Raw genomic sequence first — 51,006 nt, forward strand, 5'->3', positions numbered from 1 at the left:
TGATACAAAATACTCAATTGAAAATGTTCTGCCAAATAATGTATTATCTTATTTTACTCTTGTTTCCTAGATCGAAGATCTTTCCCAGCAAGCCCAGCTGGCTGCCGCAGAAAAATTCAAGGTACAGGGAGAAGCTGTATCAAACATCCAGGAAAACACACAGACGCCAACAGTACAGGAGGAGAGCGAAGAAGAGGAGGTAAGATGCAGTTTTAATCAAGTGAAGATGGACACTGACAAATGTGCAGTTTGTTTCAACGTGTGAGATATAAAAATTCACTGCCTTTTTTTTATTTTTAATAGGTGGATGAGACCGGAGTTGAGGTCAAGGATATCGAACTCGTCATGTCACAAGCCAACGTGTCGCGAGCGAAGGCTGTACGCGCCCTGAAAAACAACAACAACGACATTGTCAATGCTATTATGGTAAGATTTCAAAAACTGAAAACTATTAATGGTAGTAAAATGGTTTGGAGTCTGTTCAATGGGCCATTTTAAATGGTTTCCTCAGATGTCTGTAGATACATGTGTATGTAGAACTCTTCAGTGATGAATAATACAGTGACTTTCGTTCTTCTGAATTTACTGAAGCCAACATTTCTGTCCTGAGAAGAGAGAAATTCTTTAAATTGTAGGAAAAACCTCTTACAACATATCTTAAACTTTTTTTTTTTGTTCCTTTTGCAGGAGTTGACAATGTAATGGGACCCTGGCAATAAAGGGTTGAAGAAAGGTTGCTGATTTAAGCTCGTTTATACAATTTATACCCAAGATGGAAATAAAGTTGTGGCTTGATAAAATTAATTTTCTGTTTTTGCACTTCATTGGGAAATGGGGTAGGGCAGGTGTCCCTTCAGGAGACTGAAATTACTATAAATATTCAGAACCTTGCAGATTTACTTTGTTATAGGGGTTCACAGGGAGCTGGACCCATCCCAGCATTGCGTTGGACAGAACACCAGCTCATACAAAGTCCCAAGATTCAGACTAATCCTGAGATTTAAGCCTGCGATGGTGCTAAACATGGATTCACCATGGTACCCTGTTAACGCCTTAATCAATATGATTGTCATTGCCTTGAGCTAAACTTGACCATGAACACACTTTTATCCAAAGTTGATCCGTTTTTGGGAAAAACGGAGGTGTATCTGTAACATCTCAATTTTCCCTGTTAAATGGAGAAATCTGAAAGGCCTTGATGGTTAAAGCAAGGCAGCTTTATTTGGATAGCACATTTCAGCAACCGGGCAATTCAAACTGCTTTACATAAAAACGTAAAAGAAAACTGATAAAATACGAGAATAAAAGTTACAGTGCAGTATAAGAAATTAAACGTTAAAGAGCAGTTCAAACGGTTAAACATAAAAGCAGATAAAATAGGAGATTTTAGGCTGCTAATATGGGACAATGTATAAGCCGTTGCTCTATTCCACCTGCAATCCTTACTGTTCCCAGAACGGGCCGGTCGCACTGGTCTTACTTTTTAATTTCTCTTTATAAGCTTAGATTGTCATACAGTTTCAACAATGCAACTTCAGTATAAGAAATTAACAGTTGTTTAAAGAGAGGCAACATCAAAAAGATAGGTCTTCAGCCTTGATTTAAAAGAACAGAGTTGCAGCAGACCTGCAGTTTTCTGGGAGTTTGTTCCAGATATGTGAAGCATAAAAACTAAACGCTGCTCCCCCTGTTTAGTTCTGACTCTGGGGATAACAAGCAGACCTGTCCCAGACGACCTGAGAGATCTGGGTGGTTCATAGTGTAGCAGCAGATCAGAAATGTCTTTTGGCCCTAAACCGTTTAGTGATTTATAAACCAGCAAAAGTATTTTGAAATCAGTTATTTGAGGCACTGGAAGCCAGTGTAAAGACTTCAGTACTGGAGTGATGTGACCCACTTTCTTGGTCTTAGTGAGATTAGATAGTTTTTAGGGAGACCTGTAAAGACACAGTTACAGTAGTAAAGTCTTCTCAAGATAAAAGCATGGACAAGTTTGTCCAAATCCTGCTGAGACATAAGTCCTTTAATCCTTCATATATTTTAAGGTGGTATGTAAGTATGAAAGAAAAAGGACTGCTACACAACTTTTAAATTTTGTTTGGACTTGTCTATAATCCTTTTGTGTGAAATTTTGGAAAGATTGACCTGGATTCAGTCTAAGTATTTATATGAAACCATATGAGAAAGTTTCAGGGGAGGTCTTTGTTTGAGCTGCTGTAGTCTAGACTATTTTTTTGTAGAGGTCCCAAGTCAGGTTTTGAATGGGAGCCACAGGTTTGTCAAATGTTTGTTTTCTCTTCAACCTAATCTGAAAAGTAATAGAAACTACAGTTGTTGGATAAATGTAGTGGAGTAGCAAGTACAATATTTCCCTCTAAAATGTAGTGCAGTCATGTATAAAGTAGCTTCAAATGGAAATACTCAAGTAAAGTATGAATACCTCAAAATTATACTTCAAGGTTCCCTGAGGAGTTTTTGACCTCTAGTAGCCTATGGAGCTTTTTTTATGAGCGAGTTCCCATTTTGTTTATTTCATGCACACAAGGACACAAATGCACGCGGGTGACTCTGTGTTTGGTGTTTTAAGCCCCCAACATTGTCTTCCAGGCAGCGCTGCCTGGAAGCCACACCGACCAGACGGCCGATCCTCAGCAGAAAAGGCAGTTGGACTGATCAGTCTCCCCGAGTTGGTCAAAAAAGTGCCTCAACCTATCAACAAAACAAGAAATTTGTTGTGAAATGTGTCCTTGTACCTAATAAGAAATATTTCTTATCACCGGTCTGCTCAGTCTGGCACCTTCTAAGCCAGTGTTGCCCCTCTGGATAATTTCATTTAGATCCTTAGGCAAGTAATCCATTAGAGGCCGCCATATGTCCATAAAAGTATCGTCATTTCCTTTTAATTTGGCACTTAGTCTTTCCATAGGAAAAACTCTAAAAATGTCTTTGTACCACTGAGTTACAGTGGGAGGGTTCTCACTAATCCAATTAAATAATATACATTTTCTGGCCAAAAATAAGAGTTTATTGAGTAATTTTGGTCTTTTTTCATCCATAGCTCTATTCAAAGATGGTTGCCCCAATAGAAACTGGCCCAGATCTTTACATATGCTGTGTTTAAATATTGCTGTCACTTGCTTGGATACACATGAACAGAAATTTTATATTCTTGGACAGCTCCAGAAGCAGTGTATATATGTCCCACTTGTTAACTTACATTTAAGGCACAATTGTGATCTATTAGGGTCAATTTTGTTCATAACATGAGGTGTCCTGTGCTGTCTATGAAGTATTCTATATTGTATTTCTTTAAATTTATTGCTGAGAAACAGAGTGAGTGGTCCGACCATCTTCATCATATACACTTTGAAGGTCCTCCTCCCATCGCTTCACAAGCCCATCAACATTGTGTTGGTTACAACTGAAGGATATTATAAAAGTATGTGATAAGACCTTTATTCAATGTAAAATTAATTTAATGAACTTATCAATTGGTCCCTTCAGTGTTTCTGTTTGAGTTGGCTTGCAATTTGTATTGATCAAGTGACGGACTTGAAGATAGTCAAAAAAGTATTTTTGTGGAAGTCCAAATCTGTTTTTTGCTTGTGGAAAGGACATGAGGATATTATTATCATCAAACAAATCTCCAACCACTCTCACTCCCCTTTTCCGCCAAGAGCAGAATACAACATTATCAACACCAGGTAGGAAGTCCCTGTTAGCCATAAGTGGAGTCAAATAGAAAAAGGCACCCTTTCTGCCTAAAAACCTATGCATGTCATGCCAGATCTTAATAGAGATTTGAAGTATTGGATTGTCCCTTACTTTTGGAAGGGCAGTTTTTTTACGAGTGTGTTCCCCTAGTAATCTAAATGGGAGACAAGCCCATGATTCGAGTGGGTCATCTATTCCCTTTAAATAGCAGTGAACCCATTCATATATGAATCTTCTATGACAGGCCCGATTGTATAATATAATATTAGGGAATGCTAGACCTCCACTGTCTTTTGGGAGCTGTAAAGTTTTCATAATTAAGCTGGGTTTTTTCTTTTGCCAAATGAACTTTGAGAAGTCCCTTTCAACCTCTCTTATAATAATAATAAATTGAATTTATATAGCACTTTTCATGGACGCAAAGTCTCTCCTGCTACCTTTTTAGAAATAAACAGAGGCAACATCTGCATGGGATAAAGCAGCTGAGGTAGAACATTCATTTTTAACAAGTTAATTCTGCCCATCCACCTGTTAAGATCGCTCTTGATATGTTCATGTACAGTACATTGTTGACATTTTTTCTCAATAAATTCTTAATATTCTGGGATACAGAAATACCTAAGTATGAGAATCCTGAGGTAGAAAGAATGGAAAGTTTGGTATATTTGGCACATTATGACCATATCCAATTGGCATGGCCATTGACTTACTAAAATTAATCTTGTATCCAGAGAAGGATCCAAAGGTCTGAATAGCAGACATTAGAGCTGGTATGGACTCATCTGGACTGGTGAGAAAAAGAAGAACATCATCTGCATATTATGCTATCTTAAATGATGTGGATTTAATTTGGAAACCCACTATGCTGTTACGGCTTCTAATAGCCTATGCCAGTGGTTCAATGGCCATAGGGCACTATGCGCACGGGGTGGCATATAGATTCACCTTAATAGAGCACACCTACGTTAAACATAATGTTAGAAGAGATTACTTGTGCACCAAACCACCCCGATCAGCGTACGCTGCTGTAACTCTTCACAGTACTCACGGAACCCTATCCATTGCCCCAATAACGTGAGCAACCTCCTCAGCTGTGTCGAAGGACAAATCCTTGTTGTTGTAGGTGAAGCGGAGGGTCTTCGGGTATTGCATCCTGAACCTGACGTTCTTGGAAATCAGCTTTTGGCACACATCGTTGAAGCTCCTCTGTTGCTGCAGGACATTTTATGGGATGTCCTGACGAATGGAGATCCTGGCCCCTTCGTATTCAAGCTTCTGTTTCGCACCAAGCGCTAATATCTTCATTTTATTCGCCGGGTAATGGAGCTTCATGATGACTACGCGGGTCATCCCGGGTTTAGGTCGACTGAGACCTCTGTGGCACCTGTCCAGTCGGATCCTGCCTTTCTTGGTTTCCATGTGAAGAAGTTTGGGCAGCCAGGTTTCAAAGAAATGCAGCGCGTTGCTCCCTTCAATCCCTTCTTTGACCCCAAAAAACCATGATATTATCCCTCCGGGATCTTGCCTCCTGGTCATCCATGCGGTTAGAGAGGGCAGCGAGTTTATTTTCCGTGTCTGATAGCCTGCCTTCCAAATCAGCAATGATGTCTTCAGCACTAGAAATGCGTTTTTCTACCTCCTCAATACGCTGTGATTCACTTTCCAGCTTGGCCGTAATGATATCCAGCTTGTTGGAAATCATGGATATTGGTCCATTATATATATGTCAATGCTCTAGTCACGCTCATCCCGCTCCTCATTTCCGCGTTAGCACTCTACCAATCAGATTGGTCATTTGAGTCCGACTGCCAGCAGAGCCCGCCTTCCATGTCAAATTGGCCAAAATGAAGGCCAACGGCCCCTCGGATGGACGCATCCGAACTAAAATGCTAGTTAACATTAGTAATTAATCCTAAACAGCTCATGTAAGTCGAAACTGCCTGCAAGCTTATCCTGTACTATACGGTAATTCCTCTACTATGTGACACAATCGTTAGCCTATTTTTACAAAAACGTTTGCTACGGAGCCATAATGTGAGGTACAAGGTAATGGAGCCTTTTATACGTTGTTGTGTTTCTTTAGAACTAAACAATGGACAAATAGAGTCTTTAAACGCTTCAGATGTAAAGTTATTCGCTGTCAAGTGGCGCCAAAATGAATGCTAGTCAGTGGAATGCTAACGGGAGGTGATGGCCAGGCAGCAACAAAATGGCGCAATAGGAGGTTCGAGTTCTGAAGCGAAGCTTACCCCCTTGGATGGACGACAGCACGGAGCACACCGAACAGACTCGAGTCACTGACCTCGCCAGGCTGTCCGACGGCTGATTATCATAGACAGTAAAAGGCTGATTATTGGCTTTACAGTCGCCGTTCCCGACCTGTCACGCACCAATGTGACGTCAAAAATACATAGATCTTAACTGGCACGCCAGGATTTTAAGTGCGCGACCAGAGTTTTTTTTGTTTTGTTTGCAAGCTAGTTTTTATGTTTTTATTTTTATGTTATGATTTATCAGGCATTTGGAAAACAACCAGTAATCAATTCTAAACTGTCTTGATCTGTCCTTATTAGACCAAGTATATTGTCGTTCACAAGGAAACAATTTCCTCCAGACATCAACTAGTTCAAACTTCTCCATAAAACAATTCAGAATTGAGTTGAGAGATACTGAATTCCTTGGGGGGAATCTGTCTATAGTGTTATTTAGGGCTATGTGCGCGACCAGAGGTCGTGCACCGCTCTATTTTTTTCAGTGCCGCACGACGTAGCGGAAACAGGAACCATAGACGAGTTTGAGGGCAACCGGATGCCAGGACTCTCAGAGTGACTGAAATGATGGTCATAAATGACCTGTAACCGCAAATGAGATTAACAGTGAAAATAATGCTATTTATATATAGTTTTTATTAATGCCTCTGCTCAGGTCCAATTTTTCCTGTGAAGTCACAAAATGATTTACGGCAGGTACACGGCGCTACAGAGCACACATTCTGACGGGTCACAGATTTTGGCGTAACAAAGGAAAAGCCTGTGTTTTTGTATCCAGCCAAGGTAGCATATTTCTTTATATAGGCCTAATTGTATTTTAATTTAATTTTAGAAGTTATCTGCTAAAGTTATGGTTGATAATGGGGCAGGACCATCACAGAAAAGAAGGAAATTAAACAAAGAACAACTAAAAGCTAAAAGGGAAAGTGAAAGACAAGAGCGAAACCCCGAGTCACAGCTTGGTCGGGCTTTCAACAGATGGAGACAATTACGGGATTAGAAATAATTCAAAAACATCCCAGAATTGGCCCTCTGGTATAATATGTCTATTTCATTCATAAAATAACTTAACAATGCGCAATGAGATTGTACGTCAGTCGACAACATTGAATTACGTCCCCCTTCGATTTAGCACTGACGTTTTATTTTTACTCTGTGTTTGTGTTGGCCTACTATTTTGTTTTCCTTTGTCCCCCTGTACTTGTGTAAAACGTCCATGGGTTTCATGAAATGCGCTATATAAATCTAAGTTATTATTACATTGGTTGCTTTGGCTCGTGACACAGTGACAGGGATATCCCGTACTACGGTTTAGCTCACGATACTTCCAAAGTAGGCTAAGTGCAACACTTGAAATGCAGCGATGCCTCTGTAACATATTCTATACAAAACATTCATTGCAACTATATGACCTCCCGGTAACATTAACTCAGTAATCTACAGTGGGCAATAAAGCACCGTAAAGATTTTTATGACAGCAGGTGTGGTAAAAACACTACCGCTTTTGTCCAAAGTGAAGTCCTAGAATCAACACAAACTGAAAGTTAGTTACACATAGCCACTTTAAAGTGCTCATATTATGCTTTTTGGGCTTTTTCCCTTTCCTTTATTGTGTTATATATCTTTTTTGTGCACGTTATAGGTTTACAAAGTGAAAAAGCCCAAAGTCCACCCCAAAGGGACTTACCATCTCCAACAGAAAACACTGTTCACAAACTGCTCCAAACAGCTCTATTGTGGTCCAGCTTTTACTTCCGTGACGAACATGCGTCACTTTGTAACACACGATATAATGCTCGCCTAGCTGCTATGGTAGCACGCCCTCATACTCTGCTTCTGACTGGCTAGTAGTCCTTACCTAGATACTGCGCATGTACGAGTCCCAACAAAGATGGAACAGAAGTGTGATGCCTCACTCTGTAGCTAAAACAGAGAGCTCAATGCACAGGGTGAATAGAGGAGCTGCAGTAATGTGCAGTACAACAAAAAATATGGTGTTTTTTGAAAATTAAACCATGTAAACCTATTCTGATACAACCTCTAAATACAATTGAAAATGAGCATAATATGAGCACTTTAAGTAAAGGATCAGAATACTTCCTCCACCACTGGGTATAAGTAGCCCATGTTATTAAGTAGCCTATTGTGTGAACAAGCTCATCAAAAGTTAATTCTATTCAAAGAGGGCGGCTGCACTAAATCCAAATTGTCAAGACTCAAATAAATACCAACGTTCAATTCCCTTACTGAGAGAAAGTGATAAGTGTGGACAGCCATTTTGTTTCACAATCCTCTGATGTTGAGTCACTCTGTTAGAGAGATTGAGTCAAATTCCCACCATTGATGCAGCAGGGCCCAAGATTCCCTGACTTTTAGTCCCTACTATGTTGAGCTAAAAAAATGTATCCTTCTGAGAGCCTCCTACATTTGTTTAACCTCCACTCCCACAAGTGTGTAACACTGGCTATCAGTTAAAATCTGTATTCCCAAATTTCACACTATGTTGGTAATCTAATCTCTTTGGGACTGTTGGTTGGACAAAATTGATGGAAAATCTGATATTTGTCTTCTGACATATCTTACTATTGACTTGTTTTTTTTAGATTTTAGCTATGTGAACTCTTTACCTCTTTTTTGATGTATGGACCCTAACTTTATGTTCTTCTGTTTATCTAAAGTGCAGAGACTGGCTTTTGTCTACCTCTCATTTCGGTCCCAGATTTGGAGGTGAGATGGACTGATGGTCAGAAGAGCTAGTAGGCTAATTCACCCCCTCCCTCTTGCTGTCAGCTTGTTAGAGGGTTAATAAGCAAGTGATTCTCCAAGACTCTTTGTTCATTCTCTCAGACTCTCATGATGAACTGAACCTTCTTTGCGCAAAGAATAAATACCTAAAAGACTTTGTTGAGTGAAGCCTTATTTCAGATCTCACCTATAGCCTAGGTATTAGAATTTCTACCACACACGATATTTGAATATGTCAATTTGGCTTTTCACTATTTTTCTTACATTTTATATTAACCAAATGATTAATTCAGAAAATACTAGGAGTGTGGAGATGAATGATAATAAAGGAATCGTTATTTGTGGCTTATATTATTGTACAGTATGACCAACCTTGTCCTGCTTGCCTTTTTATTCTGTCTATAATTTTTCCAGTATAGTTTCTATTTTATTCTTATTTTATTTTATATAACTCTTATTATTTATTTTGTACTTTCTGAATTTTATTATGTCCTTGTGCTGCTGTGGCGAACTTCTCCTCAGGGGATCCACAACGGCGTCTATTTTCTATTCTTTTGTGTAATTATTTTAGATATGTTTAGCTGTTTGTGTATTTCTTTTAACCTGGAATACTAGCAGTTTCATCTGTAAATTGTTCTCATGATTCAGGTCATTTGAGGCGATCATACTGGGTGGTACGGAAACCATAGCAAATAAATTAATGTCTTTCACATCACGATTATACGGTGCCTCCTCCACATCACCCGCAGCTGTGGTTGAAAACTCTAGAAACGTCTAGTAGGTACGTACGCTCCAACTGCGTCAGTACTGTCATTCTCATCCTGGGATCCGCAAGAAGATCCGGAGTAGAGTCCACAGGCTAGAGGCGTTTACATTGCTTGTTTGTGGACAGCATCCCTTATTTTTGCAGGCATCACCTTTCTTTTCAAGAGACTGTTTTACCTACGAAAAAGAAGCTCACTTCACGTCCAGACATGTAAGTTGTGGAAGGTAGCATGAGTGTACAACGGAGGGAAAGTGCGATAGCACAACCTGCTTTGCTAGTTAGCTAACGTTAGCCTTGCTTTTTGCAACATGCTTTTTCAAAGGCGGGAGGTTGGCCTTGCCTCAATAGACTATAAGCTAACGGCAAGTCGCTACCTAGCTTGAATCTAGTAAAGAACACAATGTTACATCGCAGTTATTGTGGCAGACCGGTGTCCCCGCATTAGCTGAAAAAAACTGCTACTATTGCTTAACGTTATAGCATGGAGCAGTCGCACCGCATGGCTTAACTAACAGCGTAGCATGGCTAGCCAAGCTAATAGTGTTCATTGAACGACTTCGTGTATAAGGCTATCACTAGATTAGCATCAGGTCTGTGTTAGAAGTCATGATTTCAGCATTATAAAGAAAACACAGGATCTGCGTGTTGATCTGCATGTTTGCAATTGAATTGCAAAGTTGTGAAGGGAGCGAGCAACGTTAAATAAAAATGTTCTACATAACGCACTGCCTTGATTGGTCCACGTTAATGTGTAAGAGGATTTGGCTAAGTTTAATGCCAGGATCAATACCGTGTCGTTAATTATGCTGAAGAAGAAATTGCTACCACTCATGTAGTTCACGGAAAAGAACAAACAGAAGTCGCTGAGTCGTTATTGATTAGCTAATGTTGTACAACTGACATGTATCTGTGCTGGAAGTCTCTCATTAACCACACAAATTTTTTTTATTGTGCAATGGGGTAAAAAACAATGGATTCTTCCATGTTCTTCTCTTGTAACTACTCCTGTAAAATTAGACTGAGCAATTATGAACTTGAGCAATAATTAATTGAAATAATTATTTGATGGTGAACGTGGGATATTGGTCTCACCCAGGACTTCATTTATTACTTGAGCATGCTTATAACTTTGCAGCTACAAGGTAAAACTATTACAATGTACAACAATATTCATCATATGAAGGGAAACCTGAGCTGAACCCACCCGAAACATCTTCTTAATTTGGCTTTTCATGTTTTAGCATGCACAGATGTTTCACTTTTGAGGGTTCTTGATACAGGAGCACACAGTAACTGGATGCTGTATGGCAACCTGATACATAGGCTTTTTGATGTCTAAAGACTAACTCCCACCTGTCCCCAGCCCTGGTGACCTGTATTATGTATTTTTTATGCAAGTTGTGGGTCTGATAAGCTGCACTGCTATACAGATAGGAAAGGTTAGGCATTTGCATTGTTTTTGTTCAAAGCTCAGAAGGTACCAAGAGCTGTACTTTGAATGGGTTTTGTGAATTACAACTGGCTACTCAATTTATCGAGAGAACAATTTACTATTTAGACTGTTTACACGTGTTGACGTTTTGATGACCTCTGTTTCTTTACAGGCATCCAGCAACTGCCAAGTGGTACGATAGAAGGGATGCCGTTTTTATAGAGTTCTGCGTAGCAGACAGCAAAGACCTTAAAATCAATTTTGATAAAGCAAAGTGTGGTTTCAGGTATGTTTTCTCTTGTTGGTTGTCAGTAAATCCCTCAAGTTGTATTTAAATGAATTTCTTGTTAAATGTATTGTTGGTTCTGCTCTGTATTTTTGGTGAGTAACGTGGTTGTATTTTATTTCCCCCAAAATAAGTGTCATTTATTTTTTCCACAGTTGCGTTGGAGGAACAGACAATGTCAAACATGAGAATGAAATAGACCTTTTTGAAGCCATCGATGAAAATGTAAGTTACGCACAGAATCGTTTAATTGATTTAATATTACTTTCGAACATTAAAACCGTATTGCAAATTGCATTGTACAAAATGCAGACAAACTCCTTACATATTTCTTTATTTTCTTTCCACCTCAACGCAGGAATCCAAACATAAACGCACAGATCGCTCAGTGTTGTGCTATTTACGAAAAGCACAGCCAGGGAAGCCATGGCCGAGGCTAACAAAAGAGAAGGCTAAGGTCAGTTTAACACAAACATGGTCATTTAATGTAAAGGGCAGTTTGTATCCTACATTTATTTGACATACTAACAGTTAACAGTATGATACAGTTAATATATGCACAACTTTAGAATGTCATAAATGAGAAATCGCTGTTTTGTGTGTTCACAGCTGAGTTGGCTCAGTGTCGACTTCAACAACTGGAAAGACTGGGAGGATGACTCGGATGAGGAGATGGGCAACTTCGATCAATTCTCAGATGTAAGCACTATACATTGATAAGTATGGAGGAAGTAATTCATAATTGCTCTGAAGAGGTACATTTTAGGAATTAAAAGCTTTTTCTAAATTGTTGTCTCAGCTTTTAATACAATCAGTCAAAGTCACAAACACGCCCACCTGAAGAAACTACACATGGCATTTCGCCAAGGCCCAAAATGTATGCTTTAAAGAATGTGGGTAGAAGTCTCAATTCAATTCAATGTGATATTTGTATTTTTTTTTTTAATATAAGAACTTAATAATTCACCATTGGTATAAAAGTTGGGTACAGATTTTAGGGTAAAAAAAATAAATGGCAGCGTCCCTGGTTCCTGAAACATGGTTGCATGTCATTCCCCACCTTTCTGCTCCCTCATTTTCTGTCTTATTTTCACTTGTCACCCTCTATTGAAGGTATAAAATGCCCCTAAAATAATAAAATATATGTATATAATAAATGCCAGTGGTGAATTGGTACATGCTATTGGCCAATAATATAAATACTGTAATAGGACAGAAAAAGTGAGATTGATGCATCTCTACAATCTAGTGTTTGCCAGTTCTTATACTTATCAAGTGCTGTAGAAAAGTGTAACTTGCAGTACAGTGCTGTAATTAAATCTTATGAACCAAACTTAAACTGAGAAAGATTCAAAAGATTTTACAGATTGATGTCTTTTGCAGTAGCATCATTTGTTTTAATAATGAACTCCTTAATATTTAATTTTGGTTAAATATTACAGATGATGAACAACATGGGAGGGGAGGATGACCTGCCTGATCTAGACGGTGCAGATGATGGTGCAGATGATGTAAGAATCCTTTTTTTTTTTTTTTTTTTTTTTTTCTAAGCATTAATCTTATATTCAAAAATGAAAAAAACTGATCATCAATCAGATGTTAATCAGTGTCAGGCTGTCATGTTATTATGAACAATTAAATCTTAATTTATAGTGTGTAACATTTTTCAACCTTGTCTCCTTTTTTAGGATGAGTCTGCAGATAGCGATGATGAGAGTAAGTATTTATGAGCCAAATACATGTGTAAATGAGCGCTTCCATTTTTGATAAGTTTGTTGTGATGTAAGGTTTAATGTTATTTCTGTTCTACTTTACTCTTTAGAAATGCCAGATTTGGAATAGAAGACTGTAAGACTCTGGAAAGAAAATGGAAGAACATAGGGCAAGAGGAATCATAACAAATGTATATCTTGAAATTGAAGGCAGTGACCAACAACTGTACATATGAGTCAGTAGCCATATTTAAATCCATAGCCTCAGCTCCAAACTCTTGACCGATCAGTACACTGAAGATTGATATGCATGGTATTGTACAGAGCAGCTATCTCCACTTCCATTTGCTGTACTGCACCTTTTTGGGTATCTTGTTTTACTGTTAAATATTACAAGTAAGCACACATTTGTTGGAAAAGCTGTCTAGTTGTCCTAAACTGAGCAATACGTGTTAACAGGTTTACAATTTGTTTTCAAATCAATTGTGGTTTAAAATGATTAGGCCCACCCATTCCCAATGTTGTGGTTTTCAGTAAGTCGACTGGTGTAATTCCTCTTGATTTAAAAAGACACTAGCTATGTACATCATACAAATTGGATGCATTTACTGATTGGGTTCCTCTAAAGCCTTCCATGTCCCATGAATTGGATATCCAGGGAGCCAGTCTTTGTTTCTGTGGCTTAACCTTCCAGCCTACATGTTTCCCTTTACTTGTTTTAATGTTTATAAAATTGGAATATTCTGAAATCATTGCAGCATCTTCCCAGTTTATAACCTACTTTGTTAATCTGAACGGATTCCACATATTTAGTATATTTACAGTTCCTCTCTTCATACCCTCCTAACATGCACACTCATGTTAAACTGCAGAAGTAAGGTGAAATGTTTTGCAACTGATACCGTGGCTTAAAGCTTGGTTGGTCCTTAGCATCATGTGGTTTGTTGCTATTCCCCAGGTTATTTACATTTGTTCTTCTAGAACGATCCCCCTCGCGGTGAGGGCTTGTTGAACGATATGGTGACGTGTAATGACCAAATTACATTTGCACTGTCAATAAAATGTAAGGGGAGACCAATGTTGAACTTTTTTTTTTATTATTGTCTACATCTTTCTAATAAACTGTTTAAGAATCATTTTAAATGCCTTTTTTCTTAGATGACATTTGACATGTGTTTTTATTAATTTTACATTAATACAAAGTGTGCCTCATGTTTTGAAAATTGGTAATTTTGGACAGAATATATAATTAGGCGGAGGAGTTGTGGGAGCAAGTTCAGCTTCTAACCTGGTTATTGTGGCAATATACCACAAACACCCTCCTTAGTATATTTATTTCCCATAAAATATATTTTGGATAAAATATTAACCATTAAAAAGGCAACTGAAGCAGCCTACAGTCATGCTGTATTAACACTTGAGCTTGAACCTTGTTCTCTTGTAATATTTGAATTGTGTTAAGGTTGGTTACCATTAGAGAACATGACTGAATTGTACAGATTGTTTGGTATGGAATATTGATAATGAAATTGTTTTCATACAGTACTGCCCCTATTTATGTTAAAAATCAAAAGTAGCGGTAATATACTTATAATACAGTTTTTCTGCTCGAGTACTATCTGTGTTGTAACTTTAACACTCCTATTTCGGTGCTAGGACCTAGAAACCTGCAGGTCTGCAGGCTCTTCGGCCCAGAATATATATATATATATATATATAAGTATACTTCCTCTTCAGGCCTGATTTCCTCACTGTCATTTCCGAGAAGGTGACTGGAATTTGCAATACTAGTTTCCTACCTTTACCCATTAAAATAAAAGCATAGATTTGATGTTGTTTTCTGTAGGAGGATGACTGTGGAATGGATTTTCACTACTTTATTTAACTATAACCATAACTATAATCAAACCTGGTAAGAATAAAACATGTTTTTTGGAGAGAAATTTAATTTTTTTAAAAGTACATCCTATACAGATTTGAAATTAGTTGACTAGCTATAAACTCACATCAGTATTAACATTGGCAATTAACCACTTTTGTTACTGTTTAACTAAACTAACTAAATATATCTACTCAAGTACTTAAAGGAATACTTCACCCTCAAAATAGTCTTTGTATATTAGTTACTCACCCCATGTTACCTTGAATTCTTAAAGAAGAATCCAAAAAATCATAGTAGGTGAAGCAATAGGGGGCCACAACAAGATATTTTTTTTCTGTTTTTGGATTTGTTAACCGTGGGGGCATGTGAGAAAAAACATTTTCATTCAAGAATTCACAGGGTGAGTAATCGATATGAATGATCATTTTGAGGGTGAAGTGTTCCTTTAAATATAGTTCTAAGGTATTGGTATTGCAGGCTAATTTACTTGAGTATTTTAATTTTATGCTACTAAATACTTTTACTCCTCCACATTTCAGATAATTTTGTACTCCACTACTTTATTTACGTATATTAATATATAATAAGCATAATTATAAAGTGTTTAATAAAGTAAATACCTAACAATAACAGGTAGGTACCACATTAAAGTTACATATTGATGCATCAGTAATAAGAATGCAATAATATAATAATAAAATGACCGGGGCAATTTGTAACTTTTCTTTGAGGATACTTTTACTATTAATATAAAATAGTAATATAAGATTCTTCTTCTTCTTCTTCTTCTTCTTCTTCTTCTTCTTCTTCTTCTTCTTCTTCATCATTATTATTATTATTAAAACTATAATAACGTTAGTACATGAGTCTGGTTATTGTTATTAGGACTATTAGTATTAAAACTAAAATAATAACGTTAGTATTTGATTCTGGTTATTGTTATTAGTAGCTACTGTTATTATTAATAAAATAAAATTAACCTTAGTGCATGCTTCTGGTTATTGTTATTTTGATTATTATTGTTGGGGATTTTCTTGTGAAGTTTCGTTTAGAAATGTTACCGGATGTGTATCATGTGATTAATGTTGGGAAGTTTACACTGCTGCTGTTTGCTCTGTTCTGTGATCATGGCTGCACTGGACCACACCAGCCATGTTTGCTAATTTAAAACCCAAAGGTTAGGGAACATAGTTGCTTATTATTTACCGCTGTGCCGTCTTCAACGGCATAACTGTTTTTCCGAGGGTTTTAGAGGCATCTGCGCCTTCAAAATCCAAGGACTGAAAGGTTGGATAGCTTTAACTAAAATATAAGCGAAAGTTTTGATGGTGGCAGTGTGGGAGGATGATGCTCTGCAAAAATTGTCTGTGTGCGTGCAGCGTAAACAATGTAACTTATGTGGCTGCTAGCTAACGTTAGCCCGTGAACAAAAGGGAGCACGCCTCCCATCTGTTAACAAGCGAATCTAAGTGAGTTAACGTTAGTCGTTATCAACAGACCAGTTGATATTTAATTTTCATCCGCGGGACTCTCTGTCGCTGATGGGCATCATGGACCCACACCAACGTGGTTGCGGTACCGTCTACCTGGCTATTAGCTAACATCGCAGCTTAAGTGCCGTACTCACTCTGGGTAAACGTTGATGATGCTATCAGTTAGCTATCCTGCTAGCGTGTGTTAGCTCGGTTCTATTGTGATGATTTAGCTAAATAACCTTGGAGCTGGAGCGAGGATTATTTTTTCTTCAATGTTTCACGGCAAAGTAAACGGTAACGTTATGTCCAACCTATTAATGAGTTGAACTCCTATCTAACGTGTAGGGTATCAGTTGTTAGCTCAGCTGACTAGCAGCGCTTTAAAGCGAATTGTTCGTGCGAGAACGCAGCTAGCGCGGCTTAGCAAACGCGGCGCCTGCTTTTGCAACGGCCTTTTTGAATTAGGAAATCAAGCATCCATAGAGGTTACTTTTGTATTACGAGGACATGGAATGAGTGCCTCAGGCCTTGGAGTGACTGTTAGATATTATCGCTAATCCCTTCATTGTTACTTGGCCGAAGCCACCAGGTCTTGGATACTGTTTGTGTGGCTATGCCTGTCTGGGCCGTACATTTATCATGGTTACGTTACATTAAGGAGGATGTGCTCACATTAGCAGCGCCTTATCAGCGGTAGTGATGAGCTTCTATCGTTTGTGGCCTGGCATCTGCTGTTGCTGGCTGCGACATTTTGATGGTTGTTGTTGTTGGAACGAAATGGTGCTGTCACAAGCTGTAGTTGCCAAAATCAGTTATGATTTGACATTTTGTATATATTACGTAATGTCTTCAAAGCTGCATGGAAATTAAAGAATACATTTGTGATTCATATGTGGTGATACAGATCGGGCACATGCATCTTAGCCCCATTAAGCAATTGCTACCACTTTTATACATTTACATTTCATATGTTCTACTGAATGGACCTTGAATATTAGAGTGTAAATTTGTGTATTTCTTTTTTTCTGTTATTTTTATTATTCTAGATGGAGTCAAATAATCATTTCAACTATGGCACCCACTCCTCACCAAACTCAGGACTGAAACTCTCCTCAGGGGATTCTCTTTACACTAACGGGTCCTCCATGAGTTTTCCTCAGCAGGGGAAGAGTGAGTATTTTCAGCCTTATGCCCTTTATCAAAATACAAATAAAATTAGCCTTATTGTGAAAATTGGTGTCAGTTCATGTTCTTTATAGAGCCAGACTTCTCTTTTAAACTTGACCAATATTTTTTTTGTCTGACAGATATGAATGGCGAAATGAATGTGAATGGCGTCACTACTGTACTCGGGTCCGGTGTGCCTGGTTCCCACCCACCAACTGCTCCTTACCCACACATGAGCAACCACCACCAGAGCAGCATTGGCTATGACTACTTGTGGGGAGGACACCCTCAGTATGGTCCAGCCATGGGCACGTCTCCTGGGCACGGGATGCACCAGAAGCAACCTACACCTGGGATGGTGCAGCCTCAGTCACAGCACCACTTCCAGGGTCATGGGCAGTACCAGCTGAATGGGGGTGTTGAAAGCTCCCACCAGCCCCCTGTGGCAGGCCAACCAAACATGCCTCTTACTGGGAGTCAGTACTGGAACAGGAGTAACCCTGGCCCACAGCAGATAAGTTACAATTCCCCCAGTATGTATGGGACCTACCAGAGTCAGGCACATCCTGGAATTACACCATCACAACATCACCAGCAGCAGTCCCTACAACCGCCTCCACATCAACCGTCGCAGCAGCACATTCACTCCCATCGTCACCCACACCACCACCACCACCAGCAGCACCAGCAACCACAGCATTATGGCCTGATGCCTAATGGGATGCCCTACTACCAGCATCAACCCCAACACCCGTCCCTGTCGTCTCCCCAGCAACAGCCATCCCAGCAGTCTCAGCCTCAAGGCCAGGCTCAGATGATGCCCACAGCTGCCCAGAATTTTACTCCTCCACGTGGCAGCCCACAGCCCCACAGTTTAGGCAGAGGGGGCACTGGCAGCCCTCTTCTGGTGGGGATGTCCTCAACACCAATGATGTCACCGTCAACAGCGCAGGATAGTGGATCACCCAAGGGCCACAGCAGGGAACGGAGCCCCCATGCTAGCAATGTGGAAATATCTACTGTCATGCAAGGTGACCACTTTACACTTTTACATTTTTATAGAACTTTTTGACTAATTTGATCCCATCAGTCCTTTTGTGTTCTATTTAAAAGTAATTACTATTACATTTGTGCCCGGAATTGGTCAGTTCTACATTTTGACACTACTGGTATCTCTACAACTTTTCCTCCAAATTTCCTCCGTTGCCTCTATTATACATTTCCTTATTTAAAGCCACCAGTTGAGTGATACTTGTATAGTCATGTGGTGTTCTTCCTCTTTGCCCATACTTGGCTTAGCCATCCCAGCTGCTGATCATATTAAAACATGGCACTCACTGGTTGCTTTAGTTTTCGATGGCATCTCTATAGAATAGTATTGTTCGTTATTGGTTAATCATTTTTGTCATGTTTTAACTAGAAATGCCAAACATTTCTGGTTCCAGCTTCTCAAATGTGAAGATTTTCCTTTTTCATTAATTATTGTAATTATTGTTATTTTATTTATCTATTTAGTCTTACATAATACTAAACTGAATATCTTTGGGTTTTGCACTTTTGGTTGGACAAAACAAGACACTTGAATGGGTCACTTTCTGCTGTGGGAAATTGTGATGGCCACTTTTCACTATATTTATAGACAAAATGATTAGTTGACAAAGTAGTCAGCAAATCAATCGATAATTAAAAATGATGTTTCAGTCCTAGTTATTTTTTTTGCACATGAATGTCTGGTATCGGGCCAGTCTCACTGCTAGTGCTCAGCGGTGGGATAGTGCCAAAATTCAACCAGCAGATGCCACTGTTTGATTATGTAAAACAGTGACCATCAAATGCTTCAATACATAATACACTCACTGTGAGTTCATCATTGAAAAACACTTACCAACGTTATTTTTTTTTGTTGTTGAATATTTTGTTTATTCTTTTCTCTTTCAGGGCATACGAGAGAAGCTGTCAAGGAGGTCGATGCAAGCTATAATGGCATGGAAAGGGCACCTGTTGCCCATAGACTACCCAAAAGTGCGGCTCATGAGGGACCTGATTACCGTCAGCATTCTGAACAGCCAGCAGCTCAGCATCCAGAAATGGCTTCCTTAGTCAGAGAGCCAGCTGTTAATACGCCTCCCCTGTCTGTGTCATCTCAGCTCTCTGAATCTACCACGGACTCAACACCTCCTCGGGTCTCTACGGGTCCTGCTGTCTCTGAGTGTCCCACATCTGCCCCTGGGCCCCCTATAGAATCATCCCCTGACGTTGAATCTGCTCCACCACAAATCTCAATGCCCCCCAATGTGTCCTCTGCTCCATCTCCAGCTGCTCCACCCAGACTTTCCTCACCTCCTCTAATGAAGCAAGGCCTCAGGCCTCCCACTTCTGCTGTGACTGAGACATCCCCTGCTGGATCCAAGCATCTGTCAGTGGGGCCCTCTTCCTCCTCCCTGCCTGCATCAACTAAAACGTTGTCTACACCTCTTGCTTCGATTGATAGTGTGTCTAGACCTGCAGCAGTTTCTTCAGCCCCTCCATTCTCTTCTTCTTCATCGGAGTCTGTCGGAAAGTCTGGACCCCCAAAATTAATACCTGCTACATCATCAGTGGGTGCAAAATCCTCATCCGCCGGTGTGGCTCCACCTCTAATGTCAGCATCAGGATCTTCAACCTCAACACCACCTGGCTCTTGTTTATCAACACCTGCATCTCCTATGTCTCTGTCAAAGACTCCTTCAGTTGGCTGTAAACCTTGTGACCCAGCGCCCAAACCCCAGCATCAGACAAACACTTCTGCAGCTGCTGACTCTGGTCTTTCAACTGCGTCTGCAGCGGCATCACCACCAGGAGCGGTGACCTTACCCTCTCCAGCAGCCCATGAAAGTCTTACAGTCCGACCTCGGTCTACCCTACCTCTTCTAACCACTCAAGCCTCCAGGACTGCACCGGTGTCCGCCCCTCCTGCCTTGGTGTCTGTCCCCTTTGCAATGGAGTCTGGAGTGGTCCAAAGTTCTGACTCTGAGCAGCATCCTCCTAACACCACTCCTCTTCATGCGCTGAAGCAGCCGTCTCCCAGGGCAGAGCACTATAGTCATAATGAGGATAGAAAAACGTTGGCTAACAAAAGAAATGGAAAACCAGAGGAACACCTCTCTCAGCTTGATACGGGCACGATAAGGACATCACAGAAGGTGGGAGCTACTGAGACTAATAAATCTGAAATTTGCTCACCCAAATCCCTCACAGATCTTCCTGGGAAGCCCTTGCAGACCACAGTCACACCTGATCAAAAGCCCAAGAATAAACAGACGGCTTCTGAAAAGCACCACATGCAAAGCAGTATCTGTGAGGCAGAGGACTCCTTGGTGGAGCAGACTCCACTGAGAAAGTCTTCACATCTCCACAGCACAAGGATAGAACATCTGACTGATGAAGAAGGTTTTGATAACTCTTCACATGCAGCTTCTCACTTTGATGGCAATTCAACGTTTAACAGCCCCTCTAGGATTGACGTCAGCTCTGTCTTTGAAGAGACCTCTCTTCTAGACGGTGATAGCTCATTCGTAGACGACTCCACTCACTTTGACAGCAGCTTTCACCTGAGGAAGGACACTTCTCAGTTTGACAGCACTTCCCATGCAGATGACGAACAATCTACTGCATTTGACACCACTAGAGATAGCAGCTATTTTGTGGAAGACTCCAGAGATGCCACGTTGGGCTCCTCCAGGGAAGGGGAAACGTCTGAGGCAGAAGAGACCAAGGACAGCTGTCAAATCACAGGAGAATCCATGCTAGAGTCTTCCCTGAACAACACTTCTCAGATGGAAGAGCCTTCTGTCCACTCAAGTGACTCGTCCAACTCGCACTCATTTGTGTCATCTCATCCAGGTCATCAAGGTACATTCTAAATAGTTAACGGAAACTATTATCTCTTTCCCTCCATAAAAAAGTGATTTAGTCAATTAGAAATTGCTTTCATTGTCAGCCAATAGAGATGTATGTATTTCCAATACAGATTACTCGTCTCTCTGTTTTGTATGTAATTATCCTGTTTTTCTGAATTCTGCTGACACAATTTAATTTTCTTGGTGTTTCATCTCAGGACCTGAAGCAGAGTGGGGCCCCAGAGGACATGATACACCAGACTCGGCTGGACGCATTAGCATTAAGACCACAGTTAATGAGACAATGACTCCCCCGAGTTTCAAGATGAGAGATGAGAACTTCATCGCCTTCAGTACCCCAGCAGAGGCCCCTGCTGTACACCCACTCCAACCAGTAACTGATCTGATTGTGACAGCTGCTGGAGGGCAGCAGAAAACCCCAGGGAAACCACGCAAACCTCGAGATCCAAAGGCAGTATGGATAAAAACCCCAGGTATTCAACATTATTATTGTTGTTATTATTATTATTATTATTATTATTATTATTATTATTTTTTTTTTTTTTTTTTTTTTTAACAAAATCTTAAATGTAAATATTAAAATATTAGATTTGATTTGAAAATTTTTTTTCTCTTATTCTAAGTTCCTGAGAAGGCCCAGCGGAAGCCTCGGGTTAGAACCCCTAAAGCGGATAAGAGGAAGACTGATGAAGAGGGAGGCAATAAAGAGGAGGTAACCAAGGGCAGAAAGAGGAAGAAGTCTCTCAAGGTGGAGGTTAAAGACACATCAGGTTCATGTGGAGAGGCTGGGCTTCCCACAGGAGAGGTTGATTCCATCACAGCCACAATTGAAGCTGTTCTGGCCAACGTTTCAGCTAATAGCGCAGCAATCGAGAAACCCAAGAAGGCGAAAAGGGTCAAGAAACAAGACCAAGAAGGAAACGTGGCAAAAACATCTAAACAAGATGCTGAAACAACTGCTGCTGATGTTGATGATGATGATGACAGCTCTGCTGCAGGTAATGAAGAAGGTTAATTGTTTTGTTTTTTTGTGAGGGGGTTCCACATCATGTAATGGCATAATATGACATAATATCACCGTTCGACTAAATCTAATGCTTATCTCAATTGTGTGCATTTTCTTGAACAGGTGAATCTAACAGACAGAGGAGGGTTGCAACTGAGGAGCAGGTTCAGGTCCCAATGCAGCATGGGTAATGTTCCCTTATGGAGTTTTGTTGTTGTTGTTGTTGTTGTTGTTGTTGTTGTTGTTATTATTCCTCCAATCGTTTGTTTACCAAAAATGCTTTCCTGTGCCATTACACTTTAGATTGTCTTACTTGGCCAGTCCCTCCTCCAAAGCGCGCTGAAGGAGGGTCTGGCTACTCCACATAGCATTCGGGGATGGGAGGAAAACATGCTCTGGTTTAATGGCATTTCTTTAAACCAATCACAATCGTCTTGGGCGGCGCTAAGCTCTGCACTCTGCAAAATAGTCGTGCGAGTGAAAACTCTGATTGGACAGATGGCCTAGCTAGCTGTCTCAATTTACCCTGCAGAGATCTGAGAAGCAGTCAACAATAGTCCTCATTAATCCACCAAATTTAAAATTCCAACACAAAGAAAGCGGAAGGAAACTTAAAATGCGTGCATCCGGCAGAATTTTCTGCGGCACCGGAGCAACCCCAGAAGTCTAACATCAAGGATATAGACTAAACTTTGAAAATCACTGTTAGCGAATATAAAAACATTTTTTAATAGCAAGCCGGGTTGTCATAAGACTGTCATAACCCAAAATCTTTGTCTGTACAGTTGAGTATTTTTTTCTTCTTAAAATATTAAATAATAGTGATGGGGCAACCGACTCTTTTACGCGAGTCAGTTCAACCGGATGGTCATTGGTTGGCCTACCGAGTTAATAGATTCGGTCACCGGTTCACGTGCCCTCGGCGGGGGCACTCGCACGCAGGGGGTTGGTGGTCGCGCGTTTACTTCCCCCGCCAGGAACCAAGACACCGCGGAAGACTCGAGCGGTTGCGGTTACATTCGGTCTTGACATACTATTTACACACTCATACTGGCCGACACTAGACTCACACACTGGCCACGGTTACATTCGGTAGCCTGGTGCGCGGTCTCCTCGTGACAGTCTAACTACCATGTAGCAACATTCACTTCTAACATTTAACTTAACATAACTATCAAGATAACATTACATGTAGCCTATTTGTATGTGATTATAATACTTTCCCCTTGGTAATGTAGCCTATGAATTTCCATGAACACAATTCTAAAATGCACGAGACATAAAGGCTTCTGCTATCGGTTGATAACTCAAACTTGCCGAGAACCTAGACACCCGTTTGATTACATAGACTCATGCATTAGGCACGGTTACGTTCTTGTTCAGTAGCCTGGTGCGCGGTCTCCTTGTGACAGCCTACCTACCATGTAACAAACATTTAACTTAACTACTAAGATAACATGACGTGTATTTGTATGTGATATCCATCGATAACGTAGTCTATGAACTTGTATGTACACAATCATCTAAGATGCACGAGAAATAAAGGCTTCCGGGATCGGTTGATAACTCAAACTTGCCGAGAACCTAGACACCCGTTTGAATATAGACTCATGCAGTACCCTTGGTTACGGTCGTTACGGTCTCGTTCAGTAGCCTGGTGCGCGGTCTCCTCATGACAGCCTACCTACCATGTAGCAACATTCACTTCTCTAACATTTAACTTACCATAACTACCAAGATAACATGACGTGTATTTGTATGTGATGTACTTCCCCATCGATAATGTGTGAATTGCCATGAACACAATCATCTAAGATGCACCAGAAACAAGTCTTGGTTAATAACTCAAACTTGCCGAGAACCAAGACACCGCTTGATTACATTAGACTCGAGCGGGCCAGCCGGTTGCACGGTTGCATTCAGTCTCGTTCAGTAGCCTGGTGCGCGGTCTAGGTAGCTCATTTCCTGATTGATTCTACCACCACCACTCCAGTGGAGGCGCTAATGAGCTAGATTACTACACACACAGTAGCAGAAGAATACCAGCTACACACAACGGCACGAATGAGGTAAAAGAAAAAAACAGGAGTGAGTCGGTTCATTGACGTATGTCACTCGATTCTCCCGGTTCAGTGACACAAGTTGGGTTAATAACCGGCTCTTCGGTCAGTTCGTCAACATTATTAAATAAATCCAGAACCATTAACCAAAACATGCCCAGCAAGCATGATTACTGACTTGGTTGGTTAACTGTCACGACTAAACCTTAGTTTATACAAATCATTTGGTAATCCTTCAGTGTGACTAGATACATTTCAATGTGCTGTCCATGTTCATCTATCAGTTGATTCCAGTGGAAAAAAAACATGCATGTTAACAATAGTACATTTGTGAATTGCTAAAGAAGAGCTTTTAAAAGGTTTTCAAATGTGTGCAGTGTTTGTATAACTCCAACTCCAGTTTGATCGCTATGCTCTTGTTGTAATATGAACTCTCTTAACTGAAGTTGGAAGAGGGAGATTCGTGTTAAGAAAATGGAGAACCGCATGAAGGGCGAAACCTGGTACTACACACCTTGTGGAAGAAGGATGAAGCAGTTCCCTGAAATAATAAAGGTACTTTTCTTGGCTATTAAACAAACCATAAGTATCTTTAAAGTTATTGTTAAAATAATAGTCTTTCAAGGCAATAATGTCCGTGTACTTTCTATTGCTTCTTCCAGTACTTGAAGAGACACACAGACAGTGTGGTCAGCAGAGAACACTTCAGCTTCAGCCCACGCATGCCTGTTGGAGATTTTTATGAAGAAAAAGAAACTCCTGAGGTCTGTATATTTTTCTAAGTACTACTCTATATATATATTTTTTTTTTCAATGTGAGAAGAAAGTAAAATAATTGACAGATTGAAAGGATTAGGATAAAACTCATGGTTTTACAAACATGTCAGAAATGTGTTGAAGACCGATTTGGGGACTCATTGTTCTCTACACGTGTTACAGGGCAAGCAGTGGGTCCTCTTGGCTAATGAGGAGGTTCCATCTATGATCATGGCCATCACTGGCCGGCGAGGTCGACCTCCAAACCCTGATAAAGAGAAACCTCGCAGGGTTCGTGGCCTGAAGGGAGGGCAGGCCCGTCGCCCTGGTAGACCTCCCAAACCCAAGATGGTTGATCTCCTTAGCAAAGTTGACGCCAAGCTTTTGAAGCAACTTGAAGCCAAGGGTGAGTGGATGTAGACTGGAGGAGTGTACAGAGATGTGTTTTAGCTATTAGTTAAGACTTGGCATACATGAGTCTTGAAAACCAGATGACTTGCACATAACAAGTTTGTACTGAGCTAATTGTGTGTATTCCCTTTTTTATAGAAGCTCTCACAGAGGAGGAAAAGGAGAAACTTGCAAAAATCAAAAAGAAAATGAAGAAAAAGGTATGTAGTTCTGTTCATGTTATTCCTAATGTTGACCTGTTGTGCTTTTGACATCTCATCCTGATTCTGTTGCTGCTTTTTATTATTTAGGCAAGAATGAAGAAAAGGGAGGATACGAAGATTAAGAAGATGAAAGCGGAAAAAAAGAAAGCCAAGGTAAAGACAAAACACTCAACACCCAATGATTAATCAGCTTTTTCCTCCACACCATCTCTTCCTCACCTCCAACTCTTCTTTCTTTCCCTTTTGTCGGTTCAGCTTGAGCAAGCCAAGGACCTAGAGCTGAAGGCTCTACCAACAGACCCGACAGCCCCACAGGCCACAAAGCCTGCATCACGGTCTGCTGCAGAGCCCAAGAAGCCTGGCCGCAGGAGGTCAGTCAAGGTTGAGGCTCCCCCACCAGTACAGCAGACCGATGAGGAGCGCATAGCCCAGGGTAAGAGGGTGCTGGGTGCTCGGAGTAAAGCCAAGGCTCTGGCTAAAGCCCAGGCAGAGGCAGAGGCGGCAGCTCAGGCTGCTCTGGCAGCTAAGAGGGCAGCGGAGAGGAGAGCGCAGGCCCAGAGACGCTTGGAGGAGCGGAGGAGGCAGCAGTTGATCGCAGAAGAGCTGAAAAAGCCCACAGAGGACATGTGTCTCACTGACCATAAAGTGAGTTTTGTAATTCCTTTAGTCTACTCTATTGGCACTGTGATGGCACACGGTGCAGATGATATTAATCATGGCCTTTTGAACTTTGTCTCCATCAGCCGCTGCCAGAGCTGTCCCACATACCTGGTGTGGTTCTTTCTGGCAAAGCCTTTGCACACTGCCTGACTGTGGTTGAGTTCCTACATGGCTACGGAAGGATGATTGGTCTTAATATACCCAAGGACGTCCCCAGCCTTGCTACCCTGCAGGAGGGCCTCTTAGGCCTGGGTGACAGCCAAGGAGAGGTCCAGAACCTACTGATAAAGCTGGTGGAGGCTGCACTCCATGATCCAGGCCTGCCATCATTTTATCAGGTGTGTGATACAGTTTTAGCATTTTCTCCATTAATGCCATCCCTGAGTGATAAACATTTTACTCTATATTTTATATATATATTTTCCTCCTCATTCCAACGTTCAGTCAGTAAAGATCCTTGGGGAAAAGCTGGTTGAGTCGGAGCTGACCCGCAGCACAGTCTCAGAAGTACTACGCGTCTTTTTGGAGTCTCATGATTATGAGACAGAAGTGTGCAACACACTGAGGACCAAAACATTTCACGCCCTGCCTCCGGACACCAAGGCAGCCATCCTGGGTTTCCTGGTGGACGAGCTCAACAGCAGCAACGTTGTGACGAGGTCAGAACAAGATCTCATTTATCCTGTAGGATACTCTTGAACCTAAAAGTTTGTTACTACCACATTTTTCTAACTTTATTAATGTGTGCATTTATATTTCAGTGACATTGACAACACATTAGAAAACATGGCAACTTACAGGAAGAACAAGTGGATCATTGAGGGGAAGTTGCGCAAGTAAGATCATGATTTTCTCTCTTCAAATACAGAAAACTTTACAATTTACTCAGATCTTTTTTTTTTGTAATGAAAGCAAAGAGCCGTAGGACATGTTGATCCTGATTGTTTTCTCCCTTGCAGACTGAAGGCGGCACTAGGGCGTCGTACAGGACGATCAGAGGAAGAGCTGTGTTTTGAGGAGAGGAGGCGGAGTGCCAGAGTGGCCGAGGAAGAGAACCTCAGTATGGAGGAGAGTGGCCTAGTCTCAGAGAGAAGCAACCGGCGTGCACGCAAAGAAGAGCCCAAACTCAGTGATGTACGTGTCTGCTGTTGTGTTTTTTTTGTTGTTTTTTCTTTCAGTATTAGAAATTAATTTTTCCTACTTTTAATTTTTAATTTGTTCTGTTACAGAGTGAGAGCCCTACTAATGCCAGCATTCCAGAGCTTGAAAGGCAGATAGATAAGCTAGCCAAGGTAAGCCTGCTGCTACACAGAATGAGTTCTTTATACATTTATGTTGCTTTATATTGAATATTCCTCTGCTTTTGGATTTCTGCAGCGGCAAGCATTTTTCCGTAAAAAGCTGCTACAGTCATCTCATTCCATGCGGGCCGTATTGCTGGGCCAGGACCGCTACCAGCGCAGATACTTGGCCCTACCCCACCTCGGAGGAGTTCTGGTCGAGGGGCCAGAGGAGCTGTTGAGTGAGTCTGAGAATAAATCTGAAAGAAATGTTATCGCTCGCATTTTTAGACTTTACAACCCCTTGGCTTGTCCATCTTCATCTAAACTTATATTTCTATTGTGCAGCTTCTGGAGAAGTCCTTGTAGCTGAGGTTCCAGTCACCTTCCTCAAAAAGGAGCCCAAAGTTGAGGAGACCGCTATGCCTACTACTCCCCCTCCTGCTCTACCTACTTCTTTTTCCTCTGCTACCCCTGCCCAGGCCCAGACCTCGTCCCCGGAGGAGGACCCCCTCCCTGGCACTGCATCCCTCATGAGCAGGCCAAGAGGACGAGGACGCCCCCGAAAAATCAAACTAGAAGTGGAGCTTCACCTCCGCACAGCAAAGATTCGCCGCCGGCGTCGAAGTAGCGCCAGGTCGGGGGGTGAAGAAGGGCCAGGATCACCGAACAGTGGCACACTTGACCTCACGCAGACTGCTTTCAAGAGCTGGCTCAGCCAATCGCAGGAAGCGATGACCAACGGCACATGCTCAGCAGCAGGGGATGCTCCGGAGGGCAATCGACCGGAGGAGAGTGTGAAGGAGATTGCAGAGAAACAGGGACAGTGGTTCAACCTGCTCCCCAAACAACCATGTGACGATAACTCTCTGACCGAGCCCCAGATACCCAGCTCACCCCCTAAACTCCTCCCTCAGATCCTGAGTGCTCTGCCCGCACTCACAGCTCCACTCGTGCAGGTTTGCCACCACAATCGTAACTATAAATACATTTAATAATGCTAGAACTGTGCATGTTGAGACTTCGGTGTGATGTATAAATAAATAATCTCTCCCTACCCCTCCAGCCGGACCCGCTCTTGCCTGGCCTGACTCCCGCTGACGCTGTGACCCCAGCAACACCACAGGGCATTGCCTCTACACTACCTGCCTCTGCTGTTCCCGTTTGTGCCCCAGTACCACCTCTTCCTCAGCTTCTTCCAGCTCCCATTCCTCCTGCCACGCCTGCTCCAACTACCCCCCCGCGGCCAGGTCGCAGGCGGAGGAGAGGTAGCAGAGGCAGCAGTCCTGCACGCAGAGGGCTGAGAGGAGCTGCAGCCAAGCGCCGTGGCCGCCCTCCCAACTCTGTGTTCCAAGAGCTTGAGCAGCAGTACTTCACACAACTGGTGGTCAAGCCCATACCAGCATGTAAGTAGTATCTGGTTAAAAAAAAAAAAGTCGTGTTTTCTTTCAAATTCTTTTGACTTCTACCACATTCAACAATTCCTGAACTATATGACTGAGCTAATCCAAGGATGTAGGACATTTAGTGTCCAAAAATGTACAAAAAATATAAAACATGGTCATTTATTGTTCTCAGTGAAAAACACAACTAGTGTATTTGTCTTATTTGTAATGTGTAATATAATGCATGCATGTTTCTTTTCCAGCTATGGTGCGTGGCTGGTGGTGGATCAAGGATCCAGAGGAACTGTATAGCACCTTACAGGCCCTCCATCCAAGGGGCATCAGGGAGAGGGTGCTCCATAAGCATTTGGCCAAACACATGGAGAGCTTGGCTGAGATGTGCACCAAACCTATTGACGGTGAGTATTGTTGGTAAATGGATCGTCTCAGTTGTGTTGTGAAATTTGTTACACAGCTTACATGATTGTGCAAAAAGTCGTTCTGCATATCGCCCTGCGCTATCCTCACAACTGTTCTTGGGTTCTTTCCGGCTAGACCCTATATTTAAGTCAAAGGTAGAGGAGAAGGATGTGCTAATAGAGGCTCTGCAGCAGCCCTGGCAAGTGCAGGAGAAGACAATGGAGACTGACATCAGCGCCCTACAGTGGGTGGAGGACCTGGAGCAGCGGGTCATTGCCGCTGACCTCCATCTCAAGGTAAGAAATATCATGTCACTTATTCTGCATTGTCTGATTAATCAAAACAACTGTTAACAACAGTTAACAAAGTAAAATGAATAGTTTGAGGATTTTTTACAACTACAATACCATGATAAATGATGAGTGGCTTTTTTTATGTGATTCTACGAGATATGTGCAGAACAAATAATATTTGGACTGCACCCCTGTGGAGACCCTACCCACGTCATTCAACATTTCGCTCCTCTTATTTACTGTGATCTCCCTGCTTTTAAAATCTCTAATAGACTGAAAATGATTAAATAAAATGTTTTATAAAATTTTCAAAAAAATCACCGAATACTAACATATTTGGCTTAATATGTGGCCATGTGCTGAGAGCTGTGTGTTCCATTCACAACACTATGAAAACATCTGGGGAAGTAGTGAAACCTCGTATCTGCTTGTTGTGTTTCTACAAGGCGGCACCGCAGAGTGCAATGAATGATGCAGAGTCCAACACAGAGACACCAATGCCAGAATTTCAGGTAACCATTAAAATCATAATAAAACAATGCCTCAATTCTTTAGTTTTGGAAAAATTAAGTTCTATATACTTAACTGATTAGTTACCTCCCTCACTGATACTTAAACTCTCCGTGTCTCAACTCTATTTTAAGCCCTACACAATCCCAGATCCAGACTCCACACGTGATGACCTCCAATACTATGAACATGACGCCGACCCACGTGATGACTGGATTGTGCGAACTAAGAAGGAGTGGTCTGGCCTTCCACGCATCGCCACACACCCGCTGGACTTGGCCGTGCTGCGTTTGGCCAACCTTGAGCGAAATATTGAGAGACGCTACCTGAAGGAGCCGCTCTGGAACCCAGCCGAAGTGATGCGCCTCGCTCCTCTCACCCCTACCCCAGGAGAAGAGCATCCCATGGATGCCATCAGGTGAGAGGAAGAGGCTTATATATATATATTTATTTATTTATTTAAATCTATTTAAAAAAATATATATTTTCTTCCATCCAGTCTGGAAAGTGAGATCACGTCTCGACTACGAACATGGCGGCAGGCTCTGGATCGCTGCCGCAGCGCTCCCCAGGTCTGTCTGTGTTTACTTCAGCTGGAGAAGGCCATTGCTTGGGAGAGATCTGTGACAAAAGTGGTAAATAAGTTTACCTTGCAAGATTGTTCTTAGACTCTGGTGTACTTACTTGTTTGTGTGATTTTATGAGGTGTGCTTCCAAAAAAAGTAACACCAAATTCAAATTTGTTGTCATTATGTCAATATTATTATACTGTATCAATATATTCTCTGCTTTGTATCCAGACTTGCCAGGTTTGCAGGAAGGGAGACAACGATGATTGCCTGTTGCTTTGTGACGGCTGTGATCGTGGCTGTCACATGTACTGCCTGAGGCCCAAAATCACCCAGGTGCCAGAGGGAGACTGGTTTTGTCCCACCTGCGTTGCTAAGGTCAGAACCCTTCCTGTGATTCTTGAATAAAAAAACTTTAACACAATTTACAGGAAAAAATCTTTTGAATCTGGAGCATTTTGTAGTAATTGTTTCCTTTTTTTGAAGTAATTTCTTCTCTTTCTTCACCAGAACCAGGTTTATTGCCAAGTAGGTTTTCATATACAACCTTTGACTTGGTATTTTGGTGCATATTGAGAAACGAGTACCACAAAAGTAAAGAATCATAAACAAAAAGGAAATTTAAAAGAACTGGACAGTTCCTCATCGGCTCAACCTGCTTCTTGTTCACTCTGTCTCTCAGGAGGACTGTGATTCACCACGCTCGTCCAAAAAGAGAACCAGGGTGAAAAAGAGAAGATATGAAGACGACAGCTCTGAAGATGAGATGACAACACGACGCAAAAGTGGCGGCATGGCAACGCGGTACAAGGAGACCGTGACACCCCCCTCATCTTCCCGTCACCCTGGAGAAGGAAGCGCGGCTAAACGCCGTCGCATGACAACCCGCAACCAGCCTGACCTCACCTTCTGCGAGTAAGCCCCGCCTTCATCGCGGTCGAGCCACTTGCAGGCAGAAAGAGCTAATTGATGTTACACAACAGGATTTGAGTCTACAGGGTGACGTTTGTTTTTACGGTTATCTTGTTGTGGAACTGTGTTAATTATTTTATTTCCTGCCAGGATCATTCTAATGGAGATGGAGGCTCATGCAGACGCCTGGCCGTTCCTTGAACCCGTCAACCCCCGCCTGGTGCCAGGCTACCGCCGCATCATCAAGAACCCCATGGACTTCCTCACCATGAGAGAGAGACTGCTACAGGGAGGGTAAGAGCAGATCATGCTACACGTTTCATCAGTACTACTTTCATTTATTAGCTCACTAGCACAATAGTTAAATGTTCACTTATCAAGGGTCATTGAGGAGCATTCCCCTCAACTTACTCAATGAAATTTAAAAACAATTTCAGTGGCTAATAGCAAATAGGACTAACGATAAGCTTGCAAACAATTAGTCGACAGAAAAGAGGTTAATATTGACTATACAACTGTCGTAGAAATGGGAAACATCATAAATATCAAAAGTACAAAACAGTCAAATATGTTACACTGAAACCATTAATAGATAATATTCTAAAATGCCAATAAATAGGACAAAATCAAGTACACAATCCCAATACAATCTTAGAAGAACTTGCAGGAACAAAAAAAAAAAATACCAAGAATTGATTGTGCTGTAGTTACACATTTATATAACAAATATACATGCCCCACTTGTTGGAATGTTTTCTGTCCTGTCACATCCTATACGACATTCTTTCATACGCAGCAACTTTTCCTAAAAGCTCTGACACACCAGCCTGACGGTCGGCTCCCTGAGGTCAAAAAAAGGGCCTCGGAACACACCGAAGCGACGCCGACTTGAGCGTACGTTCTGTGCGTTCGAGAGACCTAATGCGTCTCCATAACAGCAGGCGGCACTAATCTGTATTGTCACCCAAAAAATGACAGAACATCTCCTAGTAAACACAGAGCACGCTGTCGTCAGTCATTGTTTTCATCAGAGAGTGTTGATAGTAGTCAAAAAGGATCGTTGTTGTCATTACTCACTGAACGGAAGAAAATACGATGGTTAGTAATAAGAAGATACTGGCGTTGTCAGCTCTTGGGCTTCTTCTTGTGGAAGAAGCACTGAGCAGAGCACTCCACCAATCAGATTGGTCCTTGAGTCCGACTGCCCACTGGCCGATTTGACTTGTTGAATCGGCCCAAATGGATGCCGACGGCTCCTGCGACTGACGACGGCACGGAACACACCGAACAGACTCGAGTCACCGACCTCGCCAGACTGTCCGACGGCCGATAATCGGGTTGGTGTGTCAGAGCCTTAACTCGTATTAACCGGTCCGGGAAAGGAGGCTCTCCAGGAATATTTAGTCTGTCTCTGGTACTTTTTAACATCCGTCTTTTCCCTCCTCTGTTTCCTTGTCTCAGGTACTGCAGCTGCGAGGAGTTTGCAGCAGACGCAGAGCTCGTCTTCAACAACTGTGAGCAGTTCAACGAGGACACGTCAGAGGTGGGAATGGCTGGACACACCATGAGACGTTTCTTTGAGAGCCGCTGGGCGGAGTTCTACTCAAATAAGGACAAATAGATGCCTACAACGTTCCCCCTGATGGTGGGGCTATAGACTGTTGGTGCTGTCACCGTCCCAGTCACACTCTCTCCATTACTGCTAAGACTGTCTGGAGGTTCTTCCAGCTATGTGTATTCTCTCATGTATAGGTATATATGTATAGATTTTGGCTAATTGTCTGTTATTTTTTCCTCTACTGGCCACATCTTTTTCAGGCCCACAGCTGAACTGGCTTGAACTTGTACCTATTCCCCATTACAGAGAGTGAGAACATGTCTCTCTTCACTTTTACTTCCCCCCCCCTTTTGGTGTCTCCTCATTTTCACCTCAGCACCCCATCTCCTGTTTGCGTTCTGCTGTCACGTCCTTTCACAAGCCCTATGTCGTAGCGAGGCCTTCGGTCAAGCCTTGCTTGTGGGGTGATGACCGTCTCAGGCCAGGTTAGACTCCTACTGAAAGTCAGGGACTGTAAACACTTTTGCAGCCTAACGGCTACGTACTGGACCTGCTTAGCACCGCTCAACGACAAAATGGATCAAACCTCTTCACTGAGCTCGGCCCATTTCTTACCTGTTCAATGGAAATGTAATGTAATGTGGTCTTATTGCTCTATATTTTTATTATATATTCTATATATAAATATATATAAAGATTACAATAGCTGGGATTATTTAATAGCAATAGCTTGTAGTTAATGTGTACAGATTACCTTATAGAGATGTCTAGACGATTTCTGAAAAGGCCAGTTAAACTAAAAGGAATCTGTTCTTGGACTGTCACAAGTAGACGTTGTATAACCTCCACTTAAAGTCTCGCACGCCACACATACACCCTTTTTACCATCACACACATTAACATGCACACAATTTCACACACAAAATACCCACCACCTGCTGCTGTGGGAAATACACTGGTTTCTGAAACTGGGGGACTTTTTTTAGTGTTGGTCAGTCAGTCTTATATTTCACTCTTGTTAAGAGTAAATTATCATCTAGTTGTACCTGAACTGTGTCACAGGCTGTATACAACTGCGAGAATGCTACTGCAACACATGGCTCACATTGACCAGACAAGGTAGTGTTTGCAGCTTTAAAACTGCAACTGATTTGTGTTGAAAATGTACTTCTGTTTGTCTGTAACTCATCTGACCATGTGAAAACATCAAAAAGTAGTTGCGTACGAGGCTAAAACCCTCATCCCGTTTTAAAGACTAGAATTGCGAAAGAGGTTTGAGGTATTGGGCACATTCCTGCCTGGTTTTCTGTCTTAACATTCCTTTTTAATGTTATTATTTTTTTTTTCTTTACAAGGGCCAATGTATGCTGTTGCTTGGCATGGTTGGTGTGCTATGAAGGCGACAGGATGACTCCACAGTCTGGTTTTTATTTAAACGTGTTTCTTACACTGAACTCAAATCCGTTGATAGGAAAATAAACTTTGTTGTCCCTTATTACACTTAAAGAGACGGACGTTTTTTCAAAAAAAGAACAAAAAAAAAGACATGAAAACCAAATGTGGTGTTGAGTGAATTTTTAATAATGTACAGTTTTGGTGACTTTAAATTTGTTCCTTTATATTTTTAGGACCAATTCGTCATTTTTAAGAGGAGGTATTACAAGACTCTGTTGTATTAAGGTGATGTAACACGTGTGCATCTGTAGAATGTACTGTGAGTTGAATAAAAACCACATCTAGTAGAGTATCTAGTAGTTTTTTTTTTTTTTTTTCTCTGTCCTATCTGATTCTTTTCTGTGTGTTCTCCACGTTTCTCTTAAAATTGGGGTTTCTGTCATGTGTTCTTGCTTCCTCCCACAGCAAGTTAGGTCAATACCCATAACTAGATGTTTTCTCAATCTTTGTGTGTATGAAAGACTGGCGACCTTTTTGGGCCCAGTGCATGCTGGGATAGGCTTCAGCCCCGTCTGTCCCCTGAAATAGTTGGATATACTGCACATGGCTATAAACCAACAGGAACAGATCTAGAGCCTTTGAGAGGTTATGCATTTAAAGTTGTTTTCTTATTGCAGACTAAACAATCAAGAAAATAATATTCAGTAATACAAATGCAGCCCTGAGACTCTAGTATTTGTAAAATCTCTATGAGACTGAAGTTTATAGTGTGCTGAAAGCTTCTTTAATATCACTGCTTGTGTAATTGCAATAAATACAATCGCATACCTGACAAGAATGTGGCACTGTTAAATACCTCTGGTTTTATTGGCAGATAAGCATTTTCCAAATAGTCACATACACCCTTTTTGCACACTGCCTGCTCACCTCATACCTCTACTAAAACTCATTGTATATTAGGGGTGTGCAAAAAAATCGATTCACATTCTTATCGTGATTCAAATCATTTTTATTTTTATTTTATATAATTGTGTGTCTACTGCAATCACATGGGAAAAGTAACTACATTTACATACTGTGATTTTTTTTTAATAAATTTTTTTTAAGATTATGTTTTTGGGCATTTTCAGCCTTTACTTTGATAGGATAGCAGAAGACATGAAAGGGGAGACAGAGGGGAGAATGACATGCAGCAAAGGGCTACAGGTCAGAGTCGAACCCGGGCCCGCTGCATCGAGGAGTAAACCTCTATATATGTGCGCCCACTCTACCAACTGGGCTATCTGGGCACCCGTGAATCATTTTTGAATCGAAAATTGATTTTGAATCAAATCTTGAGCCTAAAAATCAATATCGAATCGTGACATTTTCTGAATTGTGCACCCCTATTGTATATCAATGTCTTATGTATCACTGAACGGTGTCCTTGAGTGCTGAGAAAGAATAAAAGAAAAAAATTATTATTATTATTATCACAAGGCAAGCCCACAGCAATATGTCACATTTAAGAGTGAAAAAGAAAGAGGCCAACCATGATGGAAATATGCTGAAGTGTTTGGGCGGGGCTCTGCAGTTCTGTGGAGAGTCCTGTCTGAGGCACATGCTGCTGGGAACGTCCTGCCATCACTCCCAGCTGCTCTACAGAGGTAGAGACTCAAGTACAACACATTCACTACCACTTATATTCTAACACGTTACATTTACAGAACACCTAAAAAAGTAAACAATAAGGATATACGGAGGGATTTAGTGCATCTCTCCCTCCCTATTTGCCTATATCGCTCTCAAATCCCTGAGCTGGCACTTTGTGTGTGTGTGTGTGTGTGTGTGTATGTGAAATTGTGTCAGTGTCAGCACTCTGGGAGGAGGGGGCTGAAAACTCCCCACGCCAGCGGGTTCCACTGTGCCCCCCACCCGTCCCGCTCCACACAGTTAGGCTTAGCCCCACAAAAGGGGGGATAACAGTTTAACAGTTGCCGTGGAGAAGAGGGGGTAATCCACGACATAATGGGGCACGCCTGCAGCCACCCCCCCCGCCCCCTCTACCAACCAACCAGTTCATTCTGGACTCTGTCTGCCAGATTGATGGCCCATGATGACTGGAGGGTCAGGAGAATCAGATTGGACTCCAAACATCTCCACATCATGGAAGCTGCCTCTATTCTGCTGCTAAAACATACACATTGTAGTAAATGAAAAAATAACAACGCATTTAAAACGTCAATATTCAGATGTTGCAAAGCAGCCGTGTTGCATCACCAACATCACAGAGGCAATATTCTCATGTTTTAGTTAAACAGAGGAATTCTGTGGTGTGTGTTTGTTTGATATCAAAGAGTGAAAATGAAAAGCCTGCACAGATGCTGCATCACAATAGGCTCTATGGCAACAGCATCATGAAAGAGTTTGTCCCCATGGTGATCAGAGCAGTAAGTAATTTCTGGAAGGAAGAACAAAAGGTGGGTGGGAGGACATCATATTTGAGGTCTTTGGGTTTAGTCTCCACATAACATAACAGTTACATTGACTTTAAAAAAAAGTAATAAGAAAAAAACATTAGAGCACACAAAGAAGAGTCATATTTATCTGATGCTGAAATGCATCAATGTAGACTATGACCCAATAGATAATTTTTACAGCAGAGGATGTGGTCTGTTCTTGTTCCTCTCTGCTCACTAATGGTCCCTTTCTCCTATAATTGATATGAAAATCAGAATGAGCAGCAGTAATGGGTGCCAGGTGCTCAGGACACGCCAACACAGGAGACAACAGGACAATCCACAAACACCTTTATATTATGTTCATGTTGTAGCCTACTCTTGTATGTATGTAGTTCATAGTTTTGTTATTGTCAACAAATTCAATGAAAAGACCAAAACCAACAGCACATTGGTCTCTCAATACATCTTGGTTTGACCACCCTGTCTACAACCCTCAAACACACTGATTTTATTCATTCCTACTGAAGAAGTAAAATATTGAATGAGATGAAATGCTATAGTGGCTCTGTGAGGCTGCACTTAGGTACAGCAGTGCTTTGAGCTAAATGCTAATCTTAGTATGCTAACATGCTCACACAATGACAATGGTAACATGTTGATTTTTAGCATGTATGTATGGAATGTTCGTCATGTTAGTTTCACGTGTTAGCATGCTAACATTTTCTAATTAGCACTAAATGCAAAATGTCATTTTGCAAATAGTCAGTTATAAAGCTGGGCAGTGTAGTTTTTTTGCAAACACTACTCAAAAAGGAGTAAATGGTACATATGTTGGGGTTATGTGGATTTGTACACGTGTTGCTCTGCTTACAGCAGCAGGACAGTGTATATGTGGCTCAAAATAAACTACAGTGCCCGTGCAGCTTCATGGAAGGTGAGCCAGTGCAACAATGTGGCTCAGTAATGTGTTTTTAAAGAGTTTTTGGACAACAATGAAGCTCTATGGCACAGAGGAATAAAATATAAAAGTATCCAAATAGGTTTTTGGTGTTTTCACGAGATTTGTTGACAAGAAGAAAAATAGAAACTATCACTAGACTTAACATACTGTGTAACTGGCAGCATTGGGGATAAATATAGATAAACAAGGTGGTGATAGCGCAGTGGATATGACTTCGGTGTGTGGGAGACCCAGGTTCAATTCCCACTGCGATACATCAACCAATGTGTCCCTGAGCAAGACACTTAATCCCTAGTTGCTCCAGAGGTGTGCGACCTCTGATATATAGCAATTGTAAGTCAATTTGGATAAAAGCGTCAGCTAAATGACATGTAATGTAATGTAATGTAAACAAAATAATGTAAACACTTTAAACTAGTTTGGAGTTTGGGCACATTGCCTCTCCAGACTATTCCATTTGATATTTTTCTGTAAATAAAATAAATCGGAAACTTGTCTTTAGTGAGCCTTGATTGAACTGTCAACATTTGAAGCTGACAAATACAACTAACATGGCATTCAACATCAATTTTAAATGACCCACCTTTGCAGCATTGTTAATAATTGTGATTTCAGTCATGGTTATATCATTTTATGTCATCGCTACACCCTCTGAAGTGGCCACAATCACTTCAATTTGAAGATAAATGAAAGGATCCTCGTAGTTCCCTGAAGAGGTATAAAATTGCTCAAGGTCGGTAGACTGAGTTGGATGAAAATTGGGAGGGTTAGAGTGTTATATGTGCAACCTTAGAAAGACATTGTTTCCATGGCTTGCACTGACTGTTGGTGCACAGGAAGACTTGATAGGGCCTGAGGTGTAGGGTAAGGAGAGGGTGAGTAGAGAGACTGGGAGGAGGCAGGCTGCGCTCATCAAAGGACCTCTCAGACTCTACAAGTTAATGACGGATGTAGCAGAGACCCTGAAGCCCTCAGACCCCGACAGCTACACGCAGACAGACGGACAGCCAGAAAGACAGACTGATATACAGCGAGAAAAAAACAACTGAGTTTGAAATGACGTGGCGTGAGGTAAGCATCTTATTTCATTTCCTTTGTGTTTAAATCCCTCAAGATTTGAAAACACAAACAGCTAATTTAACCAACATTGCTTTCACAAAGGAGTGTTTATGTATTTGTATTTCATGGCAGTTTGAACTGTTCCAGCAAAAGCAGAACTTTTTTATAGGCCAGATGGTTAAGTGTTTGGGACAAATCATGCATTTTAAAAAAATCTATTTTTATAAAGAGAATGTGTTACAGTGTTGAAATACAGGTTACTGACATGGGCAGGGTTCTAAATTAGCACCGTTTACCAGCCAAATGCTGGTGAAATATGCAAGTGGCTGGTAGATTTGCTTCACTCACCAGCCAAAAAACCCAATGGTAATCTATTGAATGGCTGGTAATATTTGAACATTCATTAGCCATTTGGCTGGTAGACGAAAAAGTTAATTTTGAAGCCTGGACATGGGGTTGACTTGTTTGTTAAAATATAGTGATGGAATAAAGTGTTGTTTATGTCTCAGTGTTTTAACACCACTTGTGTCATCTTTGCCATTTCTTACAGCTTTTGATAGCAATATAACTGTCAGTCATATAATATACATGTTTTTTTTTTAAGTTTTTTGATCATGGATCCCAGCACTAGTTACGGTTTGAGCAAGACTCCAAATAAAAAGAAAGTTTGGTAAACTAAATATAGGCCACCTTTGTTTATGTCCCCTTTCTTTGAGGAGCTACGTAGTAAGCAGTTCTGGCGCGCCATTCTTGCAGAGCTGCTTGGCACCCTGGTTTTAGTGAGCGCCGTGCTGGGTGCATCTGTGCCAGGCCCTGGAGAGGCCCCCACGGGACCCCTGTACCCAGCAGTGGCAGTGGGTGTGACGATTGTCGCACTGGGACACTGTTTTGGAGAAATAAGCGGGGCACAGGTGAATGTCCAACACATCCTCATACCTAAACATCATTATAGGTAGATTTCCATAGATTCCCAAAACGACACATAAGACCGTTCTATTTACTGCCGCGTGGTGGCGGTTTAATCATGTGACCATAATCATGTGACCATTCTATTTAACGAACGCAGATTTATACACGTAGCCTAGTTAACATTGTGAAACGGAACAAGATTAGTTTGATTAGTTTAGATAACAAAAGTACGTAGGGTTAGTAAAACATCAGGGATTGGCTTAAAATTTGTCACGTAAAACTACTAAAATAAGGACGTAACGTGACGTAACGTGACGTCACAGACGTCATTGCGTCAAGGACTAAAACTTGGTTAATTTCAAAATAACAGTTGACTTTTGACTTCACACAGGACACAATATCCGGGCTCCTGAGTGAAAGTTATGTGTTTGTTGTTGTCGTTATGAGCTGCTTGCATAATCGACCCATACAAATGTTTTCTGGGTGAGGATGGGCTGGAATGTCTTATAGTCACACACTCAAGTTTAAAGTTTCTCTGATCAACTCTTTGAAACTCTTTGCTGGTGGTAACATGGGAGTTGAAGTACTCAGATTCTTATCACAAATACCACACTCAATTTCAAGTAAAAGTCTTGCATTTAAAATACTAAATAAGTAAAAATACAGTTAGTATTATTGGCTTAAGGTACTTAAAGTATCACAAATAAAAACACAAAAAATGGAGAGATATATTATCATATATGACATTATCAGATTGTTAATACTGATGCATCACTGTGTAAGCATTATTTTACAGTTTAAACTACTTTATACAGTCAAGTAGTTTAGTCCAGTGGTTCCAAACTGAGGGGTCAGGCCCCTCCAAAGGATCACAAGATAAATCTGAGGGGTTGTGAGAGGATTAATGGGGCAAAGTGTTGTGTTCTCCAAATATGCAACCATTCATCTTCTGTAACATTCATACCAAGTTATTTTCCACATTTCAGCTTTACATATAATTTGTTTCCTATTCTCTCCGTTGTGTGCTAATATAATGTTGATATCATTCTGTATTTCTTTGAATTGTAAACTCCAATTATGGTTCTAATTATTCAGTTTTGATCTAAATTTACATTGTGCTTTAAAAGTCTCTTAAAATAGCACATGTTATGGCAGCTTTTATGTTATTTAATTGCTTTTCATTGCTCTCTGATCAGGTGAACCCTGCAGTGACTCTGGCTCTGTTGGCCACTCGGAAGCTGGAAGTGGTCAGAGCTGTTGTTTACATGGCTGCACAGTGTTTGGGGGCCTCTTTAGGAGCTGGGGCCCTCTACTTGGCCCTGCCAGTCAAAACCACTGCAGACCACTTTGTCAACAGGGTCAGTCTTCAGCTTATTAGTGGGTTACCCTTTGAAGCTTTAGAGACATTACATATTTTCAGAATATTCCTACTTTTCCTGCTCCTCTTTCTCTTATATACTCCTGTTTACCTTACTCAGGTTCCTATAGAGTTAAATGCAGCCCAGGCTCTGGGCATGGAGGTTTTGTGCACCTTCCAGATGGTCTTCACTGTGTTCTCAGTAGAGGATCAGCGGCGGAGGGAAAGCCCAGAACCAGGAAACCTGGCCATTGGATTAGCACACACTGCTGGAGTGCTAATAGGGGTAAGAGGATCTTTTATACAGAACGATTGCACATTTTTTTCAAATATGTTCTGAAATGGTTCTTCAACTACAAAACACAAGTTAACAGAACTTTCTCACTTTGTAATGAATCACAAAAATGTTATGTTATCTGGACTCCACCACTTTGATTGTAGCAAAAGGCAAGAAGAGAAACTGAAATGTTTTCCTTAAATGCTGATAATATCTTTCTAAGTATTAACAAAGTTTTATAAAACGGGCAGCTCAAATCAGGCAATGTGATTGGTTCATAGCCATGATACAGTATAATAACCATATACAATGGCTATGACATCTTATTCCTTTCCACCAGTCTATCCTACAAAAGTTTGACAAAATAAGTGAATTAGGAAGCCACATGAAAAATGGCACAACGGTATACATAGAAAATAAATGGGAATCAGTGCTAGATATCAAAACTTTAGATGAAGAATGATACAAAACGTGTATGAGACAAGCAACTATGTCGGCTTTGTAGTTTTCTGGAGTTGCACTAGGCAAGGCAAGTTTATTTAATTAGCACATTTCAGCAACAAGCAAACACAATACAAACGGACATTTAAGTACAATTTAAATGATGTAACGTTAAGGAGGCTATGAAGAGAAAGATACCCTGCAAAAATGGAATGGAAAATTGACCTCCCTGCTGAGAGTTTAAAGAAATATTTTTTTAAAGGAATTTGAAAAAGTGGATTGTTTACATGAATTGTTGTCATGTATATGAAACTATATTTTTAAAAGTATCTTATTTTTCTGTTAGGGGCGGTTCTCTGGTGCTAGTATGAATCCCGCACGTTCTCTGGGTCCAGCCATCATCACTGGATTCTGGGAAAACCACTGGGTGAGAGAGAGAGAGCCTCAAAATCTAAATCTGTCTCCATGGAAACACTTGTCTAACTGTGCAACTGAGTTTTCTAATGCGTTTTTATAATTGTTGTCCAATTATAGTCATTGTTCATATGATAATAATAATCAAAGCAATAACATTTATTGAGTATCAAATTCATGGCTGCAGCTGAAAGCTCTCCACCCCTTGGTTGCTAAGAGGGCAGGAGGTGTGGCGAGGACAGTGGTGGAATTTAACTAAGTACAATTACTCAAGTACTGTACTTAAGTACAAATTTGAGGTACTTTACTTGAGTCTTTTCTTTTCACATCTCTTTCTACTTCTATTCCGCTACATTTCAGAGAAAAATATTCTACTTTGTACTTCACTACATTAATCTGACAGCTTTAGTTGCTAGTTACTTTACAAATTAGGATTTTTGCACACGAAATAAACATAGGTTTATAAAATACAAGGTTTTATTATAAAGGAAAGTAACATTTTCAGTGCAGAACTTTTACTTGTATCAGAGTATTTTTACAGTGTGGTATTAGTACGGGGATCTGAATACTTCTTGGTGATGATGCGGGCAGCTGAGTTCTTGGAGTTTATGGAGAAGCTTGTGAGGTAGACCAGAGAGGAGAGAGCCCTATAAAATATGATGGGATCGAGTTGGGGCTCCTTGTCACATTTCAGTGGCTATGAGTTGTTTTTGTAAATTTCCAAGGCCCAAAGAGGTGAAATTATGCAATATAAAAAAATTAAATACATTTTCAATTAGGGAAAAGTCTAAAAAATGCATATAAACGTGTGCAAAATTGTTATATTCTTGTTTCCTCTCCCATTAATCATCAAGCCACCTGTCAGATTGATCTCGTGACCCTTTGGAGGGGCCCGACCTCTAGGGTTGGGAACCACTTAAGTCTCGCTTTGCCAGACCCTCCTCCAAAGCACGCTGGAGGAGGGTCTGGCTACTCCACATAGCATTCAGGGGTGGGAGGAAAACGTGCTCTGGTTTATTGGCATTTCTTTAAACCAATCACAATCGTCTTGGGCGGTACCAAGCACCGGAGAAAAGCCGCGGTGCAGCTGCAAAATAGGCTCGGAAGGAACTTGTTTTGGTGGAACGTGTACGTTTAAAAGTTGTTTTAGTCATGCAACAGAAAACTCAGATTGGACAGATAGTCTAGCTAGCTGTCTGGATTTACCCTGCAGAGATCTGAGAAAAGTTTAACCATAGTCCTCATATATCGACCGGAGTTTAAAATGCCAACACAAATCTCATTATAAGTTGTTTCTCTTTTTGCCCACCTTCAGGTTTATTTGATCGGACCAGTGATCGGTGCTATACTGGCTGGAGTGTCCCATGAGTTCTTCTTTGCACAAAGCGCCTCTCGCCAGAAGCTGGTGGCTTGTCTGACCTGTAAGGACATAGAGATTGTGGAGACGACCAGCATGACGGGATCATCTCTGTCCACAGTCACACCAAACGCCATGAGAGCCAAGCAGGCCAACAAACAAGAAAACAACTGAGAACACATGCATAAACAAACACATAGAAACACAATATTACAGTGATTTTTATGAAGATGCATAGTGTATCAGTCGTGCAGATCTGGCTTGACGGCGGGATTTAACCTACTTTCATTATTACTGTTTCAGGTTCTGAAGCACTTTATGAATGAAATGAAGAAGTATTAAAATTCCTTACTTATAGCAACACCTCAAGAGATAAATTGAACAATTGTTTATTAATTATAAGATTGATTATAAGTTTCATCCCCAGATCTTTCTTTTAAAGTGTCCTTGTGCAAGACACTGAACCCTGAAATGTGTCCCACAATGATAAATCCAACGTTTATTAACTCAATTAATAACTTTTTTCTATAACCTTTCAGAAATGTTTAAGGAAATGATGAAATATAAATGAAAATGATGAAATGGCCATTATAATTTCCCAAAGCCTAAGGTATTCAAATGTGTTGTTTTGTCTGACCAACAATCTAAAACTAAAAACTTAAAGCTATATTGTGTAAGGATTTCTCCCATCTAGCGGTGAAATTGTATATGACAACCAACTGAATATTACTTTCTAGCCCTTCCTCCTACGGCGGCTGAACCCAAAATTAGCTCTCTCCATCGTTTACACGCAGCTGTTCCAGCCACTCCAATATTAACTTTGGTCTTGTTGCTTTGCCTGTCGCGTTGTTGTTTTAATTGTCTTTTTCGCTTCCCTGGCGAGTAATCTCCCCCTTGCATTCGTCACGGTGCCAATAGGTGTACGAGGGTGAAATGCGGAGGTGTGTCCCTCTTTGGCTAATGTATTTTAAAGATGGAGGCTACATGACTACCGTCATTCGGGCGAGTCGCTTGTATGTATTCTGAATGATTCTGAATGTCAGTTTCTACACTTACGAGAATACTTTGATTAGTTGGTGGTAGTAATTACACATGAATGAGCACATATTTGTGAAAGAACAAAGGGGTTTTTGCTAAGAATCAACTAAAAAAATTACACAATGTAGGTTTAAGCTTTAATATTTGATATTATCTGCTTTAAAAAACGACTCACACGATTTATCGATTATCCAAATAGTTGCAGATTCATTTTTTGTCAATTAATTGTCTAATTGTTTAATTATTCTACCCCAAAACAGCCATATTTTATGAGTTGGTTGTAGAATCAAAGTCATTTGTGCGTCCTGGGTGCAGTCCCACCTTTACTTAGAGCTGTCCATTTGTGATCAGATCACTCAGATCGGATTTTAATGGAAATGGAGTCTTAGTCTGTCCCTGTTGCTTTTTGTTGAAAATGTGGATAGAAAGCTGCATTTCATGGGGCTGAATTTGACCTCCTAGTTGGCTGTCATTATGTAATGTATGTAAAGGTGAAGCCAATCCTGTGAGATTCAATATTGTTAATTTCAAAATTGCACATCATTAAAATATATAAGAGAGACTCAATGAAAGCCTGCTGAAAAACACCCTTATGTTTGCCATTTTCAGTATCAGGGCCCATCTGTGAATGCTTTGAAATGCTAAAGAGGTCCTTGCGTTGCATTGTAGATTCAATGATGCTCTCAATTAGTCCAATATGTGTCTCATGTCTGCCTGTTAGCGGCTGTCTCCTCTCTTAGGCTTCCTATTCACAATCAAGTGGACCTTTATACTTCTGTAAGGGCTCTAAAGAAAGAACACTTTCAGTGGAAAGAAGCTATGAAATGGATACTATGTGTGTGTTTGTGTGTGTTTTGGTTGGATGATGTTTGTCTCGTCTTAAACAGTAATGTGTTTTGTGTAACACACTTGTAATTTAAAGGGTCCGTTCCCCTAGATTATAAAAAAGAAACACACATTTTCTCACACACATTATTTTCTAGATTTGGTTTAATTTGTCCAGGTTTTTTGATATTCGTCTCTTTATCAATAGTGGTGAGAGAGAAAATACGTTTTTTTTGTAATTTGGATGAACGACTCCTTCAAAATGAATATAATAAAAAGAAATGTCTAATGTATTAATATTCATAATTCATGTTAAACAAACTGTACACTGTATTATCTGGATTTGACAGCAAGTCTAAAATAAAACCATATTAGCAATCGGTATAGCAGTGTAATTTGAATACACACACATACATAAACTATTTACACACACACAATGTGCACAATAGCTATAACTGCCACAGTGCTGCCAGCATTTTGCATTGTGTGTGTTCTTTCTAACATGTATAAAAGGGAGTCAAAACGGCAAGCTCAGCATTCTGCTTTCATCACCCATTCCCTCTCTCACCCCCCTCATCGCCCCAGCAACAGTGATAGCTCTCCACTGGTCAGCGCGATACCCAGGTGCTGCTTAGTAACCCCCCGCCACCCCCACCACACACACACACACACACATCCCTGCTGCCCTACTGCACCTCTCCCTTTACCCAAGCTCCACACACACACACACACACACACACACACACACACACACACACACACACAAACTCTCACACATCTCACACACATAATGCAAACCCGAAGCGCCCTCCTGCCCGGTCACGCAATACGAAGCACACCTGTCACAACAAAAAACGCTGGTTGTTATTGTTATTTGTTGCTTGTGGATCTGTGTTTTTTTTCCACACACTGTTTCCACACTTTTTCTTCCCCTTCTGATGTCTCCACTACGTTGCCGTTGGCTGTGGAGCGGTGCCAGTGATGGCTCTGAGCTCTGAGGCAATGTCAAGTTCAGGACTTAGTGTTCATAAACACAGGCCTCTGCACTGACTGCTGCCAAGATGACTGGTGATCATCAGCAGTGCTTGGTGGTGTAGTTGTCTCCAGAACATTTAAACAAAAGCAAGAAATGTAATCACAAACATTAGCACTGCGAAATCAGGCCAATGCTTAGTTAGCTGTTATGTCTGTGCTTTAGTTTAATATGTATTTTTGTCTCTGTCCATACGTAGCCCACATGCTGGTTACAGACAATGGATTCACAGGGTCAGGCATTTCAGTGTATGGGTCAGTTCAGCGCTGTTAGCTTTGGGCACTTCCGTCCGGGGCCCCAACTGTATTATCTGCATGTGTGTATATGTCTATGTGTGTGTGTGTGTGCATGTGTGTGTCTTTGTGCATGCATGTTTGTGTTTTCTGCCCTTGTCCATCAGCATTTGCATCCCCTGATTATGACAGTGATGATATGTCAATAGATGACATACGCCCCAAAGAAAACATTCTACTCTCAGCTCCAGCTGCTTTTCGCCATGGTTGTTCCTCCTAGTTTCCCACTTCCACCTAAATATAAAATACAAATACTTCCTGTTGTCTCTTTACCCAAAATCTCTCTACCTCCCACTAAATGTCTTTCATGGATTTCCACTCATTCTCGCTTTATCTGTTTCTCTTCTCGGATACACTGCCTCTCTTTTGGCCTTGTTCTGTTATAGGGGGGCGACGGAAGGGTTAAGTTTGTTTGATTTAGGATGCCCAGCACTGCCGCCCCCCGCCCTTGGCCCTACAGAGGGATTATGGCGTCACCTGGGGCCCCTGGAGGGTATTATAAAGCCCCTGCCTGGCCCTCTCCCCTCCGTCAGAGAGGCTAAAAGGTCCAGCGGACACTCTGTCTATCCCAGTCTCTACTTTAGAAACACCCCTTTAGCATTGATGCCCACCTCCTCTTGACATCCCATCCCACCTGAGATCTCCACCCACACTCCCACATTATAGCACACCTATGTCTTTGCGACAGGTGGAGAGAGGTGGCAAGCAAACGCAGCTGAGTTGACTTTACCAACCCAGTTCACGGCTTGGTCCGTTGAGTGGATTTGTCTGTTGACGTTCTGAAATCCTGTTTTGTCTTTGAACTGACTCTCTGAGAGTTTTTGGTCAGCCGAGTTAGTTGACTACAAAAGGGAGATCATTTTTTTGTTATTTTTTGGCATTCGAAGAGGACTGAAAAGGTACACATTTACCTTTTCTAGACCCTGATTTATTTTTTTTTACTTCATCTGGTGGAGAGCCTGAAGTGAACGGTCACCATGTGGGAGTTCCGGTCCATGAATTTCTGGCGGGCGGTCTTCGCAGAGTTCTTCGGGACCATGTTCTTTGTATTTTTCGGCATGGGTGCTGCCCTGCGCTGGACCACCGGGCCTCATCATGTCCTTCATGTGGCCCTGTGCTTTGGGCTGGCAGCTGCCACTCTCATCCAGTCGATCGGCCACATCAGCGGTGGCCACATTAACCCTGCCGTCACCTTTGCCTACCTTATTGGCTCACAGATGTCTCTTTTCCGGGCCATTTTCTACATTGCCGCCCAGTGCCTGGGTGCTGTAGCTGGGGCTGCTGTGCTGTATGGGGTCACACCTGGCAACATGAGAGGCAACATGGCAATGAACACGGTAAGGACCTGACATGGATGTATCAGAGAACAAGTACAGCAATGTTCTTTGGGTAGGTTGATTTCATCCATTGGATACATGGCATACATTTAAGAGTTCAGGAATTTGTAATCATATGAGGTTCACTTCAGTAAAGCAATCAACCAAACCAAAACAAATAGTATAATTACTTCCAGTAGCTCATAATTTTTTCTGAAATAAAAGAGAAATTCAGTAGTATATGCTCAATACATCTCTGAGATTTCTTTGACTCATGCAAATATTTGTTTTTGTCCATCTGTGTATCTCCAGCTGCAGCCAGGCATCAGTCTGGGAATGGCCACCACTGTGGAGGTTTTCCTCACCATGCAGCTTGTGGTGTGCATCTTTGCCGTGACTGATGAGAGGAGAAACGGACGCCTGGGATCTGCTGCCCTATCCATTGGCTTCTCTGTCACCATTGGACATCTCATGGGGGTAAGGCACATGGAAATTTCAAATAACAATTCAATATTTTAAAACACAATACAGTAACAAGTGTCTTGTGTTGTAGATGTACTACACCGGTGCTGGAATGAACCCTGCCAGGTCCTTTGCCCCTGCTGTGCTCTTCAGGAACTTCATCAACCACTGGGTAAGACCTGCAGTCACACTGAAGATATCAATCTGAGCAGGAATCATAAATGACTGAACACTTTATTAACTGATGTTTGCTGCTGGCAGGTGTACTGGGTCGGGCCTATGATAGGAGGTGCAATGGGCGCCCTTCTGTACGATTTCATGCTGTTCCCACGCATGAGAGGTCTGTCCGAGCGCCTGGCCACACTGAAGGGCAGCCGGCCCCCCGAGAGCGAGACCCAGCAGGACTCCCGCGGGGAGGCCATTGAGATCAAGACGCAAGCCCTATAAACCTGCCCTGCCCCCTTCTCCGACTGGGGCCGAGGGATGAGGGACAAAGGCCCCGAGCTACGCCAACCCCACCTCTACTACCCCCCCTCGCCCCCATGCCTTCACACAACATCGCACAAGACTAACCCAAATACTCACATCTAGACTAACACATGATACAATTTTTTTTCCAGTGCCACTGTAAAAACCGACACACACACACACACACACAAACAGGTTCACAACCTTCAACCTCAACACACAACAAGACTCCTCTACCCCCAAGTCCTAACTCTGTATTCTGAACTGGACATTGTGTTTTTGATAAATGGTGACCAGAGCCTGAACCAGCAGCCGCCTTGTCTCCCTCAGCCCACGTGCTTCCTCCTCTCAGCCAGGCCTTCATCTCATCTCAGAGGAGCATGGATACCCTGAAACTGCGCAGAGAGGTTTAGGGAGGCAGGTGTTGGAGGAAATGGGGGAGAGAGGGAGACCAAGGGTGGGATATGATATGAGAAGGGTAAGAGGGCATGGGGCAGGTGATGGAGTAAAGGGGTGGGGGTTGGGGTTTGGGTAGAGTAAAGAGGGCAACACTCTGGGTTTGTGGTCGTTTCAAGTTGGGTTAGACCAGTGAAGATGGGCATGCTTTTCATTATTCATCTGAATTTATCTCCATTTTAGTTTTTTTTTTTTTTAGGTTCATTTTGTTTTAAAAACCTGACTAAAGATGTATGATACCATTAGATTTTACCAGGGTTTCACTATTTTCAATCACTACATTTTATCTGTGGGTTTGTGTTTGTGTGTGTGAATACCTCTTGAGCATGTGTGTGTGTGTGTGTGTGTGTGTGTGTGTGTGTGCGCGTGTGCGTGTGCGTGCGTGCGTGTGTGTGCGCAAGTGTGTGTGTGAGAGTGAGCGTGTGCATGTGTGTGCGCCTGCCTGTGTGTGTATGAGTGTGTTTGCAAGTGAGTGTGTATATGTGTGTATGTGATCAAGATTGCAGATACAGTACTTTTTATTTTGTTTTATTTATTGTCATTACCGCTCTTCTGTTTCGTACCATTAACTGTGTTCATTTTGTCATCAATTTTTAAGACATGGTCATTTCTCCCCCCCTCACTGTGGTATTTGCTATGATATTCATTTTTACATAAACCATCTGCTTTTTTGTTCTGAACCAGCGCAATCCAAAGGAAATGTTGTATCCCAGATTTTGGTAGTAGGTCTGTTCACTGCAGATCAGCTGTGCAAGCTTTACATTGAGTCTCCTTTTATTATTTGATCCTTACTGGGAGCACAAGGCGTTTCAATAAACATTTCAATGACAATAAACATAAAAACGTGATACGAGGTTTGGGTCATTTTTGTTCCTTTACACTATGCATTTTGTGAGTTGCTTTATAGAAAGTATATGGTTGCTGGACATGGAGGAATATATGAGCTGCAATACATAATTTTGTCCAGAAGAGGGCGAAAAGCAATCATGTCAGACTCACATAAAACATTTGAACTAATTGAGGGCACCTGAATGAGTTTTTGGAAAAAAATAAATCTTAAAATTTGATAGTTCACAGTGGTAAGTGTGGTTCAAGAAAAGTAATGCTGAATAAACGATATTAGTTTGAGGTAT

General features: G+C 41.4%; 5 protein-coding genes and 1 non-coding gene across 14 annotated transcripts in view; all 6 read left to right on the forward strand.

Moving 5' to 3' along the window:
• naca (nascent polypeptide associated complex subunit alpha) overlaps positions 1-804 on the forward strand; it is an 8,481-nt gene extending 7,677 nt beyond the window's left edge. For all 6 annotated transcript variants that reach the window (XM_039799781.1, XM_039799779.1, XM_039799783.1 and 3 more), the window contains 3 exons: positions 71-199; positions 304-426; positions 688-804. In XM_039799781.1, the coding sequence (XP_039655715.1) occupies positions 71-199; positions 304-426; positions 688-702 (267 nt within the window). In that variant the 3' untranslated portion in view covers positions 703-804. The remainder of the gene's footprint in view (positions 1-70; positions 200-303; positions 427-687) is intronic.
• Positions 541-614, forward strand: LOC120559926. Its single transcript, XR_005639381.1, has one exon. It is a non-coding gene; the product is annotated as a small nucleolar RNA SNORD59 (small nucleolar RNA).
• Positions 805-9,498: 8,694 nt separating the features above from the next.
• Positions 9,499-14,010, forward strand: LOC120558671 (prostaglandin E synthase 3-like). Of its 2 annotated transcripts, none has more exons than XM_039799786.1 (8): positions 9,499-9,705; positions 11,100-11,213; positions 11,369-11,438; positions 11,572-11,670; positions 11,823-11,912; positions 12,656-12,713; positions 12,903-12,929; positions 13,036-14,010. In XM_039799786.1, coding segments are annotated over exons 1-8 (480 nt in total). In that variant the 5' UTR covers positions 9,499-9,703; the 3' UTR covers positions 13,056-14,010. The 2 variants fall into 2 exon arrangements, with proteins under 2 accessions (XP_039655720.1, XP_039655719.1); XM_039799785.1 differs by having other exon boundaries at positions 9,505-9,705; positions 12,656-12,724; positions 12,902-12,929.
• Positions 14,011-15,894: 1,884 nt separating this feature from the next.
• baz2a (bromodomain adjacent to zinc finger domain, 2A) lies at positions 15,895-35,118 on the forward strand. Its single transcript, XM_039799926.1, has 30 exons — positions 15,895-15,984; positions 17,329-17,452; positions 17,590-18,480; positions 19,388-21,340; positions 21,546-21,821; positions 21,972-22,346; positions 22,478-22,541; positions 24,861-24,969; positions 25,077-25,178; positions 25,354-25,576; positions 25,720-25,781; positions 25,872-25,937; positions 26,040-26,429; positions 26,528-26,782; positions 26,889-27,103; positions 27,206-27,280; positions 27,404-27,578; positions 27,674-27,736; positions 27,822-27,966; positions 28,073-28,683; positions 28,791-29,130; positions 29,373-29,528; positions 29,665-29,825; positions 30,269-30,334; positions 30,467-30,750; positions 30,832-30,967; positions 31,133-31,279; positions 31,584-31,816; positions 31,964-32,107; positions 33,275-35,118. The coding sequence occupies exons 2-30, from the start codon at positions 17,329-17,331 to the stop codon at positions 33,432-33,434; spliced, it is 8,001 nt and encodes a 2,666-aa protein (XP_039655860.1). The 5' UTR covers positions 15,895-15,984; the 3' UTR covers positions 33,435-35,118.
• Positions 35,119-39,043: 3,925 nt separating this feature from the next.
• LOC120559525 (aquaporin-4) lies at positions 39,044-45,094 on the forward strand. 3 transcript variants are annotated; one of them, XM_039801263.1, is made up of 6 exons: positions 39,044-39,239; positions 39,944-40,138; positions 41,333-41,494; positions 41,615-41,779; positions 42,558-42,638; positions 43,941-45,094. In XM_039801263.1, the coding sequence occupies exons 1-6, from the start codon at positions 39,225-39,227 to the stop codon at positions 44,154-44,156; spliced, it is 834 nt and encodes a 277-aa protein (XP_039657197.1). In that variant the 5' UTR covers positions 39,044-39,224; the 3' UTR covers positions 44,157-45,094. The 3 variants fall into 3 exon arrangements, with proteins under 3 accessions (XP_039657197.1, XP_039657198.1, XP_039657195.1); XM_039801264.1 differs by having other exon boundaries at positions 39,947-40,138; XM_039801261.1 differs by having other exon boundaries at positions 39,159-39,239; positions 39,913-40,138.
• Positions 45,095-47,636: 2,542 nt separating this feature from the next.
• mipb (major intrinsic protein of lens fiber b) lies at positions 47,637-49,512 on the forward strand. Its single transcript, XM_039799286.1, has 4 exons — positions 47,637-48,508; positions 48,800-48,964; positions 49,041-49,121; positions 49,211-49,512. Exons 1-4 carry the CDS (start codon positions 48,149-48,151, stop codon positions 49,394-49,396), a joined length of 792 nt encoding a protein of 263 aa, XP_039655220.1. The 5' UTR covers positions 47,637-48,148; the 3' UTR covers positions 49,397-49,512.
• The last annotated feature ends 1,494 nt before the right edge of the window (positions 49,513-51,006 follow it).

Source organism: Perca fluviatilis, chromosome 5, assembly GCF_010015445.1.
Source record: "Perca fluviatilis chromosome 5, GENO_Pfluv_1.0, whole genome shotgun sequence".
NCBI lineage: Eukaryota > Metazoa > Chordata > Actinopteri > Perciformes > Percidae > Perca > Perca fluviatilis.

Coding starts and splice junctions, on each gene's coding strand:
- LOC120558671 (XM_039799785.1), top strand. Junction 11,214..11,368: donor AAAGCAAAGTGTGGTTTCAG/GTATGTTTTCTC, acceptor TTTTTTCCACAG/TTGCGTTGGAGGAACAGACA. Junction 12,930..13,035: donor TGCAGATAGCGATGATGAGA/GTAAGTATTTAT, acceptor TTTACTCTTTAG/AAATGCCAGATTTGGAATAG.
- baz2a (XM_039799926.1), top strand. CDS start 17,329: ATGGAGTCAAATAATCATTTCAACTATGGCACCCACTCCTCACCAAAC. Junction 27,737..27,821: donor AGATAGATAAGCTAGCCAAG/GTAAGCCTGCTG, acceptor GGATTTCTGCAG/CGGCAAGCATTTTTCCGTAA. Junction 29,529..29,664: donor GTGCACCAAACCTATTGACG/GTGAGTATTGTT, acceptor CTTTCCGGCTAG/ACCCTATATTTAAGTCAAAG.
- LOC120559525 (XM_039801261.1), top strand. CDS start 39,926: ATGTCCCCTTTCTTTGAGGAGCTACGTAGTAAGCAGTTCTGGCGCGCC. Junction 40,139..41,332: donor GAGAAATAAGCGGGGCACAG/GTGAATGTCCAA, acceptor CTCTCTGATCAG/GTGAACCCTGCAGTGACTCT. Junction 41,495..41,614: donor CAGACCACTTTGTCAACAGG/GTCAGTCTTCAG, acceptor TACCTTACTCAG/GTTCCTATAGAGTTAAATGC.
- mipb (XM_039799286.1), top strand. CDS start 48,149: ATGTGGGAGTTCCGGTCCATGAATTTCTGGCGGGCGGTCTTCGCAGAG. Junction 48,965..49,040: donor CCATTGGACATCTCATGGGG/GTAAGGCACATG, acceptor CTTGTGTTGTAG/ATGTACTACACCGGTGCTGG. Junction 49,122..49,210: donor GGAACTTCATCAACCACTGG/GTAAGACCTGCA, acceptor TGCTGCTGGCAG/GTGTACTGGGTCGGGCCTAT.